Genomic DNA, 72,089 nt, shown 5'->3' with positions numbered 1-72,089 from the left:
ATTCCTATTAATAGTAACTTGTTTATATCTATCTTATCCCCAGAATTTTCTAAATGCATCCTATTTGTATTCCATGATTGTTAAACTAAAACTAATATTCACATCTAAATATTAACATTTCAATGGGCTATTAGCATACATTTTGCCTCAGGTAATATGTAGCAAAGCTAATAACTATTTCCTCCTAAAAGTTTCACAATCCCAAAGGTCCCTATTAACATTTTCCATCCTTAACGCTATATATAATCAAATAATACTGTGTTAGTTTGTTTTCTGTGTCATATTTGTTTTATTTCTGAAGTGCCATAGGCCATAGGGCATGTTGTTCTTCTCTCTCTCTCTGAATGTAATTGGTTTTAATATATACAATAATAACCACAGCTTACATTTAATAATGTAATAATAATTGTCATTTTCAGACACTGTTCTCAATGCTTTTCATATACTAATTTAATCCTTAGTACTTAACTTAGTATCCCTAATAGCAAATGAGGCAACTGAGGGTCAGAGAGGTAAAACTTGTCCAGATTTCACAAATGGTAAATGACAAAGCTAGTATTTGAACCTGGCAAGGCAGGCTGGCCCTTGAGTCATTGATTATAGGTCATTGATACAATTTATTATCCAAATTGGAATACACTTGGTAGTAAAGGGTGGCAGTATGCTTTTACCTGGGACTGCACTGTGATTACACTGCCTCTCAGTAAAACAACACTTTTAAAATGTATTATATTTATGATTTATCTTATTTCTTCATTTGGGTATGGCTGTATTTGGGTCAGTTGCCAAAAGATGGTTGATGCTTGGCCATAGAAAAGGAGAAACGGAATGAAGGGAAGGGATTTGGAGAATACATTGAAAAGTATGAAACGTATTTTACTAGACTGTGAATTTTGAATAATAGAAATATACTAAAAATCACATGAAGGATGGATAAATTATCAAAATATTATTAACAGCCAACAAGTTAGGCAGGTGAGATATTACAAAGGTAAAAATAATTTGCTTTAGTTTTCTTTTTAATTAAAAAAAATTTTTTTAGAGACAGATTCTTGTTTTGTTACCCAGGCTAAAGTCCAGTGGCATGATCATAGCTTACTGTAACCTCACACTCCTAGGCTCAGGCAATCCTTTCACCTCTACTGCGTCTGTTTAAGTTTCAAATTTTTTGTAGAGATAGTGTCTCCCTGTGTTGCCCATGCTGGTCTCGAACTCTGGGGCTGAAGCAATCCCTTCCTTGGCCTCCCAAAGTGTTGAGATTACCTGTGTGAGCCACCACACCTAGTCTAGAACATAGCTTTTAATACACAGGTTAACTTTTCTCATCAATTAACTATGAATTTGGTAGCAGAGGTGGCCTAATCACCAATTATATCTTGTGTTGAATGCGCGTAGACACAGACATAATTCTGCCTCTGTGGCTTTATGTGTTAATGGGAATATAGCTTCCTGGCCGATGTAATGCGTTAAATTGCAATGAGGAAGAAGTTGAGGTTATGGTCTTAGGTAAAATAACAGGATAATAAGAGAGGCAAAAGGGTTCGTTATAGCAGCTCTCATGTGGACAGGTGCTCACCTGAGACCTTCACCTTCACAGTAGGTGTCATGCTGCTACTTATGGATAATAAAATCTGACGAGTATGTTCATCAAAAATGACTTATATTAGACTGAAAATTTACTTGGGGAAAGCCAAGTTAGCAGATCACTTAAACACTTTCTTAACTGCTTTGACCAAATCTTTTCTAAGAGGACACCACAAAATAATGAAAGGCTGCTCCACAAACTGTTGGAGGCATGGAGGAGACAGAGTCTGTATGACACATGGCCTGCCTGTTCCTGGCAGGTGAAGTGCAGGTCTTGGCATGGTGCTTTGAATAGACTATCAATCTTCCTTTACAATGCAACTGAAACCTTACATGCTGACACCATGTATTCCAATTATGACACAAACTCGTATGGGAACTGTGGATGTGGCCTTGGCTATGGCTATGATGTGGGTAGTAAAAGCTACTCAGGACTGGGCTGTAATTAAGGCTCCATATAAGTGGTGGTGACTATAGCTCAAGCTATGGCTGTAATACAACTCTGGCTATGGTTACCCTCTCTACTGAACACCCTATTTCCAAAATGCTTATCATCTTGCTGCTGACTTTTGACTTCCAGTTTTTATGCCTTTACTAGTATATCCTGTGATGAATTTCAAGAAGCCTGTGTTTATTTTCCTGTCCCTTCATCTCTTGTGGGCAGTGGCAGGCAATATGACATTCCAGTTTACTCTTTGCCTCTGGGGGAGTTTCCAGCATTTTTATACAGTCATCATTTAAGCATTTGCTCTTGTACCATCAAACTATGGCTTTCCAACCTCTATCTGTGTGCTGTAGTTTACATATTACAGCTCCTAAATACATGCTTTTAAATTCACATTACAGGATTTTTTTTTCTATTTGTATTCGTCAAAAACTCCCTGATTCACTTTACCGTTGATAAACCAGGCCACATTTAGGAGTTTTAATAGTCCAGATGAAATGGCCTACTTTGACAGTTGAACACAGGAGCAAACAAGGTGTTACTACTGTGTTGATTAATTGCTGTCACATGACATTGTTGTTTACTGACAAATCTCTTAAGCTGTGGGTATGTATTTTAGGGAGTTCCTTATAAAATCAGCTGTAGGAGTCTTCCTGATAATTTAGAAAGTAGATTTTTACCTCTGTTGTGGCTCATTGGCAATGATCATTCTTGAAATACAGCTTATATTTCTATGAGTTTAGATAAAAAAACACTTTGGGCACATGAGCTCAAATACTGGAAAACAGTAAAAACCAAAATGGGAGATTTTGTGTGTGAAAGAAGAAAAGTCATTTAATGACTCATTAAAATGTAAGAAGTGGTTTTCTTAAGGCTCTCAAAAACATCAAATGTCGATAGGCAATGAATTTCACAGCAGTTTACCTGGTAACCAGAAGTTGTGTAGGAGTAAAATTGTATTTTCTTGTATCAGTACGTTCTCTCTTTTTATTGTTACATAATATTCCGTTGTATGGATATACCACATTTATACCCATTCACCAGCTGACAGACATTTGGTTTGTTTTCATTTTTTCTGATTAATATAAATAATGCTACTACTTACATTCATATACAACTTATTGAGTGAATGTATGTTTTCATTCTCTTGGTTATATACATATGAGCTGAATGGTAACTTTATGTTTAACATTTCGAAAAATTGTCAGGCTGTTTTTCAAAACACCTGCACCATTTTACATTCCAACCTGCAGTGTATGAGGGCTCAATTTCTCCACCAACACTTTATTATTATTAACACTAGTTAATAATAATATTATTATTAATGTGATAATAATGTGATATTATCTGACTTTATGATTATAGTCATTCTAATGGGTGTGAAGTGATACTGGGATTTTAATTTACATTTTTCTGATGGCTAATGATGTTGAGCATATTTTCTTATGTTTATTGGCTGTTTGTACATCCTTTTTGAGGAAATGTTCATTCAGATCCTGTGCTCATATTTGAATTGGGTTATTTGTCTTTTATCATTGAATTGCAAGAGTCCTTTATATATGCTAGATAAACTCCTCCATAAGATGTAGAATTTGCAAACAGTTTTTTCTATTCCATGGGTTGTCTTGATCATGTCCGTTGAAAACTACAGGTTTTTAATTTGATAATGTCCAATTTATCTATTTTGCTTTTGTCACTTGTCCTTTAATTATTACAACTAAGAAGTCTTTGCCTAAGTGAAAAATTACTGCTATATTTTCTTCTAAGAGTTTTATAGTGTTAGCTCTTATATTTAAGATGATCTATTTATAGTTAATATTTGTATATAGTGAGGAGGGATCCAACTTCATTCTTTTGCATGTGAATAACCAATTTTCCCAGCCCCACTTCTTAAATTGAATGTTCTTTTATAACTATGGAAAAGATATATTAGCATTGGGATTCACAAAGTGTTCAGCTGATACATATGTAAATATGTTTAAAATAATTCTGTAATATGTCTTATATTTTACAATTTTAATTCATTCAATTATTCTCTCTCATATTCACTTAATGAATATTAGGTTTTATACAGTAGACTAAAAATAAAATACACAATTCCTTAAAATTAACATCTGGGGGAAGCAGCCCAAATAATTATTTATTATTTTAATATTTTAAAAATGCATTAAAATAAGAACCTAAAATTCCATAGTACTTAATTGTGTAGTGAAATAGCCATGGAATTGGAAATTAGAAAGCTGTGTTGAACTCCAGCCATCTTTTATATGATATAGACTCACTGAGATGCAGTTTCCCCATTTGTAAGATGGGATAAGGTCAACCTTGCCCATTTCCTTAGCTTATTATAAGAATTGAATAGAAGGTTTATTAGAAAAAGTTTTTTATGTTAAGAATCAAAGGCAACAGACTTTGCATCATTACAATAAAAATTATCTATACATAAACTTATTTCACTTAGTGTATGATGATTCTCTGCACTATCTATGACAGCTGGTGAACTAGCTCATTTTTCTTTTTTTTCACGTATCGTAGGTTATTACAGACTCTCTGTAAGTATGACCATCTCTGATGTCCAGGGGTTGATGTTTCCTACATCCAGGATTAGGATTCTTTGCTTCTTCCTCAGTCCTTGGCACACCTCTCTGTCCTTTCACCTGTGTTCACATGTTTCCTGGGTCTCTGGCAGTTTCCTACAGAATCCCATGTTCCTCATGCTACTCCTGGGATACATTCATAGGAGATAAGCAGAAATCTGAAAAGAAGACTGAATAATACAGTCAATAATAACTACTGTAACAAAGTCTCCACTCCTTGTAATCCTGGGAAAGGCGTATTATGTTGGTGCAAAAGTTATTACTTCTTTCAAGTTAATACTTCTTTCCCAAGATTGCAAGGAGTGGAGACTTTGTTACAAATAGTTATTACTGACTTTGTTATCATTTGTGTTCCAAAGGAGCTCGTGGAAAGGACACTTGACCCAACATTAAAGTCGCTGGTTAAAACCCTATGTGTTTGTAAGACATTTCTCTTCTGTTTATTCATTGTCTGCATGCCTATTTGCTCTAGTAGTGCAGTCTCCATAGATCACCATTTATCTAGTGTGGACTGAATACCAAATGAAGTTTTCCTCCTGGAAAAAAAAAGATATATAAGATTTAATGCGTTAGATTCCCTCCTAAGCATTAAGCTGGAGTTCTTAAATTGCCAATAAAATCAGGGAGTGCTTAATCAGATGTAATGGTCTGGTACTCGATTGGTTGCATTAATCAATGGCCTGAAGGGTTAATCAGAAAGGGGAGTGCTGTGGCTACTCCATCACATCACGTGGTCTGATTGATGGTTTTTTCTTTTTTTGGACCATGATAAATATTTGAAAATTAAAAATGTTAGAATATGTAGGAACTTGTGTATAGGAACTAAACATTCAAGTCTTTGAAATAGCTGGATTACTGTCTAATATTTTTTTCAGGTTTCAGGTATGATGTATAATCATGGGAAGACATAGTCTGAGTACTTTTCTGCTTAACTTGATGAAAAACCCAGACGTTTCTATGAATTGGATTATATTAGGTGCCAAAGAGAGGTATAGTTTTGTACTTCTTTCAATTTATTTCATATCTAAGAACCTATATTATGATATTTATTACCTGAAGTAATAGTCAAAACTTTAAAAACCTAGGCAGGGAGATGAAATCTTGTTAGTGTCATAGGGAAGAAAATAAAAATATTTCCTGCTATTAAAAAGAATGTATCTGCCAAATTGTATCAACTTATTTATAGTAGAGACATTTAAGACAGAGAGAGATGCCAAGAAGAGATCTTAAGAGATGAGAGATCTGGAAACACTTCTTTTAATTGGAAACTATTTGAGGTCAGAGATTGCACCTCATTTATTCTTCTCCACTGTACTTCCAGCCCAGGACACAGTCCAGCATAGATATATGGACTCAATGCATTTTTGTGAAATAAGTTTATGTATGGATAATTTGTATTGTAATGATGCAAATTGTGTTGCCTTTGATTTTTAACATAAAACACTTTTGGTAAACAACATTCTATTCAATTCTTATAATAAGCTAATAAGAAGGAATCAAAAGTATTGTTACCTGCTGAGTTCTCATTGACTGAGTATACTAGCACAAAATTCAACAGGAGTGAAAAAGATTGCATTATTTATTATATTCCTAGAGGATTTCCTAATGCAATTATTTATTACATTTTCTGTGACATGGTGAATCATTTAATTGGCTTCCTAAATATTTTCATAAAGTCTTGAACAATTTGAGTCTGCTGTTTGGTTATTCTTTTTATTCATTGTTAAGGAGATCTGGCTATCCCAAAATGATTTTGTTTACATTTTTGACAATGTTTATACTAGTTTACTTACAAGATAAATTTTAAAAAATTAAGCAGTAATCTAAATCGATCTCTATCTCCTCCTAGTTTCTCCTACTCAGACATTATATTTTTTAACTTTAAAATTTATTTCTAAAACTACTTCTGGTGGGTAGGTATTTACTCACTAATCATATAAGCCAAGGACATCTTACGAATTAATTTGTTCTGCTTTCTGCATATAATTTTAGGTAAAAAAGTAATTAACTTGCTTCTCTTGAAGATGAAATCTGGGGAGAATCAAATTATATCCGACAAAATGTATGAAATTGTAGCTTTGCAATTTATTTGTGTATTTCCTGAATTTCGGGTCTTAAAAAATGAAAAGAAAAGTTAGGTTTGAATGAATTATTCAAACTCGTATCATGAATAGTTTAGATAGCATTGTCATGAATCTTCTTGCTGCCTGTTTTAAAGTCTGTTTATTATAGGTCTTATTATGGATTTTAATTCTCAGGTGCACATACAATGCTTTCTATGACCTGTAGGGGCATAGTTGTGTCTTCTTTGAGATAGTCTTTTTCTTTCTAAATCAAATGCAGTATGTGAGTGTAGTTCTGTTCTCTTGAAAAGGCGGGGAGCGGTGGCTCACGCCTGTAATCCCAGCACTTTGGGAGGCCGAGACGGGCGGATCACTAAGTCAGCAAGCAGATCGAGACCATCTTGGCTAACACGGTGAAACCCTGTCTCTACTAAAAATACAAAAAAAAAAAAAAAAAAAATTAGCCAGGCGTGGTGGCGGGCGCCTGTAGTCCCAGCTACTCGGGAGGCTGAGGCAGGAGAATGGCGTGAACCCGGGAGGCGCAGCTTGCAGTGAGCCGAGATCGCGCCACTGCACTCCAGCCTGGGTGACAGAGCAAGACTCCGTCTCAAAAAAAAAAAAAAAAAAAAGGCCAACTAAATTGTGTAATTGGCACAAAATATATCCTGACTAGCAAAACATCACACATGGTTTGTCATTACATTCTAATTTTGGAAAGTTGGTGGTTCCAAACACAGTCTCAATACTTATGAAGCATTGCTTGCTTTTCTAAAATCAGCATCAGCAGGACTCAGGCCAAGAGGCATGGCCTGCCTTGGGCTTCCACTCTGTACAAATTGGGATCACACCCCCATACCAGCTTCCTTGGAATTCTCCTAAAATTCAGAAAAAGTAATGACCAGTTATTGTTGACATTTACATCCTCCCAGACATTTAACCAATTACACTTTGTTGGTAATTTTAAGCTTCTGAGAGAGGAACTGTCTGATATGAAATTAGTAGAGTCACTCCTAATAGGAATGCTCAGCCAGGCAGGCCCACATTTATACATTGTCATGATTACCTCACTTGCTGTTATACTAAGATGAGAAAATAAATTACGTAGTGACTATAAACTGTGTTTATAATAAGGGATTGTGGTGGTTGCAACATTAGCCATAGGTGTAAAGTTGTTAACTAGATCATTGCTTTTATGAGCTTCTCTTGAATGAGTAATACCTAGCGGAGATGAATATCAGAGTTCTCATTACTCATTTTAATCACTGTTATTGCCACGTAATGTAAACTGGGTCATTTTCTCACAATACTTTGTGGGAATCTTTGCTTGATCCCAAAGAACTTACATGTAGAGAGCAGAAGTCATCTTAACTATAAAGAAAAGTAGGGATAATAAGTATTAAAATGGTGTCACCATTGCCAAATTGAAAAGGTCTGAAAATATAACATCATCTGCTCCTCCTTTTCCTTCACTACCAGACACATTGTCTTGCCAAATTCTGTTTGTGTTCCTTGTAACTAACTTCTCCTTCTTTTGAGTGCCATTTCAATTGCTCTAGGTCAGAAATTCCTGACCTTTTATGTTGTACAATAGCTTAATAAAGATTCTGTATGAGTTCAGTCTTCTTTTGTTTAATGTAGCATAGACATTACTGCAAGAATTACTTTCTTTTATCCAACCTGATTCAATTCAATTCAATTTAATTAAGCAAATAATTAATGACAGCCTATAAGTACAGTTGGTGCCTGTGAATAGGCAATGGGAGCATAAGATGAACAAGAAAAGAAATTATACTCAAGGAATACATAGATTTTATCAGAAAACAAACAAAAAGCTACCAGATGAAGATTATAACAAAGTTATACCCAGGATACTATTTATTTGTTTTAAATTAAGGCTTGTCTATGAATCTTTGCTTTATATACAAAATTCTAAGTGAACAATAAAACAACAGATAAAAGCAACTTCTTTTCTTAAGTCATGTGTTTACTTTACTCACCTGTAAAACCATTAACTGAAAATTTCTTCACTGTTGCCCTTTGAAGTCACATTATCATGGGGGTGCTATGCCATCTCTTCTACTACATTTGGTTGGTTAGAAGGCTGTTACACGTCCTGCCTATTATGCCCAAGGTGAGCGAATTACACGAAAGCATGGACACCAGTAGGTAGGAATCATGAGGGCCGTCTTAGAACTCTGTTGACTATGGTGTGGGATTTTGTATATTGTATGTATTTAATAAGATTGGTTTTTTGTTAAAACAACCAACAAAGTTAATTAAAAATAGCAACATTGGGCTGTGTGTGGTGGCTCACGCCTGTAATCCCAGCACTTTGGGAGGCTAAGGCGGGCGGATCACCTGAGGTCGGGAGTTTGAGACCAGCCTGACCAACATGGAGAAACCCTGTCTCTACTAAAAATACAAAATTTGCCGGGCGTGGTGGTACATGTCTGTAATCTCAGCCACTTGGGAGGCTGAGGCAGGAGAATTGCTTGAACACGGTGGGGTGGAGGTTTCAGTGAGCAGAGATCGTGCCATTACACTGCAGCCTGGGCAACAAGAGCAAAACTTTGTTTAAAAAAAAAAAAAAAAAAAAGCAACATTATAATACTACTTGAAAGAGAAGAAATGTGATAAACAAATGCAGAAAAATTATTGGCTTCTGGCAGAATGCTGGGAGGATGGATTTTTTTGAGGATAAAAATTATCAAAGTTTACCAATCATGATTTACTAATAAGACATTTATACAAATGAATGAGAACTTAAGGCTTTGTATTGAGCACCGATATTTTTGAGGTTTGGTATTCCCTTTACTGTAAGAAAAACAAACTCTTGGAGTGATCCCTCTTTTTCTGTATATATTCAACTGTGATTTAACTGTCATAAGGGAACAGCAGTGATAATGATATTCTGTACCTCAGAGAAGATATACAACAATTTTGTGAGCTAGTCACAGTGATCTGCTTAGAAAACAAACTATAATTGGGTCCATAAAGATAAAAATAATAGAAAGGCAAGATATAGGAAATACAAGGAAAGAAGTTAGCATTAAATTATCAGATATGCTGAACATTAGCATTTGAAAATAAAAGCATGGATACTTTTCCTTACTAGGAAAAAAAACCCTGTTTTATAGTGTTTATGATTTTAAAAGTTGGAGCAGGAAACATTGCCTGTGGTGTTGTATATTTGAAGATTATAAGGTAACTGTTTTCTATTTGCTTTGTACAATTCAAGAGACCATAATCAGAATTCATGAATAGAAGATTCAATGGGTCAGACTTCTTGACATAAGAAGTTCCTCTAGCTGGGTGCAATGGCTTAGGCCTGTATTCCCAGCACTTTGGGAGGCCGAGGGGGGCGGATTATGAGGTCAGGAGATCGAGACCGTCCTGGCTAACATGGTGAAAAACCATGTTTCTACTAAAAATACAAAAAATTGGCCAGGCATGGTGGCGGGTGCCTGTAGTCCCAGCTACTCAGGAGGCTGAGGCAGGAGAATCACTTGAACCTGGGAGGCGGAGGTGCAGTGAGCTGAGATTGTGCCACTGCACTCCAGCCTGGGTGACAGAGCAAGACTGTCTCAAAATAAATAAAATAAAATAAAATAATAAATAAAAAGTAATTCCTTTAATAATTAGTTGCATCTGAAAAGCGGATTGATAATTTTATGGCCTACCCTGTCTCTAAAGATACTAACGCATGGTCTCAGTCACCAATTCATGGATACTTTGTGAATGCAGTCCTGGCATCCAGGAGCTGGGCAGAGCTAACTGCCCTCTGAAGTTTCTTTTTACTCTAACCTCTGGGATTCTATGAACAAAAAGTGATTTTCAAATACAGAGGCTTGAGGAGAATGATGATGCTGAATATAGAACAGAAAAAATAACACGATTTGCCATAGAATTCTGTAATGGAGAGAGAGATCAAATATTATCAGTTAGTTTTAGAAATCTGACCACATTGTAGAGAGATATCTTCTAGAATAGAATAAATTAGAATTTCAAAGTAGGGAGCAGATAAGATTGTGTGTGTGTGTGTGTGTGTGTGTGTGTGTGTGTGTACTGATGCTATGAGGAAAGACAAAAATTCACCTTTTATGGACCAACCTCTGTTCTAGATCCTGAACTATCAATAGTCATTTATCAAACATTTATAAAATTTTATATAATGACTTTATTAGATGCTGTAGATTTAATGGCACAAGATAAAGTTCTAGACTCCAAGAAGTTTGCACCTGTGAAGTATGGGAGAGATAACAAGATCACACATTCTAATTTCTATTAAAAATAAAACCTCTTAAATAGCGCTTATTATTGGCTAGGTGCTATTCTAAGTGATTTACGGATATTAGCTCAAATTATCTTCACAACCCTAAGACGTAGGTACTATCATTATATTCGTTTTAAGATGAGAAAACTGAGGCACAGACAAATGAAATGAATTGTCCAAGATTTTAGGGCTAATTAGTGGCAGAGGCAGAGTTGAAGCCAGAATCCGTGTTCTTAAGTGCCACACTGAGATGCCTCCCTTGCAGCAGCATGCTAGAGCTAGCTGTGTTGGCTTGTGAAGGCTAATTGTGTATATCTCGTCTCAGCTCCGCAATCAGTGACATCATGTTGGTGGTTTGAAACTGGCTAAGATGGAAGTATTTATTTATTTACTTTTTCCCAGTAAGTGCATTTACCAGCACCTTACTGGCAGGTTATGATACAGATGTTACAATATTTCTAATAGTTATGCAGAGGGTGCTTTGGAAAAAAATAAAAAAAGAGACATCAAAGTCAGAGATGATGGGGAGTGGAAAGTTCCAGGAGACAAAAAGATCATCTTCGAAGGATGAATGGGAGGTAGACTGCTGGATGATTGCAGAAATGACCAGAAGGATCAAAAAAAGGAGAAGGCATCAATAACATGCCATCTTATTGACAGAGGTCTGGTCTTTACTGGAAGAGTCAGATTAGCAGAGACAGTCTGAGGCTTCCCTTGCAAATAGTCACAGAATTTGGGTAACTTGAAAGCCTTGGTTAGAAGACGTCACATCAGCTCATCTGCAGCCATCAATCAGCGTGCCATACCAGCTGGAAACTGGGAACAGGGGAGACCATTAGGAAAGGATGGTACATCAAGATTCATGAAAATTACTTTAAGAGGCACCCAGTGCAGGCAATAGTTCCACAGAGATGCTAAGTGCGTTGGGAACTATTCATTGTTGAATGTTGAGAGACTCTGAAGCATGTAGGGATTTCTCTGACAGCTGGAAATTTTTTTTAATGGAATGATGTTTTGGGGGGAACTAGTTATCTTTTTCTTATGACAAGTCTTCAGTAAGAGGCTGGGAAACCATCTTGCAAGACATGGGTCCAGAGAAGAGTGAGCTGTGGATCTGAAAGCTGTTATGGAGCCACTTCGGAGCTGGGAGACCTTAGGAAAAACTCATTCTTATTCAGTCTCATTTTTATCCTTTCTGTAAAACTGGAATTAAAATAACTGTGCTGCCTTTTACAATACTTTTACAAGGATCAAATACATATATTTGATATATGTATTACTATTCTATATATAATACATATTATATATTACTATTCTATATATAACTATTCTATATATAATATATAGAATATATATATTTGAGATATATATATATATATATATTCACTGCATTCACAGAGTGTCCATGAATTGCTGACTGAGACCATGCATTATATGTAACCATGTGATTGAGATATATATATAATATATATATATATAATAGTTTTGAAGACTTGCTTAATTAATTAAGCATACATAGATTTTTCTGTTGGAGGGTATTTTTCCTGGTGTGAGAGAATGACTCAATATTGACTTAGGTTCTTAACATCGCTGGCATTCATTGGTGAGTAGCCATAAAGAAAAAAATGTACTTAGTATCATGTCATACTGCCCTTTCTGTATACTACGCATAATAATGTTTCTAGGTTAGAAGTATTTAACAGGTAACATCTGTTTCCACCACAGTTAATAAACTTTAAACTATGCCATGATGTCAAACCTAGTGACATAGTGTTGAGCATTTATGTTTGGTAATAAATTATTGTACAAAATGCTCCAGGCAATGTGACATAACACTTAACAAGGATTTGTTTATTATCTGAGTGTTTGGTCATTTTATTTGTTATCAAAATATTAATTAAGATATATTTATAATAAAATAACCAAACTTTAATAGAGACCAGTTTAATAATATGTTTGGGAATATATTTGAGAATATTTTGCAGCAAGACCAGTTGAGTGGTAAGTGGAAAATATAGACTTTTGATCTGTTGTAATTTGTAAGGAATTGTGTATTTTCAAGGAAAGATGATGAGGTTAGGAGTTAGAATTCAATAAGGAGATGGGGGTTTGTGTTGTGAAATGCTTCAAAGGGGTTAAATAATGCTATGGTCTATTTAGTAACCAGGCAACAAGGACATCCTTGGTGACTTATTGAGAGCAGCCTTAGTTATATGATGGGGATAGAACAGAAATTGCAATTAATTGAGAAATTAGTGAGTAAAAGGATGGCAAAATTCTGGGCACAGCCTACTTGTTGAAGAAACTTGGTGGTGAAGGGAAGCAACAAGGTGGAGTGAGTGGTGGATGAGTGTGTGGGGTTAAGGACCAACTCCTGAAATATTAACGGAAACTTGAAGGTCTGAGAATGTGTGTTTTTTGCCACTTACATCCTCTCAATGAAGTCTGGAGGGCAATGGAACATGTTGGGCTTTATCTAGGGTCAGCTACATAATTTGCAGAGTCCAGTGCAAACGGAAAACGTGCTTTCTTGACATGTCATGATGCTTTTTGTTTGCTATTAATGTCATGTGCTCTTGGGCATGGGAATATCTGTTGGATGAGTCTAGATCCTCGTAGATGTTCCATCTTGACCTTTCCCATGCCTGTGTTCAGGCTCCTGCTGGGGAAAGAAGGTGGCAGCAGTCACTGAGTGAGGGAGCTGAAAACCAAAGACCTGTTCTGGGGAGGTGGGCTGGAGATGAGAGGTGGGACTGTGTGTGAATTGACACCCCATCCCAGCACCCCAGCACATGTTCCATTCCCTACAGACTTCATCAACGAACCACAAATTCAAAGATAAAAATATTAAGAACTTAAAACTCCAAACACAGGAACTTTTTCTGAGCACTGGGCCTTATAAACTGCACGGATTGCAAACCAGTATGATTGGCTCTGATTGTTCCTTACATATGGCATGCTCTCAATCCATGATGGATAAATTGAATTGATTGGTTTAGTGGCTATGTAGTGAAATATCCAATTAAATTTGTGCAAGTAAATATCACCATTGTATAATTGTCTAGGGAGAAGGCAGGGAAGAGCTTGCTATGTGGAAGGATTCATGGAATTTTAAAGAATTGCGTAGGTATTGGATTTTTTTTTTTTTTTTAGCACAGAAAGGCACAGACAATAATGATGGAAGTCCAAATCTCAAGATGGCTTTTACTTCATGGCTTAATTATATATGATCATGGTTAAAGATGATATACTTTCACACAGGCTTAGACCCATAATTTGAAAAACAGAAAAAACTGTATTCATTCTCCCTTAGCCCTATCTTTACCTAACTCTTCTTTCAGGAAGAAGAATGGTAGACAATTCTGATCCTGAGCAGCATGATTGGATGGGCAAGTGATAATGATGCCTTTTTTATTAAGGGAGACTTGGAACTCATAGAAGGCAGAGGTAGAAATGGTCAATTTGCATTTGGTTTATACAAACCTATGAAGGTCAAAATGAAATGAAAGCAAGGATCTGTTAGCATCAAAAAACAAGTCATAGATGTTCACAATTTATGGAATGGTAATATTGGCATTTCAATGTTTTTATGAAAGCTGATTTTTTGGACTCTGCTCTCTTTTTAAGTCAGACTCAAAGAATATGGAATTTGGAGTCTGATGACTAAGTTATACTTCTGTCATACAGCTGTGTGGTTCTAGCCAAGTCACATGATTTTTTTAGGAAAAAAAAAAAACTCTAGACCAAAAAACCCCCTCTTAACAGGAATTAAAATCCCTGTTAAGTAGGATTAATATTATTCTATATATTTACATATACACATGTACACACACACGGACCCAGACAAAATCTCATGGCCACTTCATTTAGTTAGAGGACAAACCACGTATTTTGGTCTATGTAGGGTCATGAGTCACATGTGGGACGTTTTTAATAGAACAGCATTGATGAAAAAGAAGCCAGTATTGCTCCAGGCTCATTATCAACTGGAGACAAACCCCAGGTAAAAGTACATTAGAAAGAGCCTTTCTAACAATATTGGAGTGACTTCCTAACAAAATTGGAGTGCCTAGTTAAAATGAGCTACTTTGAAGCAAATTGCTATGGGACTGACCAGGTGGACTCAGTGTGTCCCACCCATCCCTGATTGCATGTGAAGGTCTGCGATTGTGGGGACCATTCAGACATGCAGAATTACCCCTTATAATTCATTGACATTCACCTCCTAACACCGTGAATTGCTACTACTATGGAGATCCCTGTGGAGGCTGTGGATATAGCCCTGGCTCTGGCTGTAGTGATGGGTCAAGCTACGGTGTGTCAATGGCTCTCATTCTGGCTGTGTTTGCAATGGCTAATTATCTATTTTGCTACAGAGCATGCTAGACCTCTTTCTGTTAGAAAATCACTATCAGAGCATTATTTACTGCTGAAGTAACAATAGGATGACAGCTGTGACTCTATTTAAATCCCTTTGAAATATTTTTGCCATAGATAGGGTTTGATGTTAATGGAAGAAAGATTATATGCCAACTGTTTCCTGAAATTTAACCCTTAAGTTTCATGGTTTCTTCCAATGGTGTGACTATGGCCATGAGCATTTGTGCTCTACATGGCAAATCAGTTTCCCAATAAAATACATTTTTGAATCTATCAAGTCTATGTCATCCATCATCTTATTTTAAATCATCCATTACTACAGATTTTGTGATCTTCCTGTTTTATTATCATTTTATGTGTGTGGTTACCTGTGACTTTGCCATTTTTTCAGACATTTATCCAAGTATTTTTCTTCAGTAATTTACTCTTTGGTGATTACTCACATCTGAAATAACAGAAACACATGCTTATATATGCAATTGCACAGGATTCAGAACTGTGTTTATGCAAACCTGTAATATCTTGTAGGATGGATTGGAGAGGAAGAGACATGAGCCTAGAAGAATTCGGGAACGACGTGATGTGGGCCTGAATTGAGTTTTGTCACCGATAAAGGGAAGAAAGTGATGGACTCATGAAACATGCTGGAGGTCAAGTATTTCAGCCTTGGACATGATGAAAGAGGAAGGTAGATGAGATGTCCAAGGAAGAGAAACTTAGTGGAAATGCATCCTTGTGATCTTTTGCGAGGAAAGATATTAGACTTGTCAGGAAGAAGTGACATGGGTTATCAAAACACATTAAAGGTTTATAATATGGCAAGAGGATTGGATTTGCTTCTTGTCTCCAGAGATCAGAATTGAGACTAATGGGCAATAGCCTCTAATTTTTTTTTACAAGTATATCCCTGAGAGCTAAATTGGCTATTCCATGGGAATATAAATGATGGAAGCTTCCCAATCACGGGTAAGACAGACAAAATCACCAGAGTGAGAACTCCAGGATAGGTGGTGACCTAGTGTTCATTCTGGTCCTGAAATTCTGTGAACTTCACATCAAGAATGTCTCAGAACTGTTGAGCCTGATGAGCAGAGAAAATGATGCCGGTACTGACAAAGACAAGAAAGTAAAGGAGAGAGGAGAGTCAGTTTTTCACAATGCAAAGTATCTTACGTAAATTGAAAAACTATCATGGCTGGTGTGAAATATCAATAATTCATTGTTCAAATAAAATTAGGTCTTCTGTGTAGTCAGTACTCAGCACTGTCGAAAGGAGTTGTTATTCAACCTAGAGGCTAAGAAAAGAGAGAAATAGCTCATGTTATGGTAGATTTTTGGAGAATTTCCTTCCTTCCTTCCTTCCTTCTTCCTTCCATTCATCTACCTACTTGCTTACCCATCAACTGTCTATCCAAATGGGGTCAGTCCTCAGTGAATCAGTAACCTTATTTAAGTTATATGATAATATTACAAATAGAAAGAAGTTATTGTTTTTATAGTGATAAGTATAAAAGTTTTAAAATACAGAGGGATTATTTGTGGGAAGATAGGAAAGATTTCCAAGAAGAGGTGCATTTGAATTGAGGCCTGAGGCATGAGCAGGAATGGCCAGTGAGACAGGGCAGCAGAACAAAAAGCCGTCTTCTTATGCATTTATGACACTACTGGCAGAACTGCAATAACCAAGCAGATTTATAGAGGAAATTCCTAGCCTTTCTCTAGTCTAAGAAGGGTACCCAGAGAGCAGCACAGACCTCATTGATGATTTGGAGGGCCTGGTCAGGAGGGGCACTTGATGGATGACACTCATCAGCTGTGTGACTTTGGGCTAGTGATTTAATAACCTTGAACTTCAGCTTCTTTCCTTAAATGCTAGTTCGAGCAGCATCTGCCCTATTCATTTCACCAGATTGTGAGAATGAATTGAAGTAATGTGTGTAAAGACACTTTACAAACTACAATGTAGATGGAAGTTTAGAGGGAATTTCTTCATTGTTTAATCAAAGTTTAGACAAGAAAACTCTTGGAATTGAAAGCTAGAAAAAAAGATACTATACAATAAGTGGGGAAATTTATGTACGTCCCAAATTATGGAAATCTCTAAAACATATTTCCTATTAATATTTAGGATTTACTGTATGATACATCCTTGATCTTCACTAAAACTCTTACTGTAAGATGACACTTAATGAAGCTATCAAAACAGCCATAGTCCTAAAAATAAAATATTTTTGTATTATAGGCTGATCTTTTGACTCTAGTGGTATTCCAAAAACAAAAATAAAAACAAACAACAACAACAACAACAAATCACATGAGCTCCCTTTACGTAACACATGATTGGTAGCTAAACATGTTTTCAAGTGATATGCTTTATAAATGCAACATAAAATCATCTTGTAATTGCTGAGCTTGAAAATACACATGACGCTATTCCTAATGACATACGGATGACACTGTACGTTTAGTAATAAATTACTATACAGAATGGCTCAGTCAGGGTGTACAAAAGCTACTGGGAGGGTAATTTATTTTCTGTGAGGTTTTCTTTCTTCATCATAGAAAAATTTTAAATGAGAACATGTATGTATATACCATAGAACAACCTCCTTTAAATTACAAAGTTATCACATTAAATTCTGATAAAATCAGCATTTCAGTAAAAATAAGTATGGATATTTGAAAACCTATTATTAGATGAAAATTCAAAACTATGGTATGAGAAAAATGCAATCAAAGGAATAACATTTATAGAATACAGTTCCTGGCCTAAAGCACTGCATAGGCATGTAACCTATAAAAAAGGATGTGAGAATGCTTAGATTCCATTTTAGAAGAAACTGATGTTCAGAGAACTTAAACATATATCCAAATATCTTATGGCTTATAAATGCCACACAAACAATGAAACATATGTTTGACTTAATCATCTTTTTTATGGTAGAGAAATATTGCAAATTATGTGCCAAACATGTATTCAGAGCTGGATTTTCAGGGAATATAGATAGTTTCTGCCCTTATGAAAGAGTGTCCAGAGATCTGAGTGGAAAGGATTAGAAATAATGCAATCTTGATAGAAGACCTTTTCAATAACTCAGGGGTATTGTGTCCTGGAAGTGAGTATTGGCAGTAGTGTTGAAAAGCAAAGTGTCTATTCCAGGGAATGATGTGAAGTAGAATTGATAGTTTTGAATTTCAAGGATGATAGAAAAAGAAAGAAACCGAGGTAAAAGAAAACAATTGGAACAGAGATTTATTTTCTTTATGCTTATTTTTACGGATGAAACATAGCAGAGTGATCAGATAAGGCCAGTGACCGATGGCAGAAAAAATAGGAAGATTTCTCGACTGAAGGAAAAACGTCTCATAATAAAGATTATCAGAAAATGAAATTGGCAGCTTTGTGAAAATCCCTGTTGAAGGCATTTAATAAAGTGCTGGATCACCACTCATTCCTTTGTTGTCAAATTCGAGTACCCAGGAGAAGAATTGATCTTCCTGAGTACATATTCTGTTCCAACTTGGATTTTGTGGCTGTTATAGTAAAAATAAGTTAAAAGTGTAGAGTCAACCTGATTCTGAAAATGTTGATTTAAATGAAACCTAGACAAGTAAGATAAGTTAAAAACAAACAAACAAACCAGAAACAAGAAAAAACCCGCCTTTTTGGACTATATGTTTGGTGATCGAAGGATCAGATGCTGGGCATGAAGTGAGAAGAAAGGATTAGTTTCAATTAGACACCTGTAGTTTTAGAAGCCTACTTATTGATGTATAGCTATAAATCAGGGTTTCTAGACCTCAGTACTCTTTGCTGTTGGGGAGTACTCTATGCCTTCTCGGATTAGCTACTTCCCTGGTTTCTACTACTAGGTGCCAGTAATGCCAGTAACTTCTCCCGCTCTCCAAGTCATGACAAGGGAAATGTCTCCAGACATTATTAAGTGTCTCTGAGAGGGCAAAAACACCCATCACTGAGAACCACTGATATGGATGTGCACTAGCTCCATTGTGTCTATTTTACTTGTAGTGTGGAAAGAAATGAGCCCTAAAGTAGGGGCAGTAAACAGGTAAGTTGGTCCTAAGAGGAACAGAGATCATTTTGTAGGGGAGCCACTTTATTCGTGCAGATGCTTGACCCTGAGTCAAAAACCACGTGTGATCTATCTTTGAAAACTTTCAGTTCCCAAGACAACATCTTTCCTATGGCATGAGTCCAGTTAGTGTTTGTGGAATTCAGCTGAGTTGTTCAACGGATGCCTAGAAAGCAAGCAACCAACAAAAATGTTTAAGTACATATTATAATTTAAAAACTAAAACTGGAGATGAGGAAACCCAATGTAGAAAAAGCACAGATTCTTTGTGAATCAGTGAAATCTTTGTGAATCTTTGTGAATTCAGTGAAAACTGAATGCATTTTAGTTAGAAGAGAGGAAGCAGGTAAATGGATTTGTGGTCTTGTTCTTTGGATTAAACCTGATGTTAGAACTTCAGGAGTAGACTTTAGGAATACAAGGATACAGGAAAGCTGGAAAGCACTGTTGATTAAGATACCAAGGCACTGGAAGCTCTGACATTGTTTTCATCTCTCTCCACATCTAGGTTTGCTTCAAGAACCAGTCAGCTTCAGAATTTGTAAATATTCTCTTAAATGAAGTTGATAGTGTCTCAGTGTAAGTTCTTCCAGTATGGTCATGTGAACGGGAGTGCAAAAGGAAGTGAAGAGCAGGAGCTTGCATATTTACTTAATTCCAACAGGACCATACTGCACATAGAATGTTATTGGCAGCTGTTTGCCCCATGGAAGAACCAAGGAGAGAGGGAAATCTCAGGTCAAGGCAAGCTGCTCAGTTCTGCATAGCATCTCATTTCTGCTAAGTTCTGTATCTTTCCTATAATACCAGTAACTAGGAGCAGGTGTCTGTGTGATCACTTCCCACTAATCTAACTCACCTGGATTATTACAAGGACCATCAGTCATTATAAATGTCTAAAGAACCCTGATAAATGACATGGAATTCTACTCTTAATCTGTATTATGGATGGATAAATGTTTCAATCCTTTAGTGATAGGAATGCAAAGCTGAAGTTTATTGAAAAATATTTTTTCCCATGAATCTTTGCTTATCTAAGTACTTTCAATATACCAGATGGACATTCTGTATCCTGCAAGTGGAGAGATAAGTTGCTTGCTCATGTAAATTTGCAGTTGAGGTAATGGATGGTAACATATATATAGTTTTATACATGAATACACACATATATACATATACAACAGATACATAAGTAACAGGTCCAAGCACTAATTACAGGTATCCTCTTGCAGAATCACCATGGTCCTGCTATGACTATAAAGATAAAATTTTTAAAAATATTAGAGAAAATAAAGATGCCGTACACATTAGACAATTTTGGAATGTCATATAAATTTTATGGCTCAACACCAATTCTTGAATTCTGACCATGTTTTCAGCCTCAGTAGGAACAATTTTCTTTGTGGCACCAATATCATTTCTACAGTCTTACCTAGACTAGACCCAAATTGAAGCTACAGTCATATCTAGACTAGACCCAAATTGAAGCTACAGTGGCTTCAGTTTGGGTCTAGTCTTTGACTACTATTGACTCTTAAGTTCCTCTTATGTAAAATGTGGATTGGGTCTCAGGTTTGCCTGGAATTTCTACTGTGAAAGGTATAGTCTCTTTCCTCAAGAATATCATGCTTTTATTAGTAAACAAGATAAAGTTTCACCAAAGCATGACAAATCTATTATATTCGTCTGCATATAGGAGCAAACAAGAGGATCCACTTGTGAAGTAGAATTTATAGTTTTGAATTTCAAGGATGAAAAAACAGAAAGAAACTAAAGGAAAAGAAAAAATTGAGACAGAGATCTATTTTCTTTATGCTTTTTTTAAGGGACGAAACATAGCAGAGAAATGAGATGAGACGAGTGACAGATAGCAGAAAAAAAGGGAAAGATTTCCAACTGAAGGGAAAATGTAATCCACAGTAGCAATGAGGAAAGGCATCCTGTAGAAAGTGATTCCAGATCTGACTTTTGATGTATAAACGGAAGGTTTTTTTGGTTGATAATTGAGGGTGACGAGAAAAATACTAATGGCAGAAAAAAATGATACTAATTTTCCTGTTTTGTATCTTGAAAAGGTAAGTGTGATAGAGACGATTATTGGGAAGAAAGAGGGCACCTCGGATTTCAAAATCACAATGAATATTTTTGTAGAAGATTGAGAACTTGTAATAAGTGGGTAATTGAGAATTTTGAATGAGTAGTGTGAAATGCGTGTATGGAAACAGGACAAAATTTATTTTTGTGCTACTTTATATCATAGAAGGGTTAGTTGTTAATGGTGGGATTTTGCTGTCAGTAACCTAAAATTGTCCACTATCCTTTAGCTTCTGAAGTAAATGTCCAAGGAATAGTAGTGAAAGGAGAAGAAAAATGGTTTATTAAATTCTAGGAATGTATCTGTATTTCATCATGCAAAACTTTGATGAAATCTGTATTGGAGGAAAGAACTGAGTTTCTGGTCGAATGAATTTTTTTGCTTCCTTATCCAAATGAAGCTGTTTAGTTTTAAAAGGCTCCTCAATGACAATTACTTATATAGCTGAAGAAATGGGAGACAAAAGGAGGGCTTCTCTGCCTCCCCAGGGTCTTGGTTTGCCTGGTGGATGGAAGGAAAATGTAGGAAGCACTTGCAGATAGCATACATTCTGGCTTTGAATGATCAGATGTGAATATGTTTCTTGGGATTTGTGGGAGGTTGGACAAGGGGTAGGTGTGGAAGTGCAGAGTGAGTTGGAGAAAGAAGTCTGGCAAGAAGTTGTAATGACTCAGGAAAGGAGATAGGAGTGTCTCCTTCTCTATGGGTAGAGGTAGACATTTTAGGAAAAAAGAGAGGAAAAAAAGGATAGAATTTTGTTATTATCCTCCCAAAACTTGTTATGTAAGATATAAATTTACTGATAGGAGATTTTGAAAATTAGTATCAGCTTTATATTTGGGCACATGATTTCATTGAGGCAGTTCTTTGGCAGAGCAGATTAAAATGATGTTCCTGAAATGAAACTAGAGTCTCCAAAATAATTGGCTCATTTTAAGCAAAATATTATTGATGGTCAACAGTGACTGGCACATAATAATTGTTTAAATATTTGTTGGCTAAGTCAGGGAATGAGTGATATGCTTTGGCAATTACTGACAGTATATAAAGGTCTCAGGGAAGTAGAAGACATCCACACCTCAGAAGCATCTTCTTGAAACCCATCTCAATTCTCTCCTCTTGACAACATGTGTTGCAGCTACTATGGCAACTCCTGTGGCTATGGCTCCGGCTGTGGCTGTGGCTATGGCTCTGGTTATGGCTGTGGCTCTGGCTCTGGCTCTGGCTGTGGCTATGGAACTGGCTACGGCTACGGCTGTGGCTGCGGCTCTGGCTCTGGCTGTGGCTGTGGCTATGGAACTGGCTATGGCTGTGGGTATGGCTGTGGGTTTGGCTCCCGTTATGGCTGTGGTTATGGAACTGGCTGTGGCTGTGGATACGGCTCTGGCTCTGGATACGGCTCTGGCTCTGGCTACTGTGGCTACCGGCCATTTTGCTTTAGAAGATGCTATTCTTCCTGCTAAAACATCACTGTCAGAGGACCATTTGCTTCTAAAATGACATGTCTGAAGATAATGCTGATTCAAGGATTCATACTCCAAGATTTCTATATCCAAGAATTACATGCTTGCCAGAGTCTTGGACCTCTAGTCTCACATTTCTTTGAATGAAATCACGGCCATAGGATCCATGGTGTCATCTGACTCTTTTCCAAATGTTATCTTTTGCTCCCTTGATCTCTGATTCTCTGTTATGACTGTGTTAATGATCATAACATCTACAATTGCGGAAGTCAATCATGTGTAATAAAAATGGTTCTTTATTCCTAAAAATCTTTGTCGTACTTGCTTGTGAATTACTCCTGTCTTGGGGTGTTGTGGTATGTCTTGAAAATTGGGCTAACAGTATGTTGGCTGAACCTTAGGTACTTCCTTGATATAACGCAACTATTTCCTCTTATACTTGCGTCACAAATAATGTCTTCTCCACCTGCTTCTCATATCCCACATGCTAAGGCTCTCACATACCCAAGCACTAATCACAGAGTATTTCAGAACTGTGCTTTGGAAATGGCACTGAGTGTCTAGAATGGAGCTGGAGGGGGAAAGGGAGGCGAAGTGACACCTATTCAGGATGTTATGACAAAAGTCTCAGGGAGGAGATATAGCCTGAGTGCTTAAAGAAGTAATATAATCCCAGCACTTTGGGAGGCTGAGGTGGGTGGATCACCTGAGGTCAGGAGTTCGAGACCAGCCTGGCCAACATTGTGAAACTCTGTCTCTACTAAAAATCCAAAAATTAGCTGGGCTTGGTGGCGCATGCCTGTAATTCCATCTACTCAGGAGGTGGAGACAGGAGAATTGCTTGAACCCTCAGGGGGTGGAGGTTGCAGTGAGCCGAGATTGCGCCACTGCACTCCAGCTTGGGTGATACACTGAGACTCCATCACCAAAAAAAAAAAAAAAGTAATGCAATAGGAGAGATCACTTCCAGGATTGTTGAAAATTTTGAGTCAGGGTCAAGTGTTAGGCATGAGGAAATAAAAACCTAAAAAAGGGTAAGTTCAAAGAAAAAATATACTATCAAATTTATCTACATCTGACAAAAGTACAAATATATATGTTTGCTTACATGGAGGTTGAGAAATGCTATTTAATTCACTTAAATATTTTTGAATAGACACCATCCTGAAGACACAGAAGAAAAATTATAAGCAAATGTTCTGCTCTCAGAATGTTTATAGTCTAACAGATGAAGATTTAAAAAAGCAAAAATAGGCCAGATGCGGTGGCTCACGCCTGTTAATCCCTGCACTTTGGGAGGCTGAGGCAGGTGGATCACTTGAGGTCAGGAGTTTGAGACCAGCCTGGCCAACATGGCGAAACCCCGTCTCTACTAAGAATACAAAAATTAGCCAGGCGTGGTGATGGGCGCCTGTAATCCCAGCTACTTGCGAGGCTGAGGCACGAGAATTGCTTGAACCTGGGAGATGGAGGTTGCAGTGAGCCAAGATTGTGTCATTGCACTCCAGCCAGGGCAACAAGAGCAAAACTCTGTCTAAAATAATAATAATAATAATAATAATAATAATAATAATAATAATAATAATAATGAAGCAAAAACTATAACAAATTCAGACAGATAATTGCTATAGAGGGAATAAAACAGCTTAATGGAGAGGAGATTAAGGTTTGAAGTACTGGAGAGACAGCTCAGGGAAGTATCTTGAGGTTATGACATTTGAGCTCATAATACAGCATTTCCAGCAGCAAAGAAAGACTAAAAAGGACAGTAGCAAATGCCAAGGGGGAGAGCAGTTCATTAAGTTTTGGGTATGATGAAGGTGATGACACATTTTTCAGTTAGAAAAGAGCAAGGTCTAGTATCTTAATGGAGTTCTTTTTAGATTGGGGTGGTCATAAAAATGAGATTAAAGGGTTTGTTCTAGTTTCCTGGCTGGCTTTCTGATGTGGAGTGTTTACTGTTTCTTTGATTTTGATTTTAGTGTCCTTTCCTCCAGTTCTAGACCATCCAAACTCTATCACTGAAATCTTACAACAAAGAAAGTCTTCTGGATTCAGTAGAAACTTGTTATAATCAGCAGTAATAAATGTGTCCCTGTTTCATCCACACAACAGGGACCATTACACCAAGTCTGGCTCTCTGAGGTTCCTGGAGCTGGGTGACCCCACAAAATGCCTGGCTCTAAGAAAGATAGCCCTACAATCAATATCAGCCCAGGAGGAAATCTATGTCCAGGATAGAATCTGTCCGACTGATGGACAATAGGGGTTTCTTCCAAGAGCAGGATAGCTTTCCTATCTGGAGTATTTGTGAGTCAGATCTGAGGACTAACTGTGCTGTCTGGAACTCTGAAGTTACTATAGTATTACAAGCAGTGGATAACACTTATCTTCAAAACCTGAAATATTGTGATTATCTCAGTTTAAGAAAATTATGAGACATTCAGCTTGTGTGCAATGAGAAAATGGTGATAATGTTAACAGAGACAGAGATGATAAAATTAGAGAAGGTTTGTGTGTGTGTGTGTGTGTGTGTGTGTGTGTGTGTGTGTGTAGATGCTCATGTAGGTGTGGCCTGTTTGGTGGAGGTTGGGAAAAACGAATATTTGAATTCACGTATGTAATCACATTATGGAGGAAAGGAAAAACTATTTATATTTCACAATACTTTCTGTGGTTGGAAAATGATTTAAGCTTCAAAGCTCCTTTAAAAAAACACAAAAGTCTTTTTTTGGGATACATTATTACATATTGTAGAGGCTCTAAATTGTAAAATCTAAATTGTAAAATTTGTTCTTTAACAAACATTAAGATTCATGTTTCAGCTATGTGTTGTGATTGGTATGGAGACAGAGAGGTAAAACACATAGTCCCTTCTAAGAATTCAAAATCTTCAGCTGGACACAAAATACTAAATCATACATAGCAGGTATGCTTGTAGGTACGATGGCGTTACCAAGAAGAGCTCAAGGGGGAAACTTAAATCAGAATGTGGAAAGAGAAGGCTCGACAAGTGTCAGAAATTGCTTCCAAAGAATGATAGGAACAGAGCCATAAAGGATGAAGTAGATTTGGTCAGTTACAAGAGACAGAAAATGGAATTCAAGGCCAAGAAATTCAAGGAAAGAAGAAAATAAGCTGTCAGTTTATTGAAAGAGTAGGAGGTTCCATTGGGAAATTTTAATCAGTGTCCACCTCCATAAAAGAATTATCAGGTCTCTTGAGTAAGCTGCACTGTCTGATATGGTGCTACTAGCCAGCTGTTGAGTGCTCAAAATGGGGATAGTTCAAAATGAAATGCACTGTAAGTGTAAAATACAGAGTAGATATCAAAGACTTAATAGAAAAAAAAACGAAAGTATCAAATACATTTAAATTATTTGTTATATATTAAATGATAATATTTTGAGACATTAGGGTGAATACAATATGGTATAAAATTAATTCACCTGTTTCTTTTTATCTTTTTAAAATGTGGACATTGAAAAATTGAAATTTCTCAATGTGTTTCGTGGTATATTTCTATTGTAGAGTGTTGTCCTAGAGGGCCAATCATAACAAACTGGCCAGGTAAGGACACTGGCTACAAAGAGAAGTCATGTTAGGCCACTAGCAAAGATTAGGAAGTCTAACCATGTTATCCAGGTATAAGGAGTAGATCAGCCTGAGGCAATAGGACCACAGTTGCCAGTGCTGCAGAATTCAGGGGAGGAGCAAAGTCCCTGTGTAGACAAATTTTCCATCTGGGATAGTTTATTCAGTAAATGTGTGTCTTAGTTTGTTTTATGCTGCTACAACAGAATACCCGAGACTGGGTAATTTATGATAAACAGAAATTTGTTAGCTCATAGTTCTGGTGGCTGGAAAATCCAGTATCAAAGTGGTGAGAGTCTTCCTGCTGCATCAAAACATGGCAAAAGGCATCACATGGTGAAAGACCGAGAGAGGGCAAGAGAGAGAGCAAGACAGGGTGAACCCATTCCTGCAATAACAGACTTGCTCCTGTGATAGTGGTGTTAGTCCATTTATGAGGGTGGAGCCTTCAAGACCTAAACACCTCTTAATGGTCCTACCTCCCAATACCTTCACAATGGCAATTAAGTTGCAACATGAGTTTTGAAGGGGGCAAACATTTAAATCACAGCAATGGGATTGATCAATGTCCCATCTGTTTAGATACAACGATATAAATACCTACCTCACACTATACGCATAAGAAATTCCACATTGATTAAAGTTCTGCACATGAAGGTTAAATTATGAAAGTACTAGAAGATGGTATAGAGTTTTAGGCATTTTGGCTCGGAGTGTAAAGACCACAAAGAAAGCAAATCCAGATGATAGAGGTGTAAGACAAAAGTTGCAAAATATTGGCAATTTTAGTCAAATGAAGTACATATTTTCCATTTGAAAAACTAAAGGAAAAAATAATTTATGGGTCCTTCCTGAGCTTTAATATTCTTGCAGAAGTTAAATCGATTTGACTCTACCACTAAACAGCTGAGAGTCCTTGGGCAAGTGACAACTACCTGTGGCTTCTGTTTTCACATCTGCGACGTGTGTAAAAACAAAAAACCATTAGGTACATGAAAGTTGCTTTACCTCAATAATCATCAGAGAAATGCAAATCAAAATCACAATGAGCTATCACCTCATACCTGGTGTGATGGGTATTATAAAAAAGATAAGAGATAACAAGTGTTGGCGAGGAAGTGCAATAAAAGAAACATTTGTGCACTGTTTTTGATGGGAATATAAATTCATACAGCCATTATGGATAACAATATGGAGGTTCCTTAAAAAATGAAAATTAGAACTACCACACGATCTAGCCCTACTTCTGGGTTTATATGTGAAAGATACAAACTCAGTAGCTCAAAGAGATATATGCATTCCCATGTTTGTTGCAGCACTATTTACAATAGCCAAAACATGGAAACAACCTAACTGTTCACTAATGAGTGAATGAAAAAATAAATTGTGGTGTATATTTGTAATGAAATATTATAAAAAGGAAAGAAATCCTGCCATTGACAACAGCATGGATAAACATGGAAGGCATTATGCTAAGTGACAAGTCAGCCAGAGAAAGACAAATGCTGAGTAATCTTACTTATATGTGGAATCTAAAATGTAGAACTCAAAAAACAGAATGTGGAATGGTGGTTGCCAAGGGGTTGGGAGGTGGAAGAAATGGGAAGATGTTAGTTTAAGGGTACAAATCTTCAGTTACAAGAAGAATAAGTTCTGGAGATACAATTTACCACATGGTAACTAACTATAGTTAACGATACTGTAATGTATACTTGACATTTGCTAAGGGTAGATCTTAATTGTTCTCACCATAAAACAAAACCAAAATGCTAATTATGTGATTACTGTGTTAACTTACTTGATTGTGTCAATCATTTGTCAGTAAATATGTATATCAAATCATCATATTGTATAACTTAAGCTCATATGATTATCTTTGTCCCTGATACCTCAATAAAGCTGGAAAATAATAAAAAACACAACTTACTTTACATTGTTTTTATAAGAATCAATGAAGTAATAAATGTAAGTGTGACTCAAAAATTAAAAGGGGATGTCTGCTTTGGAAAATGTCTATTCATGTTCTTTGTCCACTTTTTTCATGAAATTATTTGTGGGTTTTTTGTTGTTTAAGTGTTTGAGTTTCTTGTACATTCTGAATGTTAGTCCCCTGTCAGATGCATAGTTTGCAAATATTTTCTCCCATTTTTCAGGTTGTCTGTTCACTCTGTTAATTATTTCTTTTGCTGTGAAGAAGCTTTTTAGTTTAATTAAGTCCCATTCATCTATTTTTGTTTTCATTGCATACTTTTGAAGTATTTGTCATGAATTGTTTGCCTTGACCAATGTTCAGAAGAGTTTTCCCTAGGGTTTCTTCCAGTATTTTTATTGTTTCAGGTCTTACATTGCAGTCTTTAATACATCTCGAGTTGATTTTTGTATATGGTGAGAGATGGGGTCCAGTTTCATTCATCTGCATATAGCAATCCAATTTTCCCAGCATCATTTATTGAAGAGGATGTCCTTTCCCCAATGTATGTTCTTGTTGACTTAGTCAAAGAACAGCTGGCTATAAATAATATGGCTTTATTTCCGGGTTCTCTCTTCTTTTTCAATGATCTATGTATCTATATTTATACCACTACCACACTGTTTTGGTAGCCCTGTGATGTGTTCCTTGATTCTGTATTTTTACAAAACATTATTGTATAAAATGCTTCAGGCAAGGTAAACTGAGGTCAATTACATGGAAGTTCATTTTCTGAGAGCATTTGCTCACTTTTGAAAGTTTATTACAAAAATATTACTTGACATATGTATATTTACACATATGTATATCACATACTTTAAAAATAGCAAAATTAAAATTCAAATCTCAAAATTTTAGTACAACAAATAGATCAATACAAGTATATACAGAAATTTGAAAAGCTGTTACTGTTTAGGAATGCTTATATTTGGGTAAAAGAAAAGGGGAAAAGAAAGAAAAAGTATTGTCTCCACCATGTATCAGGGTCATTGCTACACTACTTATATTGCCTGTGTATTTTCTGTAGGCCTCTTAATAAAATTTTAAATAAATGTAATTATTTTTATTCCCATTTGGCAGTTGCAGAAACTGAGGTTCATCTAAGTTGAGGACATTTTCCATGGTCATATAATTAGGAAAACACTCAGTCAGGAAATTAACCAATCTGTTTTCCAGGGAAAGCTATTTCTACTACAGAGCCTCTGGAACATGGAGGACACTGTACTGATTATCAATTTATGGCCCCTCAGCATCTAATTCATCCTTCAGTATATTCTCTCTGCTGATAGATGGGATTCCTTTAAGTATTTCTCCTTCACTGTGAGCATGGCTTCAAGCTTTCTCAGGAGAGGATGCAGCAGGGACATTGCAGGAGGAAGCAGAGCTCCTGCATTTTTGGGTGTGGCACAGAAGGGGAGTAGAAGGTATCAGCAGTGTGGGTTAAGGATATCTAATGAAGCTCCACCTCAGTTTTGGGTCCAGAATATGCTGGAAATTATTATTCAGTAGAAAGCACCGATGTACAGCATAAACATCAGAGTGGTCCAATTGTTATGGATATCCAATTGTTAATTCGGTTCTTAAACACAAACAAACCTGTGTTTAAGAACAGAATTTAACAACTGGACGTCAACAACAAAGTTGTGAACCAAGGAATTCCCCTCACTTTAAATGGAAAAATCAAAAGTTTATTCTATAAATTTTAAATGACACATATTACATAACTGACCTGTCAGACGTTTAACAAAAAATTTTTTTTCAAGCAAGAGAAGGTCATAGACTGCCTAGAAAAGGGGGGGAATTGTCAAACTTTTCTTCAGAGAGAAGGAGAGTGTTTCAAGAAGTGGAGGTAGCACGTGGAAATCCCCAATTCTTTGTCCAAAAACCATGATTTAGTAATTTTTAGTGGCTATGATAAGAAAAGAACACCAAGGTATTAGGAAAGAATAAGAAGAAATGATGATGATGATGGTATTAACAGCAGTGAGTAGAACTCCTTATTAAATAGATAATTCTCAAGACCTTACAAGAACAGAATGATAAACATACATTTATAGGTCAAACATATTTTGGTGATGTGTTATGTCATGGCTATGAAATGAAACTATGGAAAACAAAATTATGGTTGTATAAGCTTCTGTGTTTAGAACTTGTATATTTGTTTTCTTTTCAGGCATAAAAATATTCCTAGGGAAGTCATAAGCAAATTATGAATTCCAAAGAAAGTAGATGTACACAGAATGAGCTCATTTTAGGCAGATGATTATAAAATGAGCAAATAGAGCCCATGTGAGGATGACCCATGCATCCCTGGAAGTATATAAAGGTCTTAGAAGAGTAGAGGACACTCACACTTCAGAAATATCCTCCTACACCTCAACTGAAATCTAACCTCCTGAAATCATGTGTTGCAACTACTACAGAAACTCCTGTGGGGGCTGTGGATATGGCTCTGGCTGGAGTTCCGGCTGTGGATATGGTTGTGGCTATGGCTGTGGATATGGCTCTGGCTGTAGGTATGGCTCTGGCTATGGAACTGGCTGTGGATATGGCTCTGGCTGTGGATATGGCTGTGGATATGGCTCTGGATATGGATTTGGCTCTCGTTATGGCTGTGGATACAGCTCTAGCTTCTGTGGCTACCGACCACTTTGCTACAGAAGATGCTATTCCTCTTGCTACTAATCATCACTACAGGTCATCCTTGGCTTTGCAATGACCTCTCCAAGATCAAGTTCAATTGAAATCTCCCCTACCCATTATCTTCACATCTAAGTAAAGGTTGACTATGGTCACCTGACTATCTGAATGCATATAAGAGAAGCTGTTGGCAGTGGATGGAGACTGTAGTTTCATCGCATCGCTGAAGAGAGGAGATTTTATTCTGATTAATTTTCTAGTGTAATTTTCTAATGTAAGCTCTTACATCTTTTTCTGAATCTTTGTGCCATGACTATTTGCTGAAACACAAGAGGACTATATAATTGGAGCATACTAAAATGGAAAAAAAAATAGAATTTTCTTAATAAAAGGCCTTACTCACTAAGAAGTCTGGTCTCCTTAATGTCTCCTTAATTTGAGGATTTGTGGCTTCCTCAAAAGCTGTGTGACCACAACTTTAAATAAGACAACGTTATTTTATTGGTTGAATCCAAATACTTGTGTTTTACATATTTCTTAATTCCTTGTATGTTAACTCTTTACATTTTTATTTAAACATGAGCACAAATATTAAGCTCAAAATTTTAAAACATGCATGAAAAAAGAATTAGAATAGAACCAAGAATGAGACAGGGGATCTACTCATGAGGTTAATGCACTATTTCAGCAATGACTATCTTGTTTGAGCTTAAGTCAAGTTAGTTAAGAGGCAACAATATTAATTTAATGTTAATGGCTTTTGAAATATGTAAAACAAGAAATCTTAGACTAAGCAGTTAAGTCTCCTACAAGTGCTCAAGATGGTGAGAAAGGATCAGGGCTCTTTTATGTTCCCACTCCCCACCCTTTCTGTATGACTTTCATACTCATGGTTTTAAAGTGGTTGCTGTGTATGACCAACATTCTGCACAAGTAAGGACAAATGATGAAGAGCATCAGGTCTTTTAAAACTTTGTCCTCTTATTTGGGAAGGGACACTCTTCCTGGAAGAATTTTGACTGCCCTTGTTTGTACACATGTGTACTGTGACCACTCTTAGCTAAAGGTGTGTAAAGAACAAAAAGGTGGTCAGGGGTTCTGCTAGTCAGTCAGCCATGTGTGCCCAAAGTTTGTAGGTCTTGGGGATCAAGAGGAAAGGACAAAAGACTGAGGAAGCAAAACCTCAGGTAAATGGCCGTATGTTCCTACAGCAATTTGAGTTTGGGAAGGGGTACAGTTTATGACTTCACTCATTTTTTTCCTTCAAGTGTAGAGGTTTGAGCTTAATATACTCTCCTATTTATATCATATTACTGTTTGTCCACACATAGCTCTTTTCCCTTTTTCTATTTTTTTTTGTCTAAGAGTAATTTATTTATTCTCTTACATTTATCTTTTATTTCCATTCTCACACTCATCTCTCATTCATAAACACCTTGTAATTTATTATTTTATATGCAATACCCCTTTTCATCTTGTCAGTATCCCCCCAAAGTTGGCCATTCTACTATATATTTTAAACCTATTTAAATTGTATTATTATATATATATTTTAAAACCCCTTTTCTTTCAGCGCAATTGCAGTGAATGATTCATTTATGCTACTATGTGTACATTTAGACTATTATTTCTCATTGCCATATGATACTTCACGTGGCTAATACACAAGATTTTGCCTTTTGCTATCTCGGTGATGCACACATAATCACACCCAGCTCTTCTTCAGCACAACATTGCTGCAATGAACACGTGACCCTTATGGGCTTCTATGAAAGTCAATCCCAAAATCTGTCCTCACATATGTAACAATATTTGTTTACTCTAACATGCTAATGTTGCTTGTTTGCACAGTGACAAAGATATCATCTTGCTGTTTTAATTTATGTATCTCTGATTATTAATGGATGTGAACAATTTTATTTCTTTCCATATGTGTTATCCTTAATGTTTTCTCTTCCACATCCTTTGCTCATTTTCTAAACAGAGGTGTCTGTCTCTTTCTTATTGATTTGTAGGCATTTATTGTATATTCCCAATAAAATTCCCTTGTTATTTTTGACACTGGAAAAATCTCACAAACTGTCATTTGTTTATTTTTGTTAATAGTGTGCATAATTGCACCACATTGCAAACTGTAATTTCTGACTTTTTAGTTATTTAAAAGATGATATATATTATCTTTATTTCATTGATATTCTACATCTGTCAATTCAAAATTTTTACATTTCACTCTTTGATCATTAATCCACCTGGAGTCCACCTCTATATATGGTGGTCCAGTTTCATTTTTCATTATATTGAGCTAGATTCTCCAGCACCACCTACTAAACAGCTCACCATTTGTAACTGATTGGTGGTGACCATCGTTAGTCTATGATTTTATCACATATACAAGAGTTGGTCTCTGGATTTTGTACTATGCTTGATTTATATTTATATCTTTTAGCATTTTTTAAAGGTTTTGCAGGGAAGGTATATGTGTGATACAGAATTAGGTTTATTCTGCTTTGTTTTTTCACTGAAGACAACTAGGTCCAATGGATAGAATTTAAAGACAGGAAGACTTAAAAAAATTACACACTTTTCAAATGGCTAACACAGTATGAAGATGGAATAAGTTGTCTTGTTAGCATCCCTATCCTGAAGTTATTGAATAATTTGTATCTCCACCCCCTAGAAAATTCTGAGTAATTCTGCACTCTGAACATGGACCTAATTAAATTATCCACATCATTCACTTCTACTTTGAAATTCTGTGACTGTATATGTAAAGGATCATTGAATGTTAGTTGTAGGCAAGCTGGATAAGAATGATATGACCTATAATGCCGAGAAATAATACTCAATTTTATTATAGAGTTAGGAAGAAGAACGTAAGGTTTCACATGAGTTTTGAGGCTAACCTACTGTTAGACCAAGTTTTAAATGATTTGTGGGAGTCCATGCAGAAAATGGTTTCCAAAGCAGGAGAAAGAAAGACAACAACAGATTAGTAATACCCTTGCAGAAGAGCTCATTAGAGTAGTAAGATATTACTGCAATAATGTGTGGGATCTATTTCAGTTATTGAAGGGATCCCAGGAAGTACTCACTGTGGAATGCATATATCAGTAGAAAAACATTATCTAATTACAATGGAAGACAGTGGAGAGGAGGAAAGAAAAGATCTACAAAACACCCAGAAAACAAGAAAATACTCATATATATATTCATATATATATATATAAATATATCCATATATATATAAACAAAGATCCAACTAAATGTTGCCTACAAGAAACTCACGTTGCTTTTAAGGACACATATAGATTGAAAGAACAAGGATGGAAAAAGGTATTCCATGCAAATTGAAACAAAAAAAGACCATATACATATATCAAATAAATTAGACTTTGAATTAAAAAAAAAACTGTAAAACAAGGAAAAGAAAGTCAGTATATAATGGTAAATGGATTAACTCCTCAAGAAGACATAACAATTATAAACACATATGTACCCAATGTCAAACACCTAAAAATGTAAAGCAAATATTAATATACTTGAAGAGAGATTTACAATGTAATATTACTATTATTTTATTATTGTATTTTATTATACTATTACTATTATATTATTCTTTCATCAATGAACAGATTATTCAGATAGAAAATAGGTAAGTAACCATTAGATCTGAACTATACTTTAGAGCAAATGGACCTAATAGGCATATATAGGACATTTCATCCAACAGCAGCAGAATACAATTCTGCTCAAAACACAGAAAACATGCTTCAAAAGAAGTCTTAACATATTTAAGTTTTCTTTTGTTGTTTTGAAATGTGTTTCAAAACAGGTCTTAATATATTTAGGAAGACTGTGATTACATTAAGTGTCTTTTCCAACCACAATGGTTTGAGTCGACAAATCAATAATGGAAGGAATTTTGGAAAATGTGCAAATATATGAAAACTAAACAACATCATCATAAACAACAAATGAGTCAAGAATAAAAAGAAAGGAAAACTAAAGATATCTTGAAACAAACGAAAATAAAAGCACAACATACCAAAACGTTGGGATGCAGCAAAGGCAGATCTAAGAGGAGATATGCAGATATGGCTCTGCCTGGGGTTCTGTCTGTGGATATGATTGTGGCTCTGGATATGGTTGTGGATATGGCTCTGGCTGTGGCTATGGTTATGGATATGGCTCTGGCTGTGGCTATGGTTGTGGATATGTCTCTGGCTGTGGCTATGGCTGTGGATATGGCTCTGGCTGTGGCTATGGTTGTGGATATGTTTCTGGCTGTGGATATGGCTCCGGCTGTCAATACGGCTCTGGATATGGAAATGGCTGTGGCTATGGCTGTGGATATGGCTCTGGCTCTGGCTATGGCTGTGGATATGTCTCTGGCTGTGGCTATGGCTGTGGATATGGCTCTGGCTGTGGCTATGGCTGTGGATATGGCTGTGGCTCTGGCTATAGCTGTGGATATGGCTCTGGCTCTGGCTATGGCTGTGGATATGGAACTGGCTGTGGCTATGGTTGTGGATATGGCTCTGGCTGTGGATATGGCTCTGGCTCTGGCTATGGCTGTGGATATGGAACTGGCTGTGGCTATGGTTGTGGATATGGCTCTGGCTCTGGCTATGGCTGTGGATATGGCTCTGGCTGTCAATACGGCTCTGGATATGGAACTGGCTGTGGCTATGGTTGTGGATATGGCTCTGGCTGTGGCTATGGTTATGGATATGGCTCTGGCTCTGGCTGTGGCTGTGGATATGGCTCTGGCTCTGGCTATGGCTGTGGATATGGAACTGGCCGTGGCTATGGTTGTGGATATGGCTCTGGCTGTAGATACGGCTCCAGCTGTCAATATGGCTCTGGATATGGAACTGGCTGTGGCTATGGCTGTGGATATGGCTCTGCCTCTGGCTATGGCTGTGGATATGGATTCGGCTCTCCCTACAGCTGTAAATACAGCTCTGGCTGCTGGGGCTGTCGACCATTTTGCTACAGAAGATGCTATTCCTCTTGCTGCTAATCATCACCACAGATGATCCTTGCCTTAATGATGACCTCTCCAGGATCAAGTCCAGTTGAAATCTCCCCTACCCATTATCTTCACATCTAAGTAAAGATTAACTATGGTCCACTAACTATCTGAATGAACATACAAGAAGCTGTTTGCAGTGGATGGAGACTGAGTAGTTCCATCACATCACTGAAGACAGAAGATTTTATTCTGATTAATTTTCCATTGTAAATTTTTACATCGTCTTCTCTGTCTTTGTATTGTGGATTTCTGAAAAAGCACAGGAGGGCCACGTAATTGGTGCATACTACAAGGGAATAAAAATGGAAGTTCCTTAATAAAAAGCCTTATTCAGTAGGAAAACTGGTCTCTTATGTCAGAATCAGCATTAGTTTCAGGGTTTGTGGCTTCCTTACAAGATGGGTGATGGCAACTTAAAGTAAGATAATATTTTATTGGTTGAATCCAAATATTGGCTCTTTTACATATTTTCTAAATTCTTTGTATGTTAATTATTTACATTCATATCTAAACACAAACACAAACATCACACTAAAATATTATAATATGCATGACCAAAGGACTAAAATAAGGAGATTAGTGAGAAAAGGAATCTACTTACGAGGTTAATGCACTAGTCCTGAAATGACTGGCTGTCCTGGGCTTAAGTCACGGGAATTAAGAGGCAACATTATTAATTTAATGTTAATAGCTTTCGAAATACATAAAACAAGAAATATTGCACCAAGCAGATAAGACTACTACAAATGCTCAAGGAAGTCAGAAAACATCAGGACCCTTTTGTCTTCCCACTCCCCACTCCTGCTGTGTGACTTTCATACTCATGGTTTCAAAGTGGTTGCTGTGTATGACCAACATCCTGCACGACTAAGGATAAATGATGAACATCAGGTCTTTTAAAACTTTTTTCCTTCGTTGTGGGGAAGGTGAACACTTCCTGGAAGACTTTTGACTGCCCTGTTTGGACACATGTGTTCTGCGGCCACTCTTATCTGAAGATGGGTGTAATGGAAAAAAAAAGGGGGTTGTGGACTGGGGTTGTGCTAGTCAGCCAAGAATGTGTGCCCAAATTTTATAGGTCTTGGGGATCAAGAGGAAAGGACAAAAGGCTGAGCAAGCAAAATCTTAGGTAAATTAATATATGTCCTTACATCAATTTTAGTTAGGGCAGGTGCACAACTGATGTCTTCAGAATTTTTTTCTTGAAATGTAGAGGATTAATATACTCCCTTATTCATATAATGTTATTGTTTGACCACGCATGGATCTTTATGTGTTTTAATATTTTGCTAACATAATAATTTATTTATTCTCTTCTATTTCTTTTTGGTTTCCACCTTCATCTCTCATTTATAGCCATATTGCAGTTTATCTCATATGCAACCATCCTTATTCATGTTTTCAAAGTCCCAAGAAAGTCGGTCATTTTATTAAATACTTTAAATCTATGTAAATGGTGTTATTTTATATCCTCTGAAGACCTTTTCTCTCTCAGTGCTATTTGTGTTGAAAGTCTCATTTATGCTATTATGTGTAGATTTAAACTATCATTTCTAATTGTTGGTTGGTACTCCATGTGGTTAATACACAAGATTTTGTCCATTCAGTATCTCAGGGATGCACACTTAATCACACCCAGCCTCTTCAGCACAGCGCTGGTGCAATGAACATGTCCTCCATGGGCTTCTATGAGAATCAATCCAAAATGTAAATTGCTGAGACAAATGATGTGTTTATATTTTATTTTAGTAAGTACCATCAGGTTAGTCTCCAGGATGTCTGCATCAGTCCAAACTGCCAAATTGCAGCTTATATGTCCTCAAACATGTGCCAATATTGTTTTATATCACCTTTTAATGTTTTTTTGAGAAGTAAAAAGTTATCTTGCTGTTTTAATTTGCATAGCTCTGATTACTAATGGGTTTGAACATTTTCATTTCTTCCAGTATGTGTTAACCTTTGTGGTTTCTCTTCCATATCCTTTGCCCATTTTTCCATTGAGATTTCTGTGTTTTTCTTACTGATTTGTAGGACTTCATTGTATATTCTTGATAAATTTCCTTGTCATTTTTAGACACTGCAAATATCGCCAAAACTGTCATTTATTTTTGCTCATATAGTGCATAATTGAACAAACATTTTAAATCTATGATTTGTTATTTTTTGAGAAGATCTACCTTATTTTTATGTCAAAGATATGCTACATTTTCTTTTATTATTTTTAAAGTTTTACACTTCACACTCAGATCATTAGTCCAGCTGGAGCCTACCTTTATATGCGGTGCTCCAGTTTCCCTTTTCACTGAAGTAAGCCAGCTTCTTTAACACCGCCTACTAAACCCTTTGTCATTGGTTGGTGTTGCCACCTCTATTCTCTGTTATTGGTTGTAAATGAGTTTATCTCTGTACTCTGTTTCATGTTTGTTTTATGTTTAGGTTGTTTGGCATTTTTCAAAGACTTCTTGTGTGTATGTGTGAGACAGAAAATTAGGTTTATTCTGCTTTGTGTTTCCACTGAAGACCGCAAGATTCAATGGGTAGAATTTAAAGACAAATAAATTTTACAAGATAAATTGTTTTTTCTGCAAAATGTCATGTTTATGAAAAAAAAATGCAAGGATTAGCCAGGCATGATGGTGCACACCTGTAGTCCCAGCTATTCAGGAGGCTGAGGTGGATGGATCACTTGAGCTTGGGAGGTTGAGGTTGCAGTGAGCCATGATCGCACCACTGCACGCCAGCCTGGGCGACAGAGTGAGATCCTGTCTCAAAAAAAAAAAAAAAAAGAAAGCAAAAAACAAAGAAACTTTTTTTAAAGGCTAGAATAGTGTGAAATTGGAATAGGCCGTCTTGTAAACATTTCTATCCTGAAGTTGTTGAAGAATTTGCATCTCCAGTTAGAAAAGTCTGAGTAAATATGTGCATTCAAAACTTGGGCTTAATTAATTCATTCACATTATTCACTTCTACTTTGTAATTTAGTGATTCTGTAATAAAAATAATTGAAGGTTGGGTCAGGGCAACATGAATAAGAATAATGTGACCCAAGAAGTCAGAAAAAATTATGCTCGATTCTATTGCAGAGTTAGGAAGGAGTATATCACGTTCAAAGTGAGCTTTGAAGCATCTACCTACTGTTAGAGTCAGTATTTCTGGATTTCTGGGATCTGTACAGAAAATGCAACTCAAAGCAGGGAAAAGAGGAACAAGATTAGTAAAGCCATTGCAGAGGAACTCATAAATGTGTTCAGGAATTAATGCTATAATGAATATGGTCTGTTTCAGTTCTTGAAGGGATATAGCAACCTACTCACAGTAGGATGCAGAGAGATTAGGAGATATAATATGGTAATAGTTCAGTTGCCCTGGGAAACAGTCATCTCATTCTGGTAACTCTTCAAGGACAGTTGAGGTGATGATCATTTGCCAGGATTATGTCCTCAATGGCATATTTCTTTGCTACTTATTTCTTTTGTTACTTTGGTTTAGTAACACAATCGCTCCCTAAAACTCAGTTTTCTTACATATAACATGGGATAAAATATCTTCGCAAAGTTTTTAGGAGGTTCATATTTCATAGTATTTCCAAAGGCAATTTGCATAATGTGAATTTTTGTAAGATCTCTTCATTATAATGGATTTCTTTGCTCTATGGGAGGCTGCAAAGGGAAAGCAGTAATCAGGGTTTTAAGAGACTAATTAATACATTTATGCACAGGGCTCTCTAAGACATATTCCCTGTAATTAGTGATAGATGTTCTATAATTAACGTTTATATTTTCTTAAATCTCCTGATGTAACATCTAAAATTCTGAATATAAGCAAAATAGTCATACTCTCCAACATGATCTCTTTTCCTATGATACTAATCTTTTCAGTGATATCAAAATTTGAAATAAGGATCTGAATTGTTTTCCATTTAAAATAATAAAATGTTTTCCAACCAAATGTTTTCAAGTAGCAGATATACACTTTCCATAATTGTGGAATTGAATATATGTTATGATTACAGGTCCAGTGAATTGATGCAGTGGTCTCAGCAATAATTTATCATATAAAATGCTTTCATCACATTGCAGTTAGTTTAACATTAAGATAATTTTCTCAGGATTTGTATTTGTTTTCTTCATTAACGTTCAATTAATAGAAATTGAACACATGATTGGGGTACATATTATCACACACATTTTCAGTTGATGCTCAATTAGTTGAAGAATGTTTCTTACGTTTGTTCAGTTTATAAATGGTGGAGCCAGGATTCTGACACAGGTCTCTCTAATTTCAAAAGATTTTCCACTTTATAAACATTTGCAGGCTGGGAGTGGTGGCTCACGCCTGTAATCCCAGCACTTTGGGAGGCAAAGGCGGGTGGATCACCTGATATCAGGAGTTCGAGACCAGCCTGACCAACATGATGAAACCCTGTCTCTACTGAAAATACAAAAATTAGCCAGGCATGGTGGTGGGTGCCTGTAATCCCAGCTGCTTGAGAGGCTGAGGTGGAAGATTGCTTGAACCTGGGAGGTGGAGGTTGCAGTGAGCCAACATGGTGCCATTGCACTCCAGCCTGGGCAACAAAAGCAAAACTCCGTTCCTACCCCTGCAAAAAAAAAAATCGTAAATTAGTCTGAGAGTGAGAAATGTAATGTAGTTTTTAAAGATGCAAAGACTAGTGGCTATCAGAAACTTGATTGCAGACAAGATATAGAAAGTTGCCTGGGATCCATAGTGAGAAGCTGGGATAGCACTTCAGTCACTATATTTCGTAGGGGAAGTAACCATACTTAATGGGACTAAAAAGAACCTAAAAATTTTTATAGTAACGAAAAATGCTATGAAAAATCATAACATATTTAAGTTCAGTTTTGAATTAAAATTTTCTATAAAGACATTAAATCCTGAAAGTAGAACAACCAATTTAGGAAAACTAATTTTTGGAATCTTGGCATGAGGCAAGGGAAATGAATTTTCATTGGGAAATAATTGTAACTAAAATGAAAGAAGGGCTCCAAAATAGAAAAAAACAAAAAACAAAACAGTATTCCTTAAATATTTGCAATATTCTAATTGTGGAAAATGCTGACAAGCAAGGATTTGAAAATAAGTCTGAAAATTACTACTTGGGATATTCTGAAGACAGGAGAAGCAGTACCAATAATCAGAACGTTAAATTTACTGTAAGATCAAGAGATATAAAATGCGACTGGGATGTAAATCAATGCAATTAGACATTGAAACACTATTACAAATTTATCATGAAAATTTGTCATTGAGGACATGTTTTGAGATGAGTAGATTTATACTGCAGAAATGCACACATTTTTCTAAGATTAATATTATGTGGCAAACAAAACTCAGATATCCTTGATTAAAGTGGAAATCTTCATAACAGCAATAGCTGTTTTCTGAAAATTGATATGTGCCATCCTTTTTCAAAATTCTGAAGATTGTAAGTGACATGTAAGCTTCAAATATTGGCTCAGATTGCATATTTAGGTGAGAAAAAGTCTTTGATAGAGTTAAATAATTCTTACCTTGAAATATTTGAAATAAAATACAATAGAAGAAAATTGTTTAAATATAATAAAGGATTTTAACCAAATAGCAAAAGCAGCATGTTTTTATCTACTTCAGCCAAATAATAAAGCAATTTTAATTATTATTAAGAAGCAGACAGGGTTAGCAGCTGCCAACATCATTATCAAGTGCAAAGAGAGAAGAAAATAAAATAACAGGCAAAAACATTGGAAAAAAGAAATGATCTTTTTGATGATTATATCTTTGTGTGCAAAGAAAACTCAAGCTATTAAAGTAAAACAAATATAGCAAAATTAATCAGAAAATTTGTAAGATGTATGAACACCAGAAAAATAAGTTTAAAAAGATTTTCTGCTTACCTACATTTAGAAATGGAGATGATTTTGATAATGTGCTATAACTATGCAATGCTCAGGAAAAGCTAGAAAGAAAGTTTCAAAGACTTATTCAATTTGCACAATACTATAATAGAATATCTTATGAAAGAAAATAAAAAGAGCTGAAGAAATGGAAATGCGGATTTCATCTTGACCGGAAAGATCTATCATAAAATTTAAATCTTCTAAATTGATATGTAAATTAAGACATCTACTGGATTCTTTATTCAATAAAATTATTCAAAATGTGCATAAAATACATTATCAGGACTCAAGGGAAAAATTTCTCTCATGAGAAATGAGAATATTGTTTTGGTTTAAGAATAGAAAAATAAAAAGGAATATAAACAAGAATTTAGAAATACATCTGAGTACTTTTGAGAATATAACATAAGGTAAACTTCATAGTACAACATGGTGAAAAATAATTATTTGAGAAATAGTGCCAATACAACTGACCGTCCATCTAGAAAACAATAAAAGTGGATCTTCAGTTAAACTATCTGTAAAAAAATTGCAGAAATATTAACAGTTTAAGTATAAAAAGTGAAGTGAAAAAACAAAGCAAAATGAAAATTAAAAAAGCCCTCTGCAAAAAAGAAAAACCAAGGGAGTACACATACACATCCACACACAACACACACAGACACAAATGCACACACATTATACACACACACGTCCATATACACACACACAATGGAGACCTCTATCATGAACAGAAACCCAGAGATGAATGGGGATAATACAGGAATATTAATGTCTTAATATATAGAAAGTTATATAATTCAATAGAAAAATAGGCAGATGATTATAAGTAGACATTCTATGTAAGAGAAGTACAATAGTCCAAACATATTAAGATATTCAAATCCACTCATAGTTAGGAAAATTCAAAATAAAAAAATCCATATTATTTTAATTTTATTTATCATCAGACAGGTAACAGTTTTTACAGTTGTTGCTGGCAGAGAGGTGTGGAAACCAACCAGCGTGCTTGTGCAGTGCTGGTGAAAGTGATGCCTCTGGCTCCTGTTGAGTCTGTGGGGTAGGAGTCTTCTCTTGCCGTCCATACAGTTCTAGTTGCTCTGGCTATAGACTATCTAGTGACCTAAGGGGCCATTTATTTTTATCCCAGATTGTGAATTCCAACACATTCTGTATATTTGACTTCATCTTCTTATATATAGTTTCCTTCTTTGTCCTTGCATGTAAATACTCTTCCTCTCCATACAAGTTTGAGAGTCACTTTCAAACATTTTATTGTTAAGTACTTGCAAATCAATGAAAAGATTTCAGTTTTTAGAATTTATACCTTATTTTTGGAAGACATAAAAACTCAGACACTCAGAAAAAAAACACTTGTATTTGTTGATTCTGCATTGTTGTGATCATAATATTCTAAGAATAGGAGCTTAGAATGAGATTTCTAATAAAGTTTCCTTTGTGATAGGAAGTCTGCTTTTTGTATATCTTAGAACATTTATTGGTTGTAATCCAATGAATAATTACCTTTTATAACATAATCATTTATTGGTTGTAAGCCAATAATAGGTTACCTTTTATAAGTTAATCAACTACAGTATTGCTTATTTGGTTTTAGGTAAAATTAAGCATCTATTCACAAACATGTCAAAATTTCTGGTTAGTTCTTGACACTTAAAAGTGGACACACATCTGCATCCACAGCAGGTTTTACAGCAGGAGACACAGTGTGTTTTGCTATTTGTTGTGCTTTGATTTTTATATTGGCAGCTTTTGTGATAAGAAATAATAGCTTATAGACACCTTTAGTATGGTGATGAAGAGAGACTGCAGTAGCAATAACATGATTTGAAATATTCGCCCTCAGAAGCCTAGTGAATTGCCTCAAGCAAATATTTCTAAATCTAAGGTCTTTTACAAGCTTCCTGGGTTTTACCATTGATTTTTAAATTCCATTTAGTACAAATTGCATAATTAGTAACAATTTTATATATAAGCCAATCAGCCTTTTCCACAAATATATAGATATCTGTATTTTTGCTAAGTAAGTCATTTATTTTTAAAATATCTTTGGCATAGTTGGAGCTATTTCAAAGCACTGAAGGAAAGGAAAAGGAAAAAATTCAGAATAAGATGGTGGTGAAATTGCAGGTTTTAATCCAGATATGAAGATGGAATGGATTCGGGTATTTCCCAGATTAACAAAAAAGACTTAATGAAAGATAGTAACCTTGAATGAACTTTCCCAAAAAGAATAAAAAACACACCACAGCATGGGACTGTTGTAAATGTTTTGCAACAACAAAGAAGATTAATATATTACTAAAAACATACACAGAACAATATTTCTGAAAATGATTTACACTAGGAACCAGAAGAAAAATTTAGAATGTACTGCTTAATACCAAAAAAAAAATTAAGAAGATCAACTCAATACCAAATTAAATAAGTCACTATATTGAGATAAGAAAAGGTATTGGTAGAATTAGAAAATAAAATGAGGGAAGAAATAATATCAGAAAAGATTTTAAAGTGAAGAAAGAAAGAAAATAATATGAATAAAAATGTATCAGTGATAGAGGATAGACATGAAAAATATAATATTGAATCCAACAAATAGTCATGGTGAACAAAGTGACCAGAAGGTGGTAGCATCCAAGTAGATGTTGTCCAGAAGATGACGGCACTCCAAAACAAGCATAACAGGTATCTTCAATGAAAACAATTGGAAAAAAAAGAAAGAAAAACATTAAATGGTACAGTAGATGAAAATTTTATTAAATTGAAAAAATTAAATCTACTGATAACAAGAGTTGTCAATGTTCATCAAGATAAATGAAAAGCAGCAACAACAAAGCATAACTTACCAGGATTACTGAACTTCATGAATAAACTGAAACCTACATGGGACTAGGGAGAGCCATCTAAAGAGAACAGTAACAATTCTGTCCTTTCCTTCCATAGCTAGGAAATCAGAAGGAAATAGAATATCAACTACAATATCTTGAGGAAAAGAGTTGCTACATCAGGAATTTTAACCTTACCCCAATATTGTTCATAGATTGAGATAACATTAAATTATTTTCAAATATGCAAGCCTCCAGGAAGGATTACTAATGTAACTTGGAAAATGGAAAAACAAAGCAAGGTAAAACAATTGAAAAAAACCCCAAAACTACTTGAAGATATACACTACTCAACTGAAGGTTGAATAGGAACAAATAATTGATAAATAGGAGAGTTTTGGTTCCAAGGGGTAATGTTAAGTATTAAAACCATTTAAACATACAGTTTAGTATAGATAATTAACATATGTCTAAAACCTAAAGAAATAAATTAAGTGCTAAGAGTAAAAATAATTAGAAAACTAGGAAAATGTTCAGTGAATATAACAATAAAAATAAAGATAATTTGGGGATGTCAGAAATAGAAGAAACCCAGACTATAAAACAAAATAGAGAAAATAAAGGACACAAAAAAGAAGGATGTAAAACAAAATGTTATATTAAGAGACAGAAGATACAAATATACATGACAAATTTAGCTTTTCAAATAAATACATAAATTGAGTAAATACAAAAGCAAACTACAAATACTATTACATAATTTCTATGAGACACACATGTAAAAAATCGGAAGTTAAAAATTAAATGTGAAGATTAGTTATCAAATGGAACAAATATAAAAATGTTTGCAAATTTAATATGAAACTTTAAATAAATGTAACATGTTTAAACCATTACAAAGGAGGCTTATATTTTACTTAAATGTAACTCAACAAGTGACATAGTATTGAAATCTATAAAGTCAAAACCAAAGTAAATGTTGTATCTAGAGATATTGGCAGAAAATCAGTACTAGTGTGAAACTAATTGCCTCCTTTAGTCCTTAAAAGATTACATTGAACACAGATAAATGAATGGGAAATTAAAAAGATTTCAAAACTATGTAATAAACTCCATGCACTACAGAAAATTACCTTCTTTTAAGCACTTGTAAGGTTTTTTTTTAATTGAACATCAATATATTCCAAAAGATAGAATTAGTGTAGGTTACAGACACTGGGAACAATATTAGAAAGCTAGAAATAAATAACAGAAGAAAAATAGTGTTAAAAAATGTGAGAATAAACAATTTTGTAGTCAAAGAAGAAAATAAATTAAAATTTAATAAGCAAGGAGACTGCATATAAAAACCTCTGGTATATTGCCAAAGCTGTATTTACAGGAAAGTTATAGAATTAAGCACCTTTATTACATTCTTATTATATAAATGTAAAAATGGAACAAAAAGCTATTGAATTTGAAAATGTATATAAAGAAAAAATAGACAAAAAAAGCAGGAGAAAATAATAATTTTAGCTAACATTAATGAATAGAAAACTGAAAAGCAGTATAAAGTATAATAAATCCAAGAGCTTTTTGTACCTTGGTGATAAATATCTAAGTGGTTTTTCAAAGAAGGAAAAAGGCAAGCACACAAATTAGGGATAAATAAGAAGACAAAGCCAGCTGACAGAGAAGTCAAAGCTGTTGGGTAATACTTTCTATTGATTTATGTTAAAAATGTTAAAATCTAGAAAAATGTATTTTCTCCAGGAAGACCTAAATTGCTGAATGTTGCTAAAATAGATAGGAAATATATGTAGTTTAGTATCTATGAAATTCTTGAGGAAATTGTTCTACACCTACCCCTAAAAGCTATCCAGATAGCTTCAAAGACTTCAAGGAAGAGACAATTCTGAAGAGTTTGAGTAATCTATAGATCACAGGAAAAGGTAGGAAAACTTCCAAACTTGTGAAACTGAGCACATAAATAATACTTTCATTTTGATTATATAGGCAAAAATGTAAAATGTTATAGAAAACAGTTGTATTTTACATATAGTTACAATTATATTTCAAAAGACCCTTCACTAAGTAGTGCTCATTCTAAAACTGCTGGGAGAGTGCATATTGTGAATTCACATGATTAGTTTAAAGAAGATGAAAATTATTCATTCATGTTGCAAAGACTTTTTTAATTGATGAACTTTTAATCCATTTTGGATGTTAGTTAAAACTAATTTTTTTATGCTTTAATTTCTGGAATACATGTGCAGAACGTGAATGTTTGTTGCATAGGTATACATGTGCCATGGTTGTTAGCTGCACCCATCAACCTATCATGTACAATAGGTATTTCTCCTAATGCTATTCCTCCCCTAGCCCCCAAGCCCTGACAGGCCCTGGTATGTGACGTTCCCCTCCCTGTGTCCATGTGTTCTCATTGTTCAGCTCCCACTTATGAGTCAGAACATGCGGTGTGTTTTTCTGTCCTGTGTTAGTTTGCTGAGAATGATGGTTTCCAGCTTCATCCATGTTCCTGCAAAGGACATGAACTCATTCTTTTTTATGGTTGCATAGTATTCCATGGTGTATATGTGACACATTTTCTTTATCCAGTCTATCATTGATGGGCATTTGAGTTGGTTTCAAGTCTTTGCTATTGTGAATAGTGCTGCAATACACATACTTGCGCATGTGTCTTTATAGTAGAATGATTTATAATCCTTTGGGTATATACCCAGTAATGGGATTGCTGGATCAAATGGTATTTCTAGTTCTAGATCCTTGAGGAATCGCCACACTATCTTCCACAATGGTTGAACTAATTTATACTCCCACCAACAGTGTAAAAGCGTTCTTATTTCCCCACATTCTCTCCAGCATCTGTTGTTTCCTGATTTTTTAATGATCGCCGTTCTAACTGGCATGAGGTGGTATCTCACTGTGGTTTTGATTTGCATTTCTCTAATGACCAGTGATGATGAGCTATTTTTCATATGTTTGTTGGCAGCATAAATGTCTTCTTTTGAAAAGTGTCTTTTTATATCCTTCACCTACTTTTTGATGTTTTTTTTCTTGTAGATTTGTTTAAGCTCCTTGTATATTCTGGATATTAGCTCTTTGTCGATGCATAGATTGAAAAAACTTTCTCCCATTCTGTAGGATGCCTGTTAACTCTGATGACAGTTTCTTTTGCTATGCAGAAGTTCTTTAATTTAATTAGATCCCATTTGTCAATTTTGGCTTTTGTCGCCATTGCTTTTGATGTTTTAGTCCTGAAGTCTTTGCCCATGCCTAGGTCCTGAATGGTATGACCTGGGTTTTTTTCTAGGGTTTTTATGGTTTTAGGTCTTATGTTTAAGTCTTTAATCTGTCTTGAGTTAATTTTTGTGTAAGGTGTAAGGAAGGGGTCCAGTTTCAGTTTTCTGCATATGGCTAGCCTGTTTTCCTAACACCATTAATTAAATAGGGAATCCTTTCCCCGTTGCTTGTTTTTGTCAGGTTTGTCAAAGATCAGATGGTTGTAAACGTGTGGCATCATTTCTGAGGCCTCTGTTCTGTTCCATTGGTCTATATATCTGTTTTGGTACCAGTACCATGCTGTGTTGTTTACTGTAGCCTTGTGGTGTAGTTTGAAGTCAGGTAGTGTGATGCCTCCAGCTTTGTTCTTTTTGCTGAGGATTGTCCTGGCTATATACGCTCTTTTTTGGTTCCATATGAACTTTAGTTTTTTCTAATTCTGTGAAGAAAGTCAATGGTAGCTTGATGGGGGTAGCATTGAATCTGTAAATTACTTTGGGCAGTATGGCCATTTTCACGATACTGATTCTTCCTATCCATGAGCCTGGAATGTTTTTCCATTTGTTTGTGTCCTCTCTGATTTCCTTGAGCAGTGGTTTGTAGTTCTCTTTGAAGAGGTCCTTCACATCCCTTTTAAGTTGTATTCCTAGGTATTTTATTCTCTTTGTAGCAATTGTGAATGGGAGTTTACTATGATTTCGCTCTCTGTTTGTCTATTATTGGTGTATAGAAATGCATGTGATTTTTGCACATTGATTTTTGTATCCTGAGACTTTGCTGAAGTTCCTTATCAGCTTAAAGAGTTTTTGGGCTGAGACGATGGAGTTTTCCAAATGTACAATCATGTCATCTCCAGACAGACACAATTTGACTTCTTCTCTTCCTATTTGAATACTCTTTATTTTTTTCTCTTGCCTGATTGCCCTGGGCAGAACTTCCAACACTATGTTGAATAGGAGTGGTGAGAGAGGGCATTCTTGTCTTTTGCCAGTTTTCAAAGGGAATGCTTCCAGCTTTTGCCCATTCAGTATGATATCGGCTGCTGGTTTGTCATAAAGAGCTCTTATTATTTTGAGATACATTCCATCAATACCTAGTTTATTGAGTGCTTTTAGCATGAAGTGTGTTGAATTTTATCCAAGGCTTTTTCTGTATCTATTGAGATAATCATGTGGTTTTTGTCATTGGTTCTGTTTATGTGAAGGATTACGTTTATTGATTTGCGTATGTTGAACCAGCCTTGCATCTGAGGGATGAAGCTGACTTGATCGTGGAGGATAAGCTTTTTGATGTGTCGCTGGATTTGGTTTGCCAGTATTTTATTGAGGATTTTTGCATCAATCTTCATGAGGGATATTGGCCTGAAGTTTTCTTTTTTTGTTGTATCTCTGCCAGGTTTTGGTATCAGGATGATGCTGGCCTCATAAATGAGTTAGGGAGGAGTCCCTCTTTTTCTATAGTTTGGATTAATTTTAGAAGGAATGGTACCAGTTCCTCTTTGTACCTCTGGCAGAATTCAGCTGTTAATCCGTCTGGTTCTGGGCTTCTTTTTCGTTAGTAGGCTATCAATTACTGCCTCAATTTCAGAACTTGTTATTGGTCTATTCAGGGATTCAACTTGTTCCTGGTTTAATCTTGGGAGGGTGTGTGTGTCCAGGAATTTATCCATTTCTTCTAGACTTTCTAGTTTGTTTTTTTGTGTAGAGATGTTTATAATATTCTCTGGTGATGGTCTGTATTTCTGTGGGATCAGTGGTGATATCCCCTTTATCATTTTTTATTGTGTCTGTTTGATGCTTCTTCTCTCTTTTCTTCTTTATCAGTCTGGCTAGCGTGCTATCTATTTTATTCATCTTTTCAAAAAACTACCTGCTGGATTCATTGATTTTTTCGAAGGGTTTTTCGTGTCTCTATCTCCTTCAGTTCTGCTCTGATTTTAATTATTTCTTGTCTTCTGCTAGCTTTTGAATTTATTTGCTCTTGCTGCTCTAGTTCTTATAATTGTGATGTTAGGGTGTCGATTTTAGATCTTTCCCACTTTCTTTTGTGGGCATTTAGCGCTAATAATTTTCCTCTAAACACTGATTAAGCTGTAGCCCAGAGATTCTGGTACATTGTGTCTTTGTTCTCATTGGTTTCAAAGAAATTATTTATTTCTGCCTTAATTTCATTATTTACCCAGCAGTCATTCAGGAGCACGTTGTTCAGTTTCCATGTAGTTGTGCGGTTTTGAGTGAGTTTCTTAATCCTGAGTTCTAATTTGATTACACTGTGGTCTGAGAGACTGTTTGTTATGATTTCCGTTCTTTTTAAATCAAATTCGGCGTCCATTCACAGTAAAAAAAAAAAAAGTGATTAGTAAAATTTGTGAGGAATATTTATCTTTTAGAAGACAAATTTTAGCATCAAGTTTATGGTTGAAGTCCTAAAAATTGCCACAAATGAGTAAGATAATGGTGTCCACCATCACCATTTAAAAAATTAATAAGGTAATAAGATGAAATAATGCATGCAGCTAATGTAAGACTAGGTGAGTTGGCTACTGACTCAGAAAACCTAAAAGAACAGCTAAAAATATTAAAAATAAATAATAAATTTCTCAAGGGCATCAGTTATAAATAAATACACCAAAATAAATACCAATAAAATCTCGTAGTGAATAGACTGGAAACAGGATGAAGTCAAGACAGCAGACTCTTCACTCATTTATTTTATAGCTATGGTTCTCCAGCTTCAGCATGCATAAGAATCACTGGAGACTGTGCTGAAACAGATTTCTGGGCCTCAGACATGCTGATTCCAGAGATGCTGATTCAGTTTTTCTGGGTGGGGCTTGAGAATTTGCCTTTCTAACAAGTTTACAGTGATCCTAATGCTGCTGGTTCCTGGACTATTTTTGAATAGCCTACAACTCTGTGAAGTTGAAGTCTTATCCAGCCATGTTTCACAAAAAAGCAAGCCTTGCCAAATCTTCAATACCCTTTCATGTGTGCTATCCCAGTGAAGTACACCTTCACCTCCTGAAGCCCACTCCCTCATTGGGACTTCGTAATCCAGCATTCATCTGTTTCCCACATTCACCTCTAAGTTCTGGAAGAAAACATTCATCTGTTTTCCAATTCTACCTCTAAGTTTTGGAAGAAACATGGGTCCTCCTGTTTCTTCCAAAACTTAGAAGTAGTTAGAGAACAAAGGTAAAACTCCACCATCAACCCTAATTCAATGTCATTGCCATTCCTAAAACTTAAAAGGAAGAGAAGATAGAAAAGAAAAGATAACGAATAGAGAAAACAGGTCAGAGAAGCTGAAAGGAAAGCCTCCAATGCAGCCACGCCATTGTTGGAGATGGTTTTTACCTGTAAGTTTCTCAGCCTTGCAGCATCCACTCCCCATGCCTTTCAATCCCCTTGTACCTACTCATTGCTTTTCTCAGATATTGTGCTTTCAGATTGATTTGATTTCAGATTCATTGCTTTTCTCAGATATTGCACTTTCAGATTTATTTGAAGCTTTCCTTTATTTAGAGCAGTGACTCAAATCCGAATGCATGTCAGATTCCATTAAATGGCAATACCTCAGTCCCACCTTTGAGATTTTGGTTTTATTGGTCTGAGATGGGAGTACTGGCATTTTATTAAAGTTTTCCCACGAAATACAATGCACATCCATGATTGAGAAGATATCCCTATCACCTCAAATTTGGCTAAGAATTGTGCCCCAGACCACAGAAGTGAGAATTTTCCCCAAGTTGCCAAACCATCTTTCTTTTCTTCCACCTGGAAATGTGTACTTTCCATTTGATTGAGATTAAAGTTAAAAGTATCTCTGTGGTTAAATTTGTGTGGAGAATGCAAATTATAACAATGACTGAGGATTCAGGCAGTTCAGCATCTGACTTACGGTTGATGACTGATTTTATGCGTCAACTTGGCTAAGCTACAAAGACCAAATGTTTGGTCGAACACCGGTCTAAAGGTTGCTATGATGATATTTTTCAGATAAGGTTGGCATTTAATCAGCAGACTTGAGAAAAGTCACGTACCTTCTATAATGTGGGTGAGCTTCCTTCAGGCAGTTGAGGGCCTTAAGAGAAAAGGGTGATGTCTACCAGAGGAAGAGGGAAATCTGCCTTCAACCTGAGTTCACATTCAAGTTGCAAGATCAGCTCTTCCCTGGGTCCCCAGCCTGTTCAGCAGATTTTGATTTTGCTAGCCCCTACAATCATGTGAGCCAATGCTTTAAAATCTGCCTCTTCTCTCGCTCTGTCTCTCTGTATCCCTCCCTCCCTCTCTCTCTCTCTTTATTGTCCCCCAATTTCTCTCCCTCTCCTTGCTTCTCTCTCTTCTCTCTCTCCCCGCTTATCTCCCTTCTGGCCTCTCTCCTCTCTACTCCTCCTCCTTTTCTCCCTCCCCACTTTTCTCTCTTTTCTCTCCCCCTCTACTCTCCTCTTTCTCTCTCCCCCTCACTCTCCCTCTTTTTTCTCTCTTCCCTCTCTTTCTCTTTCTCTCCTCTCTCCCTCATTCCTCTTTGCCTCTCTCTCCCTCACTCTTCCGCCTCTTCCTTCTCTCTCTCTCTCTCTGTGTGCGTGTGTGTGTGTATGTATGTATTTCCTTCATGCATCCTGTAGGTATGTGTATACACATACTTACATGTAGACACACACATCCTACTGTTATTTTTTCTTCGGAGGACCGTAACACACCATTGAACTAGGTGGAAGTGACATTAACTGCTAAGGCCCTGGGGTTTATGGCTTCCCTTTGGGCAACTTTGTCCCCTGAACAGAATACAGATCAACATTGAGTCCCCTGAATTTCTCTTAAACCTGAGCATGAGATAGTCTCTCTAGGGTCCTCAGCTCCAGAGTCTGTGATCTCTGTTCCTTATCTCACCCCTATTCAGAGCTGGTAAGATATGCATAAAGGATGGTGGATGATAAACCTAAAATCTAACATTTGGGTTCTAAAACCTTTACAAATATTCAGACTTATGTAGCAGCTAGATGACTGAGCTTTCCACAATAACCTCTGCACTTTAGATTCCAGTTTCAGAACTGCACATTAAACCAATTTTGGCAGAGGGTACAAGGCAAATGTTAGATAAAACATGGAATATTAACCTTCACAGCAAAACCTTTTAGATTCATTTAGACAACTGATTGCTCAAATAGCCTGTTTTCCATTATTGTCTAAGCTTTGTGAATCACAGAAAGTACACTGCTAATCACCACTTGTCTGGTTTTAAACAGGTCAGAATGTCCTCAAAAATAAAAGCTCAGTAAGCCATTAACCTTTTGTGTTGGCCACTGCTATTTTATCTAGAGACCTTCTTATGAGGACAAGACGATTGATCTATGGCAGTGGTTCTGAAATGATAGTGTGTATTAAATTAACCAGAGTGCTTGAAAAACATAGAGTTTTTGGGTCCTACTCCTAGACCTTCTGATTTAGTAGGTTTTGGGTAGAACCTCAAAATCTGCAATTTTAACAAATTCCCAAGTGATGCTGATAACTGCTGATCCATACACTCCACTTTTAGAAACTCTAACTCTTAAAAATTGCAGTGGAGCAAATGAATTAATGGAAAATATATTTTTTCACCTGGGTTCAGTAGGTGATCAACAGGGATTTATCAAGCACTTAATATGTGCTTGGTCAGCACCATGATAGTGTTGTGTAGATGAGAATAGTTGCTGGGATCAAAGAACTAACCATCCATTTGGAAGATCAAGACTAACATACCTATTTGTAGAAAAGAACAAAACTTGAGATATAACAGCTTATGTGTCACAGATGAAAAGACTGGCAGGAGTTCACAGGAAAGGAAGATAATGAGGACTCCGGGAACTGCAGAAAGCTTCTGTCGAAGGGCAAATGAACTGGGCTTGGAAGAACTGCATTAATAGATTAGAAAATCAGAAATTCAAGGTGGGAGAGTCACATGGGGACAGAGGCAGAATGGGCATTAAATCGGCTGTTTAGGGGAAATGGTTGGTGTCTTGCACATGAATGTATTTAACAAATAATGTGATGATTACCATGACTTAGAGTGGTAAACAGATTTGGAATGGTTAGGGGAAGAGGTATATTATGAGAGATCTGTGAGCCCAGGCAGAGGATATAGAATTAGCACAGTAGGAGATTCAGAATATTAAGCAGAAGAAATGCATGATAAAAGTAATATGTAGGAAATATAAATTTAGAAACAATGTGCAGAATAGGTTGGACAGTGTGGAAATGAAAGATGCATTGAGTTCCTGGAGCTAAGGGCTTATTGGGGTGGGGGGGTCCAAGAGTGAGAAGATTAGGACCAGAATTAAGCCTGTTGCAGTAAGAGTAAGAAAATAGATACCCAAATTTTGTATGGAAAATGATTTGTTTCAGTGACATAAACAAATGCATAAATGTGGTACTTTTGAACGTGGGTATTCATCAAGAAAGGAAATGTTATTAACAGGGAGAAATATTTTTAAAATTTAGTTTTGCCAGAGAGATGTATCTGGTTTTGGATATGTTGATTTGAGGTAATAATACATTCAAAAAAAAATTCTCTAGCTAAGATTTGTATATTTAAGGAGAGTACACGACATATCAATTTGAAAGTAACTGATATTAATTTTTTATTTAAAGCTGTAAATGTGAGAGAAAATATTTACTCACACACATTTATTCCTTAAGTTTTAATGGATCACTTTCTATAAGTCAGACATTGTAGTGGGAGTACAAATGGGAAATTAATAAGAGAATTTAGAGAGAGAAAGTCAAGGAATTGAATCTAGGAAGGACTCCTTAGTTAGAGTTTGGGTAGAGTCAGAGGAATAAATGAAGGAAACACATGAGAGGTACAGTTGTAAAAAGAGAACGAGGATGGTGTTGAAAAGGGTTGGAAGTAGAGGAAATGGTACCTTGTGGCAGCAGAGGTCAACGGTAACCATGGAGAAGAAATGTGACTGGCATTGGCAAAAGAAAAAATTAAAAATCTGTTAGGGAAGAGTAGGCAGAAGAAGGGAGTAGATTTGAAGAGACTGATGAAGATAGAGCCATAGAGCAATAAAAGTAGAAACAAGTTAGGATACCACGTTGGTGGAGAGCTAATAATTTGAAGGAAGAAAAAAATACCTCATCTTCTGAGACTGAAGGGAAAACACAACAGAAATATGACTTATTTTCAGTACAATCTTTTTTTCAAAATTAAACATATTTTTACATAAATCTATAATGATTAAATATTTTTTTGCATATAATATAATCTACTCATAAATTATATATGCATTTAAATGTGAACATTAAATGGATGCTGACTTTGAACTAAAGGTATTTCTATTAATATTATCATAGTATTCAATTTTTACATGAATACTTTGGAGAATGAGATAAATTAAATCTAACAAAGTGAATTATAAAATATCTAGTAGTATAATAAATCGCTTATTTTCTTCTTTCTATTTAAAAAAATTTGCAGGCAAATGAATGTGAACATTCACATTTTCTTTCCCCTGACGTAGAGAAATCTTCATGAGGATGGAGAACATAGGAGTTAAGCCACTTTCAGAGGTGGGAATGGAAATTTTCAGATTTGATGAGGTTCCAGGTAGAGAAATAACAACATTGATTCAAGAAAGAAAAATGGGCCTAAAAGGTCAGTAGTATATTTGGTAAGAAGTAGAAAATAGCTGGGGGAAGAATATGAAACTTAATTTTACCATCACATATTTTGGAAATTTATTGGTGATTTTACAGAGATGGCTATTATGGTCAAAGACATAGTTGTATACTTTACAAATGAAGGCTGGGGGTATACAAATTCCGAATTTTACTTAAAGTTGCACAGGGTCATCACTGCTATTAACATGAGACCTTAGCTGAGAAAATGAAAGGGAAAATATAGGGAAGATGAATAAATTTGCAATAAATTTTGCATTTGACTTAATGTGGTGAATTTTTACTAATGAAAACCTGAAAATAATTACATAATATGTCATCAACAATTGGGAAATTAAGCAGAAACAAATTTTCAGAATACGAATGAATTCTTATATGGTTAGGAAATACTTTTCAGAGCAACTCAGCATTTTTGGGTCAAGAGAAAAATAGCAACCACAATTCCTTACAGTCACATGAAAGTCAAAAGTCTGAAAAGGAACAGATACTTAAGTGTATGAAATGATAGAAAAAAAAATCCACAATAAAATACATATTGCAGTTCTAATTTCCCTGTACAAAGTAAGATGCTTGCAGGGGTATAGAATGTACAGAGCAAAATATAAAACAAAAATAAAAATAATAATAAGGTTCTCACTTTTAAAGAGACTACATATATTAAAATAGGTAACATGAGACATATGTGCAAAGAGACACATGATACATCATAATACGGATAATTTGCAGCAAAAGATGGTTCAAATAAAGTATCAATTAAAAACATTTTTTTTAGAAAGATGATCTCACTCTGTCACCCAGGCTAGAGTGCAGTGGTCTGATCATAACTCACTGCAGCCTCAAATTCCTGGGCTTACGGGATCCTCCCACCTCAGCCTCCTGAGTAGCTGGGACTATAGGCATGTGCCACCACATTCTGCTAATTTATTTTATTTTATTTTGTAGAGACAGGGTCTCATTATGTTGCCCAGGCTAGTCTGGAACTCATGCCCTTAAGTAATCCTCCTGCCTTAGCCTCCCAAAGTGGTGAAGTTACAGGTGTGAGCCACTGTGCCCAGGTACCAAATTTTAGAAGCTCTTTTCAGATTGTCTGAGATTCAATCCTCACTGAGCATCTTAAATATAGATTTTCAACTCTCATGGGCAAGAAAATACCATATTTAGGTTGAGTTGAGACTAATTTTGTAATTGAGTCCCATCAAAGGTTTATTTTCAAAATATTCAGTTTAATCTAGGCAAAACTGCTTACCCAATGGTTATTTTAAAAGATGACCTGTTTGACTTAATGTGGCCTATTTGCTTGTGCTGTATAAAAACGCCAACAGTCTCTTTAGTGATTTGGAAACTTGAACGCTCATAAGATTTTCATATTTGAACATATACTCAAAGACAATAACTTTCAAAAGAACTTAAAAGTTATTTCTCAACTTAAAAAGTTATTTTCTTACACAAATATGTTAGTTTATTGAACAATGTCAAGCTGGTTTTCTTTACACAATTGTCCTCCTAAGGATAATTAAAATGCTATCATGGCGTTCCAGTTTGTACTCCTACTACAATACCTGGCATTTAGGTGCAAGTAAAACTTACAGCACATATGTAAATTGTGAATACTCTGAAGGTACTTTTATTTTATAGTGTTTGATAGCACATTTTAAAATCTTGGAAACTCTATTTCTTGGAATACATTTTAATACCTCCCAGTCCTAGTGTTCCTGGAAACATAATTGGAAAATAAAATGCCACAAATTCAATGCAACCATGGCTAGTGCTGAAGGAAAGATCTTTGCTCAAGAGAATAATTTAGCAAATAATGGTTTTGAAGAAATAGGACATTACTAAGTACACTGGATAAATGGTTGTGATTTCTGTATCTCAAAATATTGAGCTGATTATGCCATTAATTTGCTCAAAATATTCTCTGGTTCTCCATTACCTTTAGAATGAATTCCACACTTTTTACCTTAATATTCAAAGCTCTTTATTATTTGGCCCCAGTTTATTATACTTTTTTTAATCTATTTTATTCCCTAAAGAAAAAAAGAAATTCCTGCCTTCACAGACCCTATATTCCAGTGAGAAGAACAGTCAAGAAAATTAGTAAAATGCAAGTCTATCATATGGTGATAAATGGCTTGATAAATGCTAAGTAGAGAATAAAGATATATCTGTGGGAGGGTGCTAGCTATAAATAATACTATTCAGGGAGGGCCTCCTTGAGTGACATTTGAACACATTCTGATGGCAGTGAGGGAATGAGTCATAGATATGGGTGTTAAATAGTAAAAACTGCAGGTGAAAGCCCAGCATGGATGAAGGCCCTAAGTGGACCTGTGTCTGGATTGTTTTGAGGTCTATTTCATAGGATTTCTCTTTCCTTTTTCTCTAACCGCATCAATCTGAGAGTTTTTTTGTATAAATGTTTCTCTTCCTTACTAAGCTGGGAGTTCATTGAAGGCCTGTTCTTGGTCTTATTTATGTTTTTCATTTTTATTTTTATGTTATTTTCAGCAGTGCCTACTGTCATGTTCTGTTTTTTAGGAAAGTTCTCAATAAATTCTAATATTATAGAATTGAATGCATGTTTCTCAATTTAGCCTTCCTATGCCTATCCTCTCCTGAGTAGTACAGTTGTGGATTGGATGGTAATACTGGTGGCACCTGAAAAGGTAGGAATCACTAAGCCCCTTCCTTTCTCTAGGAGGCTGGGGATGGGGATTCTCAATGTTTTGGGTTAGAGCTGAGGGAAGTACTTCCCTGCAAGATTTAGCATCATGATATTTGTGGAGTGTACATTTGGGGCTCACTGAGAACATGTATACAGAGTGTACAAATTACTTTTTACAGTCTATGATTAACTTTCAGGAATTAAATGAAGGTCTAAAATAAGAGGCTTTCTTAGGACACAAAATAAAACAACAACAAGCTTGTTAAATATAAATTCTTGTGGGAATGAGAAGGCAAAGTAGGGATGGCACACACTTTGCAGACCTCTTATTATATAGAAAGATCCCAAGGGTTCCAAACTCCAGAAATGTTGTTACCTGGCTGAATTCTCATCTCCTGACACTATGTATTTCAATTACGGAAGTGTGTGTGGGAGCTGTGGATTTGGCTCTTGCTATGGTTGTGGGTATGGCTGTATACACAGCACCCACTGTGGATGTAACGGTTATTATGGTTATGAAAATAAATATTCTGTTATAGATGATCTGATTTTTTTGCTTCTAAGAAATACCATTGAGCATTGTTTCTTATTTAGTTTCTCAAAGATCTATTCTGCTTTAATCACCTTCAATCCTGATAGCTCTCCGTTAGAGAAAAATGACTCATCTGGTGAAAACTCCATTTGTCTTCAAAGTACCTGTTAGTCATGGACATAATGTGGTTTCACTGAGAGATGGAAAATATGATTATTTTGAAATTTTGAAAAATATAAAATGCTCTTTGTGTGCGTGTATGAGTCAACACCAATTTGGGGCATGTTTTACCCCCTTGAAAGCCAGACCACTGTGTAGATTAGTTGATCCTTAGCTTCTTAGAAATTTCTTCTTAACTTTCAGTAACTCTTTTTCTCTTTATCTTTTCTACTCTACATAAAACTTGAGTTATTTAATTGTCAGTATCCACCACATATTTAATATTAAATAAATATGTACCTGTTAATTAGATACACTTCTAAATATACAAAATGAAGAAAGGAAGTGGAATGATATCATCCTTAGTGTAGAATAGTAGATTATTATCAGCCAAAGCAAAGGGAGGAGGAGAGAGAATCACTGAAACATTTTTTTTTCTTTTCGAGATGGAGTCTCGCTCTGTCACCCAGGCTGGAGTGCAGTGGCGCGATCTCGGCTCACTGCAACCTCCGCCTCCCAGGTTCAAGTGATTCTCCTGCCTCAGCCTCCCAAGTAGCTGGGATTAAGGCACCCGCCACCGCGCCTGGCTAATTTTTGTATTTTTAGTAGAGACGGCGTTTCACCATGTTGGCCAGGCTGGTCTCGAACTCCTGACCTTATAATCCACCCGCCTTGACTACACACACACACACACACACACACACACACGAACACAATGATTCTAATTCTAATTCCGTCGGCCTTTTCTCAAACATTCTCATAGACAGTTCTGTCACTTTTTTCGGGATTCTGGTTAATATCAACTCCTTAGGAGACTTTGCCTAACATTCCACTTGAAATAGAAATGACATTCTTACACTATTTCCCTGTTCATCACCTTGCATCTACTTCTCCTCTTCCTCCTCTTCTGCCTTCTCCTCCTCCTTCTACTTCTCCTCATATCTTTCTCTCTCTCAAAATCAAAGTCAAAAATCAGTTGTTTTTTTCTTCAGTTATATTTGTTACATAATTATACAATTATTTAAGAAAGCCCGGTGACAGAGTGAGACTCATCTAAAAAAAAAAAAAAAATCCTGACTCCATTCCTGTGGTGGCGAAGGAATTGCTCTATGAGACTGCTATGTATGATAAAGTGAGTCTAGGACTATTTATATGGGGATATCAAACAATTCTCCTCTATGGCAAAGTGTAGTCACAACGTTTCTCTTTCTTAAAAAGCACAGGCTTTGGGGCAACAGAGAGTGACATTAGATGCCAGTGTTCCCATTCCTAGCTGTGCATGTGTCAGAAAACGTCTTAATCTTCATATTTCATAAGTCTCCTCTTCCATTCAAACAAAAAGGTTATAAACACTGATGTCAGAGGACTGTTGCCATAGTTAATGAGATAGTATACTTAGCATGTAGCATGATACGTAATAATAGGATTTTGTTTTTGTTGGCAAATGACTCCTTATGTATGTTGTTTTGCAACAAACAATGTAAAGCTTCATCTATGCTAATTTTTGAGAGGTAGCAGCCTCCAAATTAAGTCATCTGATTTTATTATTCTTTCCTTTTTTTTTTTTTTTTTGGTCTCATGCTTTTGTTGGAACTCATGGAGTACATAAAAATTACTAGAGCAACCGAACTCTAAGGATTTCCCTGTTTTCATTTAGCTCTTATTTTTTTTCTCTCTCTCTTTCTGAGACAGAGTCTTGCTCTGTCACCCAGGCTGGAGTGCAGTGGTGCGATCTCTGCTCACTGCAACCTCTGCCTCCCGGGTTCAAGCAATTCTCCTGCCTCAGCCTCCTGAGTAGCTGGGATTACAGGCACCTGCCACCATGCCAGGCTAATTTTTTTATTTTTGTTAGAGACAGAGTTTCCCCATGTTTGGCCAGGCTGGTCTCGAACTCCTGACTTTTAGTGATCTGCCTGCCTCTGCCTCCCAAAGTGCTGGAATTACAGGTGTGAGCCACCACACTTGGCCTGTTTTTACTTAGTTCTAAATATACAGATACTTAGAAGCGTGTGTGAGATTTTAAATTTTAATAGTTAGAAATTACTTGGAGTTATTTTGGTTTTCTTATTTAAAAAATAATATATATCAAAATAATATGTATATTCATTTTACTTAAGAACAAAAAGGATAACATCATCTCACACTACATATGTGCTGTATCATCTTCACTCATAGGCTTCATGTAGTCCTCTAACCTCTACTGAACTCTATTTGAGAACTTCATCATAGAAAAAGTAATAACTTTAGAATCTTGACTGCAAAGCAGAGTGTGACATACTGGAGTATACTGTTACATTGCTTTAAAAATTGATTTTTTAAAATAATTACTGTATTTTTTGAGTATTTTGCAATAGTGTTTTCAAATTAAAGCCCAACAAAATGGTGAAATGCCTCTGAGAAAATGGATTATACAAAAACGAGGCCGGGCACGGTGGTTCACGCCTGTAATCCCAGCACTTTGGGAGGTCAAGGCGGATGGATCACAAGGTCAGGAGTTCAAGACCAGCCTGGCCAACGTGATGAAACCCAGTCTCTACTAAAAATACAAAAATTAGCTGGGCACGGTGGTGGTGCCTGTAGTCCCAGCTACTGGGGTGGCTGAGGCAGGATAATCGCTTGAACCCAGGAGGTGGAGCTTGCAGTGAGCCGAGATCACACCATTGCATTCCAGCCTGGGCGACAGAGCGTGACTCCATCTCAAAAAAAAAAAAAAAAAAAAGAAAGAAACATTTCATTACCATTTGAGATTATTTACCAATGCAAGATCAGAAATATGGTCCTTTTAAACTCTAAATCATTACAAATAATCTTCACTCTCAACAACAGCAACGACCGAAAGTAGACAAGGTGATTGCACTCCATTGTCGATAAAATCAACTTAAGGCTATGTTATCTTACATCATTTTTCCTTGATATTTGTATTCACTAGAAACCACGAATATGTAAAATAAAAATTTGATGTATAGAATTATCATCTATCAATTAGAATATCAAATTTTCCTTTGAAATCAAACAACAATAATACAAACTTCAATTTTAAATAGAAAATGTAATATTAACAGTTTATAAATGGAAATAAATTTGCTGGTTGCTGTGTTATCCATAGTGTAACTTCAGTTATACAGCAATGAAAATGCTGCAATAAAAAGTATATGCTTTTCTTGCTGGTGAATCATATACATTGCACTTTTCAAGGAGGAAACAGTATTTTCAAATGGGAATAGAAGTAAATATCAGCTAAGGTAAGAAAATACATAGTTAAAGCCCATCCCACTCTCACCATTGTCTGTTAAAATTCCACACATATTTTTCCAATTGTGTACCAAGAATCTAAGTAATGCAAAGTGATGCAAAATCTAAATGGTTTAGGTCATCATATATTAATATAAATTACACAGTTAATTCATACAACTGTGATTACAGTCAACTGTGATGACTTGGTTATGAATGTTCTTTTAATAAGATAATAGGAAGAACATTACTGTGGTGGAGGCAAAGTAGAAAGGAAAATGGTAAATAGAATCAGAAATTTGTATTCACCATTATCTTCACTTTCTTCTCCTTCACTGACTTTTTATTTCAAAGAACAGAGTGCCTAACTCTCTTTTTCTAAAATGTCCTTTCTAGTTAGATGGTTTATCAAAGGGAACACCACATAGGAAACACAGGGATATATATTCCAGGCCACAAATTTTCTCCCTGGAAAATTTATGTCTGTGGATCCCTGTTTTCTTCTTTTCCCTCTGTATGAGTCAGCTGTAACTTACTGCACTTTTGGTGTTCTTTCGACTCATGCCCCCTTCCTAGGACAGATGGCATGTTCCCGCACTCTCTAGCATCAGAGAATTGTGGCCTCCTCTTCAGCTAGAGGGCAGTAAAAAGTCACTCCAAGGGACAAATGATAGAAGACTTGACTCAAAACAAAACGAGGCCTCAGCTTTTAACTATACTATATGGGAATGAAAATCAAACAACCAAAACCAAGCAGACAAATTCAATTAACCTGATGTCCTTTTTGAGTCCAGACTGACGTAGTTGAAGGTCATTTTCTCCCACAGAGGATCTGTTGCTTGAGGTACAACCACATGGAGATGCTAATTCTATCATTATTACGTTTTCATAAGATTTAAGGCCCTCCAAGTCAGAAATGTTCTAACAAGCTGACTTACGAGAACTTAATCAGGGAGGTGAAAGTGCTCTACGTCAAAAATTACAAAACACTGCTCAAAGTAATCAGAGATGACACAAGCAAATGGAAAAACATTCCATTCTCATGGATAGGAAGATTCAATGTTGTTTAAACGTCCATACTGTTCAGAGCAATTTACGGATTCAATGCTATTCCTATTAAACTACCAATGATACTCTTCACAAAATTAGAAAAAAACTATTAAAAAATTCATATGGAACCAAGGCAATTCTAAACAAAAAGAACAAAGCCAGAGGCATTATGCCTGACTTCAAACTATGCTACAAGACTACAGTGACCAAAACAGCATGGTACTGGTATAAAAACAGACTCATAGACCAATGAAACAGAATAGAGAGCCCAGAAATGAACCATACACCTATAACCATCTGATCTTCAACAAGTAGACAAAAACAAGTAATGGGGAAAGGACTGCCTATTCAATGAATGGTTCTGGGATAACTGGCCACCCACATGCAGATTGAAACTAGACACCTTCCTTACACCATATACAAAAATCAACTCAAGATAGATTAAATACTTAAATGTAAACCTCAAAGTATAAAAGTCCTGGAAAATAGCCTAAGAAATACCATTCTGGACATCGGATCTGGCAAAGATTTCATGAGGAAGATGCCATAGCAACTGCAACAAAAACAAAAATTGACAAATGGGACCTAGTTAAACTGAAGAGCTTCTGCACAGCAAAAGAAACTATCAACAGAATAAACAGACAACCTATAGAATGGGAGTAAATACTTGCAAACTAATCAATGGATAAAGGTCTAACACCCAGAATCTATAAGAAACTTAAACTAATCAACAAGCAAAACAAACAAAAAACCCATTAAAAAGTGGACAAAGGACATGCACAGATACTTCTCAAAAGAAAACATACATGTAGCCAACAAGCATATGAAAAATGCTCAACATCACTAATCATTATAGAAATGCAAATCAAAACTACAGTGAGATACTATCTCACAACAGTCAGAATGGCTACTACATAAAAGTCAAAAAATATCAGATGCTGGCAAGGCTGCAGAGAACAGGGAACACTTAAAAACTGCTGGTGGAAATGTAAATTAGTTCAGCCATTGTGGAAGCAATTTGGCGATTTCTCAAAAAACTCAAAGCAGAATTACCATTCAACCCATCAATCTCATTATTACCCAAAGGAATATAAATTATTCTATCATAAAGACACATCTATGCGTATGTTCATTGTAGCACTATTCACAATATCAAAGACATCAGATCAGTCTAAATGCCCACCAGTGGTAGACTGGATTAGGAGAATGTGGTACATATACTTCATGGAATAATACATAGCCATAAAAGGAATGAGATCTTTCTTGTCCTTTGTAACAACATAAATGGAGCTGGAGGTCATTATCCTAAGTGAACTAAGACAGGAACAGAAAACCAAATAGTGCATGTTTCCACTTATAAATGGGAAGTAAACATTGAGTATATATAGACACAAAGAAGGGAGCAATACACAATGGGGTCTAATTGAGGGTGGAGGGAGAGAGGAGAGTGAGGATTTAAAAAAACTACCTATCCGGTACTATGCTTATTACCTGAGTGGTGAAAGAAACTGTAAACAAAACCCCTGTGACATGCAATTTACCTATATAACAATCCTGCACTTGTACCTCTGAACCTAAAATAGAGGTTGAAAAATAAAATCAAGGCTATTATGACCATTGCTATCCTCTTTTTCTATAATCTAGTTTAGTTTACATTAGGTTGGCATTATTTCTTCCTTAAGTGATTGAGAATATAGCCCATTGAAGCCCGTTAGGCCTGATATTACCTTATGAGATGTTTTAAATTAAAGATTCACTTTTTGTAATAGATATAGAATTATTTAAGTGTTGTATTTCCTCTTTTATTACTTTCAAGTCGTGTCTATTTCTTTATATTTTCAAATGCACTGGTATAAAGTTACCTAGAATGATTTCTTATTACATTTATGTTCTGCAGAATATATTGTCATATCTCTATTACTAGCAATAGTGGTAATTTATTTATTTTTTCTATTCCTTTGATAGTACAACGTTTGTTCATTTTATTAGTGTTTCAAAAGAATAAACTTTTAGCTTTAATACCTTTCTACTGTATTTTTATTTTGAAGATAAAATAATAAAATAATGTTTTATGAAATAAATAAATGTTGTTCTCCTCTGCCCTCATGAAGGTTTAATTCATTCATAGACTTATGAATTAATGGATTGATGGGTTAATGAATTAATAGGTTATCATGGCATGGAACTGGTGGCTTTATAAGAAAAGGAAAGAGATCTGACCTAGCCCACTGAGTCACCCTGTCTTGTGATGCCCTTTGCCGCCTTGGAACTCTGAGGAGAGTCCCCACCAGCAAGAATATCTCACCAGAAGTGGACCAGTGACCTTGGACTTCTCAGCCTCCATAAGTGTCAGAAATAAATTTCTTTTCTTTATATATTACCCAGTTTCAAGTATTCTGTTATAAATGACAGAAAATGAACTAAAACATTTACACTTGATTTTAAAAATAAATTTCAATTCTCTGGTAGAATTCTTACTCTTTTCATCTACTTTTTGCTCCTATTAATCGCTAGTATTTTATATATCACAACTGATGTTTATGCTATCTGGATCGCCTGTGGGTCTTGATCTATTGTGTTATTTTCTCTTGGTCTTGTTTCTTGCATTCATAGTAATTTTTTTGAGTACTAAACATTGCATATTTAGAAAACTGTTGAAGAACTGTATAATATTTTTCCTACTGATATGATTAGTTCTACCTTCCGACCGCTTGCATAAAGACAGATTTCCTCAGTTCAATCAGGAAATTAACTAACCCGGATTTTACACTTTGTAAAACTTTCTCTACGTCTGATTTAACCACTTTCCCTAAGACATAGCCTTCTAGACGTATCAGGTGAGACAGCTTTGACTTTTTAGTAAAATTTCTCTTTTAGCAAATTCTCAAATGTACTTTTCTTCTATTGAGTGCCTGGTGACCACTGAAAGCTCTGCTCAGCTTTTCAGTCTTTTTTAGCTCTTCTTTTAAAGTTGTCATCCTTGACATTTAAAGGCATTTGCAAAAAAATTAATAAAAAGAACATAAAGGTAAGATTTGTATTACCAGATATTAAGACATGTAGTAAAGGTATAGTGATTGGAATTATATTTTGGAACATGAATTGATAGATTAATGAAGTGAATGAAGTAGAACATGCAGAAATGGACTTACAGTAAAAGAAATATTTGGTATGTAATAAATGTGGCAATTACAATTCAATTAAAAAATCGGAACCAAACCTAATATATTCCCCAATAGATTAAAGTTCTAAAAATAAAATTTAGCAACTAGAAAACATTAACAAAATATGGAAACTGTGGAAGAGAAGAATGAGAAGCAACCCTTGAATAGGTGTGGTATTTCCTTTTGGGTTGATGAAAATATTTTGGAACTTGATAGAAGTGGTGATTGCACAGCACTGTCAGTGCACTAAATTACACTCCAAATAATTAATTTTATATTATGTAAATTTCACCTTAATTAAAAAAGAAAACATAGAAGAATATCTTATGAATTTATAGGTCAATTAAAGATTGTCTTAAGAAAAAAGTAAAATATAAGATAATTTGACTAAAAGAAAACGCATAATAAAGTTAATGTAGCAACTTTGAGAAAATATTTCTATTGTATTTAATAAACAAATAATTATTATGCTAAAGAGTGAAACATGACCCTGTGGAAGCTACACTGTATGGAAAACTGAGAATTTAAGCATAAATCACAACTTATAAAACATATCCTGAGTCACACACATCATGACCAGATTAAGTTATAAGTATATCACAGACTAAGTTCAAAATGTTTTAACACCACTTTAATGAAATTTAAATAGTTTAAGATAAGACCGCAGACAAATTTGTCTAAAAGTGACTTTACAGAGATTATATATTCTAAAGAAAGCCATTGAATGTTCCAGTAACATCCTAATTTACAAATCATAGCAATTCTTGCCAATGCAATCTGATGATGTAGTATCAGCCCTCAAAACTTTATAAATATTCTTCCTCAACGGGTGATGTCTTAGTCTGTTTGAGCTGCTATAACAAAATATCATAGGCTGGGTAGATTATTAAAAAACAGACATTTATTTCTCACAGCTCTAGAGGCTGGGAAGTCCAAGATTCACATTACCAGCAGATTTAGTAGGAGCCATCTGCCACATTCATGGATGGTGCCTTCCTGCTGTATCATCATGTTGCAGAAGGAGTGAGGAAGGTCTCACTAATCCCATAATGCACTAATCCCAGCCTAAATAAGAGCACTAATCCCATTCATGAGGGTTCCACTTTTATAATCAAATCACTTTCTTCAGATCCCATTGCCTAATACCATCATATTAGGGGTCGGGATATCAACATATAAATTTTGTTGGGGGACACATATATTCAGTCCATAACACTTGCCCTTCCCCCATCTTTTGTGATGCTCAAAGATAACTTCCCACTGCTTCAACACACACACACACACACACACACTCACACACACACACACACACATTATATACTCTTTGTTGATGCTGCAAATTAATAGATCTAACTGTTTTACTACAGGTGGTTTTTGGGCAGTGGGATTTATCAATCAAGAATATATTACTAATATCTATAGTCATAAAGATAATAAGAAAAGACAATTCAATAATGAATGATCAAAGGCTTTGAATATATTATTCTAAGTGAAACAAGCCAGATGCAAATGGGTAAACAAAGTATTGTATGATTCCACATATATAAGGTATCTATAATAGCCAAATTCATGGAAACAGAAAGTAAAATACTAGTTGCCAGGGCCTGGGGGAGAGGGAATTGGTAATTTAGTGTTTATTAAGTTCAGAGTTTCAGTTTGGGATAATGAAAATGGTCTAGAGATGGAGAGTGGTGATGGATACATAACAAATTGAGTGTACTTAATGACACTAAACTGTTCATTTAAAAATGGCTAAGATAGTAGAATTTATGTTATGTATATTCTACAGCAATAAATAATTAAAAACCAAAAATCAAATAAGCAAAGGATTTGAAGAGAAATTTAAAGAAGTGAAAATGCAAGTATCCAGAAAAATTAAAATGATGCTCAAGTTCACCAATAATGGGGTAATGCAAATTAAGAGATTAACAAACCATTTTCACCAATCGCATTTATTACAATTAAAACTTCCTCATATATTAAGCAAAAGTGTGGGTGAATGAGTATTCTCATACATTGTGAATTAGAGTATAATAAGAGAATCAGAGAACATTCTTTCTAGTATCTATTTTTAAAAATGTACATGCCCTACAACACGAAATGTTTTTTTTTAAAAATATATATGTTGTACAGAACACTAAAAACTACTCTGAGACATATATAGAGTGATATGGTTTGGTTGTGTCCCTACCCAAATCTCATCTTGAATTCCTACATGTTGTGGGAGGCAACTGGTGAGGTGTAATGGAATCATGGGGGCAGGTCTTTCCTGTGCTGTTCTTGTGGTAGCGAATAAGTCTCACCAGATATGGTGGTTCTATAAGGGGGAGTTTCTCTGCACAAGCTCTCTCTTGCTTCCCACCAATGTAAGACATGCATTTCACCTTCCGCCATGATTGTGAGGCCTCCCCAGCCATGTGGAATGGTAAGTCCATTAAACCCTTTTCCTGTATAAATTACCCAGTCTCAGGTATGTCTTTATGGGCAATGTGAAAATGAACTAATAGAGTAAATTGGAACCAGTAGAGTGGGGACCTGCAGAAAAGATACCTGAAAATGTGGAAGTGACTTTGGAACTGGGTAACAGGCAGGGTTGGAACAGTTTGGAGGGCTCAGAAGAAGATAGGAAAATGTGGGAACGTTGGAACTCCCTAGAGACCTGTTGAATGGCTTTGACCAAAATGTTGATAATGATATGGACAATGAAATCCAGGTTGAGGAGGTCTCAGATGGAGATGAGGAACTTGTTGGGAAATGGAGCAAAAGCGACTCGTGCTATGTTTTAGCAAAGAGGCTGGCAGCATTTTGCCCCTGCCCTAGACTTGCAGAACTTTTAACTTGAGAGAGATGATTTAGGGTATCTGGCAGAAGACATTTCTAAGCAGCAAAGCATTCAAGAGGTGACTTGGGTGCTGTTAAAGGCATTCAGTTTTATAAGAGAAGCAGAGCATAAAAGATTGAAAAATTTGCAGCCTGACAATGCAATAGAAAGGAAAATTTCATTTTCTCAAGAGATATTCAAGCCAGCTGCAGAAATTTGCATCAGTAATGAGGAACCAAATGTTAATCCCCAAGACAATGGGGAAAATGTCTCCAGGACATGTCAGAGACCTTTGTGGCAGCCCCTCCTATCACAGGCCCAGAAGCCTAGGGGAAAAGAATGATTTCATGGACTGGTCCCAGGACTCCCATGCTCTGTGCAGCCTAGGAACTTGGTGCCCTGTGTCTCAGCTGCTCCAGCCACAGCTAAAAGGGGCCAAGGTACAGCTTGGGCTGTTGCTTCAGAGGGGCAAGTTTCAAGCCTTGGCAGCTTGCATGTGGTGTTGAGCCTGTTGGTGCATGGAAGTCAAAAATTGAGGTTTGGGGACCTTTACCTAGATTTCAGAGGATGTATGGAAACACCTGAATGTCCAGGCAGAAGTTTGATGTGGGGGTGAGGCCCTCATGGTGAACCTCCACTAGAGCAGTGTGAAAGGGAAATGTGGGGTCAGAGACCCCATACAGAATCCCTACTGGGGCACTACCTAGTGGAGCTGCGAGAAGAGGGCCACCATCCCCCCGACCCCAGAATAGTACATCCACCAACAGCTTGTACTGTGTGCTTGGAAATGTACTCAACGCCATTCCATGAAAGCAGCCAGGATGGGGATGGGGGCTATACCCTGCAAAGCCACAGGGGCAGAGCTGTCCAAGGCCATGAGAGCCTATCTGTTGCATAAGTGTGACCTGGATGTGAGACATGGTTTCAAAGGAGATCATTTTGGAGCTTTAAAATTTGACTGCCCTGCTGGATTTTAGACTTGCACGGGCCCTGTAACCCGTTTGTTTTGGCCAATTTCTCCCATTTGGAATGGCTTCATTTACCCAATGCCTGTACCCCCATTGTATCTGGGAAGTAACTAACCTGCTTTTGATTTTACAGGCTCATAGGCAGAAGGGAAGGAAGGAAGCCTTGTCTCAGAAAAGACTTTGGACTGTGGACTTTTGAGTTAATGCTGAAATGAGTTAAGACTTTGGGGACTGTTGAGAAGGTGTGATTGGTTTTGAAATGTGAGGACATGAGGTCTAGGAGGGGCCAGTGGTGGAATGATATGGTTTGGCTGTGTCCCTACCCAAATCACATCTTGATTTCCCACATATTGTGGGAGGGACCCAGTGGGAGGTAATTGAATCATGGGAGCAGGTCTTTCCTGTGCTGTTCTCGTGATAGTGAAAAAAATCTGACAAGATCTGATGGTTCTATAAGGGAGAGTTTCTCTGCACAAGCTCTCTCTTTTCCAGCAGCCATCCATGTAAGATGTGACTTGTTCCTCCTTGCCTTCTGCCATGATTGTGAGGCCTCCTCAGTCATGCGGAACTCTAAGTCTATTAAAATCTTTTTCCTGTATACATTACCCAGTCTAGGGTGTCTTTATCAGCAGCATGGAAGCAAACTAATACATAGAATTTCACATTTGTAACACAATGTAATAGTGCTTCTGACAGGGAAAAATTACAAATAACCTACATGTTTAGCAATATAAGTGTGTATAAACTATTAATATGACATATTCATGCTATGTAATTCTATGCAATGCCTTATTGTTTTGATTTTTAATGAGAGACATAGCTAGAAAGATTTTTAAAGGTATTTTAAGAGGAAAACTTAATGGAAGAATTGTACATAATATTTCATTTGGGGTTAAAGTATACCACTTCCTAATGTATTTTCTGAAGCTAGTTATTTATATGTTAAATGCAGAGAAAAAGAAAAATAAGTTTTGCAGTAAGTTTTCCAATTGGTAAATTAGTTTGCTTTATTTGCAGAGGAGGAGGGGACATTGATTAGTAGTCATTTTCAAAGTGGTCTTTGGCTTTTTCTGTAATGATCTATTTGTTTTAAATTATATGCTCATGAATTATTTATGAAGTAAAAAATAATGAAATTTATTGTAAAAATAAAAAGAAAAGGGATAGGGTAAAGGAAAATACAAGGTAAAGAGGAAATTGTTCTTAAGATGGAAAATATTTGGGCATAGTAAATTTAGAAAATGCTGAGACAGAGAATCAGTCATCAGTGAAAATGAAGGGGAACAGAGGTATAAATTGCTATCCATATCTCTGACTAGTACGTTTAATTTTTATTGTGATTTACATAGGTCATTTATGCTTCTTTTTTTAGATTAAAAAAATGAGACTCAGAGTAATTTTTAAAGAGGCTGAATATAGTTAAAATGGTGGACTCTCCCAAAGAAGGGATACATTCTATTTTTGTGTACTGGCACAGGAGTTTAGAAACATAACACACTGATTCAAATAATGAAAATGTGTTTTTCGTATTCGAGTTTGTGGGCCAACATTTCACCACCTACATACATCTTCAAATTCTGA

The 72,089-nt window shown here is 35.9% G+C and overlaps 4 protein-coding genes across 4 annotated transcripts; all 4 read left to right on the top strand.

Annotated features, from left to right (window-relative positions):
• Positions 1-22,595: 22,595 nt before the first annotated feature.
• Positions 22,596-23,276, top strand: LOC109024451 (keratin-associated protein 6-2). Its single transcript, XM_031005234.3, has one exon. The coding sequence runs from the start codon at positions 22,659-22,661 to the stop codon at positions 22,992-22,994; it is 336 nt and encodes a 111-aa protein (XP_030861094.2). The 5' UTR covers positions 22,596-22,658; the 3' UTR covers positions 22,995-23,276.
• A 7,645-nt stretch (positions 23,277-30,921) lies between these two features.
• On the top strand, positions 30,922-31,572 carry KRTAP21-2 (keratin associated protein 21-2). The gene has a single exon (XM_019017634.3). The coding sequence runs from the start codon at positions 30,961-30,963 to the stop codon at positions 31,240-31,242; it is 282 nt and encodes a 93-aa protein (XP_018873179.1). The 5' UTR covers positions 30,922-30,960; the 3' UTR covers positions 31,243-31,572.
• A 514-nt stretch (positions 31,573-32,086) lies between these two features.
• Positions 32,087-36,220, top strand: LOC129529225 (keratin-associated protein 6-2-like). Its single transcript, XM_055373613.1, has 3 exons — positions 32,087-32,130; positions 35,290-35,988; positions 36,178-36,220. The coding sequence occupies exons 1-3, from the start codon at positions 32,087-32,089 to the stop codon at positions 36,218-36,220; spliced, it is 786 nt and encodes a 261-aa protein (XP_055229588.1).
• Positions 36,221-58,968: 22,748 nt separating this feature from the next.
• On the top strand, positions 58,969-59,286 carry KRTAP21-3 (keratin associated protein 21-3). Its single transcript, XM_031005285.2, has one exon. The coding sequence runs from the start codon at positions 58,987-58,989 to the stop codon at positions 59,284-59,286; it is 300 nt and encodes a 99-aa protein (XP_030861145.2). The 5' UTR covers positions 58,969-58,986.
• The last annotated feature ends 12,803 nt before the right edge of the window (positions 59,287-72,089 follow it).

The sequence above is a fragment of the Gorilla gorilla genome, chromosome 22 (genome assembly GCF_029281585.2).
Source record: "Gorilla gorilla gorilla isolate KB3781 chromosome 22, NHGRI_mGorGor1-v2.1_pri, whole genome shotgun sequence".
Lineage (NCBI taxonomy): Eukaryota > Metazoa > Chordata > Mammalia > Primates > Hominidae > Gorilla > Gorilla gorilla.
The sequence above is the reverse complement of the archived record's forward strand: the minus strand, read 5'-3'. Positions and strand labels throughout refer to the sequence as shown.

Bases quoted from the DNA above. Each gene is read 5' to 3' on its own strand.
- LOC109024451 (XM_031005234.3), top strand. From the start codon at position 22,659: ATGTGTTGCAGCTACTATGGCAACTCCTGTGGCTATGGCTCCGGCTGT.
- KRTAP21-2 (XM_019017634.3), top strand. From the start codon at position 30,961: ATGTGTTGCAACTACTACAGAAACTCCTGTGGGGGCTGTGGATATGGC.
- LOC129529225 (XM_055373613.1), top strand. From the start codon at position 32,087: ATGGTTTTAAAGTGGTTGCTGTGTATGACCAACATTCTGCACAA. The intron at 32,131-35,289 runs GTAAGGACAAAT...GGAGATATGCAG, and splicing joins ATGACCAACATTCTGCACAA to ATATGGCTCTGCCTGGGGTT. The intron at 35,989-36,177 runs TGGAACTGGCCG...CTGCTGGGGCTG, and splicing joins TCTGGCTATGGCTGTGGATA to TCGACCATTTTGCTACAGAA.
- KRTAP21-3 (XM_031005285.2), top strand. From the start codon at position 58,987: ATGTATTTCAATTACGGAAGTGTGTGTGGGAGCTGTGGATTTGGCTCT.